We start from the raw sequence: 60,948 nt of genomic DNA, 5'->3' as shown, positions 1-60,948 counted from the left end.
AATCCTCTGATTGAGCGATTCTCTAGTCCAACATCGATTGTAACTTCATTGATTGATCACCCTTGAACTTCTCCAGCTTAGCATCCAATCGGACGTTCAATTTGGAATGCAATTCTTGTATCAACGTTGCTACGTCCTCGTTCTTCATAGTGAGGACTAAGCAATGAAAGCGCCAATGTTAAGAAAAGGCCTTCTTCGAGACAAGAAAAATCTCCCAAGTAGCAAATTGCCATTTTATTCAACATGCTTTTGAAAATTTTACAGTGTTCCTTTTATACTCAGCAGCTAACAGAAGCAAAAAAGAAAATGGTTAGACCCTCATACAGACTTCTAACAACTCATTCTCATGACATAATCCTTTAGCCAGCTTGGTTTTGCACACTCTCTTTTGTTACGAGCTTCTCTCGTTACAGTTGCAGTACTCTCTTCTTCTTCGCCATCGGCTTGAGCTTGGCTGAAATCCATCTGCTGGCTAGCGTCCCTTTCCCAACTGGATATCCTACCTTTCATGTATATCTTTGGGGTCCAATTCAATTGGGCCTATAGCTTGGGCCTTGCTAACATAGTCAATCATTAGAATCTACTATAACCTATCTAGTGTTGAAATCACAACAAACCAACCAAGGATACATTGTAAAAACCAAACTACTCAAGCCTCTCCACAACTCCAGCCTCTCAGCATTCGTGTTACATCCATACACCATTGTGAACCAAACTCCCTATCAATACCTATCATTTTTACTCTACTGTGCAAAAACTGTTTATTCCCCTCTAAAACCTCCACTTACACAAAAAAATTTCGCCATAACATCAAGATTTTCCCCTCTATAGTAGAACTAGTAAGATAATCCCATCCTTAGAATTTAGCTTCCATTATTTCACTTACCTTATTCTCTCTCAACTTAGTTTCCAAAACCGCACCTATCCCCACTTTATTTCTTTGCAAGAGACTAAGAAACAATCTCCTACTTATTCGATCAATTACACTAAGATGTTGCAACTCTCAATCATCAACTTATTGAGTGATTTTGTTGCAATTTTGTTCCTGCAAAACACTAAGGTGGCGTTTGGTTGGAGGTAATGAAATGGAATGGAATGGAAAGGAAATAATTTTCATTCCATTCCTTTGTTTGGTTGCATTTTAAAGTATTGGAATGACATTCCAATGGAATGCTCTTTCCACCATTTTGGTGGAATGGCTATTCCATTTTAAAAAGGAAGGAATGACCATTCCAATGTAACAAGAAAAAAAATTTAATTATTTTTTTATCAATTTTTTTTATCCATTTTAAATTTTATTCCATTCCATTCCTATTCCCATTCCCATTCCCATTCCTATTCCTATATTTTCATTCCTAAATTTTTTTATCTTCGTTGCTGGTTCCTCCCAATTTTCCTTTTAGGAACTTCCCATTTATCTTCCTTGCTCACTGTTAGAATAATTGTGCCCAAACCAGACTGCTCCTCAATCAATCTTTCTTTAGCTTGCACTTCCTCTTTTACCAGCATTTATCTCTGTGGAACTTGATCAAAATGAAGAACCACTCTTTCTACCCAAATTTTACTAAGGTAAGCCATGTATTCATTCAAACCACTCTTTCTACCCCAAGTTCCCCCAGACACACCAAACAAATTTCTCAAACACAGATAACGTAGAGAAGGGTCTTAGAGTCCTAAACCTTAAGCTTGTGATGCTTCCATGGTCGATGAAAGGAATTGTACTTAAACATGTAAGTCTGAAAAACAAAAAACACATCAATCATTTCATTTCCATAAATCTAAACAAATGTTTTATCTTTTTTGGCTGTACTCTGAATGCTTTGAATTAATGAAATGTTAATCTTTTCAGAGAAAAAAAAAACACAACGGATGGAGGTGGGTTCCTCTGTTGGTATCACAATTTTTTTGTATTTTTTTTTTTTTTGGACAAATGGACAGGGGGATTTGATCTTGGTATTACAATTAAACCTGTAAAGCTTTCATGATTTTTTAGTTCTCAGAAGAATTTAACTATAATAAAAATAGTAATACAATTATCATTTTGTTATGCTCACCATCCATTTAGTTTCTGTTAAATGTAATTTCTGTTAGTGTTTTCTAAAATTACCACAGTTAAACAATATTAATTTTTTTTTTTTCGTATGAAGCAATATTATAGTTAATCTAACAAAACAAAACGAAAATGAGGCAGTTGATATTAAAGTTTCTCTGTAAAAAAAAGCCACCGCTTTTTAACAATTTCATATGAAAAAGAAAACCATGTAACTGTTTACATCAAAATTATAAAATTCTAACTAGCACCATTACAGGTTCTTCGAAAGCTGATCAAAATGGAACAATTAAAACACCAAAAGCCAAATGGTTAGGCCTCATTTTGCTTATTCGAAACTCAACTCAAAACACTTATAAGCACAACAAACAACTGAACCTTATAAAGAGACTCAAACTAAATAGGATCGAAAATGGAGAACAATAAGCCTTTCAATCTTCACAGGTTATGTTTTGTTTTGTTTAGCATTGGGAAGCAATGTGGACAATCAAGTCAACAACACGGGAACTGCAAAAAAGCAACCAACGAAAAAATGAGGAAAACTACTTTTCACAATACAGAATTGAACACAATTCATTTTGAAACTGAAATCGAAGTATTATTACCTGTAACCCCATTCGTTGTCGTACCACGACACAAGCTTCACAAAGTTCTCGTTCAAAGCAATTCCGGCCTTGGCATCGAAGATGCTTGACCTGTTAATGATGATACATAAATCAGTCATCGAATTAGAGTCTACATGACATTGTGTCAGTAATTTAAATTATGCTCAAAACTTGGAAGACAATATTACCTGCTGTCACCAATGAAGTCGGTAGAGACAACATCATCTTCGGTGTATCCCAAGATACCCTTCAATTTGCCCTCAGACTCCTCCCTGTATATATATAGCATGTAAAAGAGTTAAAAAAAACAGTTATGTTTCTTAGTGATCTAAACAACAAAAGCAAGAGAGACAATCCTCACTTGATGGCATTTTTGATGTCGTCGTAGGTTGCAGCCTTTGCAAGCCTGACGGTGAGGTCAACAACTGAGACATCGACGGTAGGAACACGGAAAGACATACCGGTCAATTTACCATTAAGAGCTGGGAGCACCTTTCCAACAGCCTGCACAACCAAAAACCAGGATACCCAAGTTAGAGAACCTTAATAATAACATAAACCAAATGAACACCTGATTTGATTATATGCACTAAGATTTATACCTTAGCAGCTCCAGTGCTGCTGGGAATGATGTTGAAGGAAGCGGCTCTTCCGCCTCTCCAGTCCTTGCTTGATGGTCCATCAACAGTTTTCTGGGTAGCTGAATAACAAATAAAACAATTGATTTAGACATAATTCAATATCATAAAACATACATCAGAAATTCCACATAAAACTTGGGTAACAGCTTACCAGTGATGGAGTGGACGGTGGTCATCAAACCCTCAACAATTCCAAACCTGTCGTTGATAACCTGAAGAAAATTGAAACATAAAAACAGCAATTAGTGAATTGCATTTGGAGAAATAATGAATAAAATCAGCACAGAAATAATAACCACAAACTTCAATATATAAAGGTAAAGGTAAGAACCTTGGCCAATGGGGCAAGGCAATTGGTAGTGCAACTAGCATTGGAAACAATATCGTACTCTGGCTTGTATTCGTTCTCATTGACACCAACAACGAACATGGGTGCATCTTTACTTGGGGCAGAGATGATAACCTTCTTAGCACCACCCTGCAATAGCGAACCAATTCAAATTCAAGTCTATATTACCAATGAAAAAAAAGGCCTAAATAATCAATTAATTCCAAATAATACAGGTTCCAACAATAACATATGTCACCATAGTCGTGATAGTCTAATTCTACCTAATAAGTAGAAAATTCAGATTAAAATCATTAAAAGAAAATCGAAGCAAACCTTCAAGTGAGCAGCAGCTTTGTCCTTGTCAGTGAAAACTCCAGTTGATTCAACAACAAAGTCGGCACCGGTCTCGCCCCATGGGATTTCTTCTGGGTTCCTTCATATACAAAACCAAAAAGATTAGCCACTCAAAATTCAAAACACCAACATCCATAGAAAAATCACACACAAACACGACAACAGATCTATAAGGAAATTAGATCAGTACCTGACACCGAAAACAGTGACGGGCTTCTCACCGAAGAGAAGGGTCTTAGAGTCCTTGACCTTAAGCTCATGATGCTTCCATGGTCCATGAACGGAATCGTACTTAAACATGTATGTCTAAAAAACAAAAAACACATCAATCATTTCACATTTCCATAAATCTAAACAAATAAAAAAAACAAAGCACCGATGTACATATTTATAGATATATATAAACAGGTGTATTACTCACCATGTAATCAGTGGTGATAAATGGATCGTTAACAGCGACAAGCTCAACATCGTCCCTCTGGAGAGCAACTCTAGCAACCAAACGTCCGATTCTTCCGAAACCTACACAGCATTTACACTTCTCAATACTCCATTTCCAAAACACAAACATACATAATAGAATTAAAAATCCAGATCAAACCATTACCGTTGATTCCGATCTTGATCTTCTTGTCTGATGGTGCTAGTCAAAACAAAAAAAAAAAACGAAAACGAAAAATGTCAGATTAAAAACCACAGATTCAAGCAGAAACAATCAAAACAGCACGATCGATTGAAGAAAAGCTCAACAGTAAGAATCGTTACCCATTGTAAACTGAGAAGAGAGTGACTGAGATTTCGAGGAAGATGAAATACTGAGAGAAATGATAGTGAGAAGAAAGTGTCAATTTGGGGCTTATATTTAAAGGACCCAAAGACGCCTTTGGGTTCGGTCCCAGCGGTACGATCACGTGCCATCCATTTTTTTATTCATTTAAAAAAAAAAAAAAAAGTTGCGTTTTTTTAACCTTGGGCAAGACGAAAGTGGCTCGGAGCCGCTAGATTTGGCTTGAAAACTTCTTGTATTAGCCGGTAGATTTAATTAGTCATAATTCAGCACGCGCTTACAGTGTGTTTATAAATCACGCGCTGTTTTATTGGTGAGCAGTGAGTTGCAGAGCTTTGAAGTGAGCGTGAGAGAATTTTAGGCGAGAAATACGGTGGGTGAAGGAGCGGACGTGTCAAAGTTGGGTTTGGGATATTGAGAGAGAAAATGAGGATGACCGTATGTGATTGTTTTACCAGTCGAATATGGAAAATTCAATTCAATTGAAATATGGGAAATGTTCTAGAGTGTTCTATTAGTTTTTTGAGGTTTGACAAAGTTGGGAGTTTTACCATTCCTGGAAATAGGAATATTCTTCTCTTCTGGAGAATAATCCAATCTTAACTTCGCCTTCTGTAACCCGTTACGCAAGTTTGGTCCAGCCCACAGTAAATTTTTACCGTAAACATTTTACCAGATATCAAATTGAAAAGAAAAAAAAAATTAATAACATCAAATCATGTGAAAATGTGTAAAGTGTAATTAAAATTACATTTAGATTTACACAATATACTTTACAAAAATATATGCATATACAAAAAAAAAAAAAAATTATATAAAAGTGTGGTTGGATGTTCAATATAAGTTAAGACTCATTTCAATATAAATAAAATTTCAACAAAATTTTATTACATAAATAAAATTTATTTTAATGTAACCTTTATTTATTAATTAATAAAATATTAATTTTTTTTTTTGTTACTTGTTACTTTCATAATTATATGTTTAGTATATAAATTTAGTTAAATTTTAAACATATTATTATTTTATTAAATCTAGAACACATTGTTATTTATGATTATTATAACGTTTTATCTTTAGGGACGCCACATATTTTTACTTTTATAAATTAGTATATAATAATAAATTAGCTTTTTTTTTAAAAAAAAAAAAAAGTGATTTTATAAAATTTTGCTAATAACCCGAATTATAAAATCATGGCATAATCACTTTTACAATTAGAGATTCCCTTTTTTAAAAAAAAAATGACAAGACATGCCATTATAGAAATATTATAAAATATAAAATTATATTCAGAACATTTGAAATACAATTCTTAATAACTTAGCACCACTTTTCGGATGAGCTATATGTACATTTGCTGGAGAAGACTCCTGACTCATAGTTGTCCAAACGTGTGGAAATTCTATTAAAATAGGAAATCAATTAATAAAATAAATAAAGAAAATATCTCTAAAGATTTCAGCTGCATTTATCCTGGTTAGTGTATGTGGGCTTACTGTGAGATTGATGTTGGTTGGACGGTGTTATTTACCCTATCCGAATATTCCAACTTATTCTTTCAAACAAGTTGTTTTTGAGGAATAACCCACCCTGGACAACTAGGGCTGAACATTTTGAGCGGGTTTGAACCGAACCCGAGCAACCCGCCCGAACCCGAACTGGTGAACCCGCAAAAAATTTTTTTAAAAAAAGTTTCGGGCGGGTTGGGTTCAACCCGGTACCCTTCGGGTGGGTTGGCGGGTTGAGATTTTAGGGGTACCGGGTTTCGGGTTGAACCCGCGAACCCGCCCGCGAACCCGATTTATAAATATGTTATATATATATATATTTTTTTTTTACTGTTTTATATATATAATATGGACTTTAGATTCTTATGGACTATGGATATTGGATATGGATGTATTTTGAAATATTTTAGTTTTCACTTTTATCATGATTCATGAACATGAATATGAAGTTTGATTTGAATCTTTGATAAATAAATTGTTTGTTGGTTGGATTGATTAATGTATTTTTTCTTCAATAGTAAATACTATGAACAAATTGTTATATTATATATGCTTAATTTAATAAATAAAAAAATAAAAAAAAATTATTTCAAAAAAAAATTAATTTTTTTAAAGAGTTGACCGAGTTGACTGAGTTGACCGGGTCAACCCGCCAACCCGCTAAACCTAACCAACCGAAACCCGCCAACCCGTGACCCGCCAACCCACCAACCCGTGCCCTATTCGGGTCCGGGTTCGGTTTCAATTTTTCGAACCCGAAACCCGTGAACCTGAAACCCGCCAACCCGAAACCCGATAAACCCGCCCGATGTTCAGCCCTATGGACAACATGTCGAATATGGTATCACCCGTCTAGGTCTTAAAGTGTTCCACATATCACCTAAATGAATGCCACATCACCCTGTGTAGAAATTGAGATAATACGCCTCACATGTACCAAATTCTGCCCATTAATTGTTCCTTACTACTACATTTGTTGCTCCACTGTTAATACCTAAATTATTATCTTCACCTGTTGGTTCAACTAAGGCTCTTCCTGCTGCAGCTGGTGTAACTAATGTTGCACCCATTGTGTCAACAACCAGTGCCACACAGCCAAACATATCAGCTAGTACCCCACATCCAACTAATTCCAAGGTGTTATCTTTTGGGTCGCATGATTGGTTTTGCTTGCAGCGTTCAGTAGGGGTGTTCGCGGTGCGGGTGGTGCGGTTTTTAACCATTTTTTCAAACCAACCCGCACATGAGGTTTTTCCAATTTTCCAAACCGCACCCGCACCGCGATACTAAAAAACTGCAAAAACCGCACCGCAAAAAATGATGCGGTACGGTGCGGTTTCTGCAGTTTATGCGGTTTGAACTATCACATTTTTTTTTTGAAGTCATCACAAAATAATTAAACTATCATTAATATAATTATTCCAAAACACTTAAGAAAATACAACAAACTTGAGACTAATAAAAGTTATAACAACAATAAGTTAATAATCTTTTTAAAGTTTCAACAACACACCTAAATCAAAATAATAAACTTGAAACTAATTAAATTCCAACAACAATATAAATGTACAAACACAAACTTCTAACTCCAAATTTCAATACACATGTATGGGCTTGGGTTTGTTGCTAAGAAGAGAGGGTTTGTGAAGAGTTATGGATTTTGTCCTAAGATTTATGGGCTTGGGTTGGGCTCATATGTATGGGCTTAATTAAATAAATATAAAAATTAAAATTTTAAAACATGCGGTGCGGTGCGGTTTGAATCGCGGTTTAATAATTCCAAACCGCAAACCGCACCGCACGGCGCGGTTTGGGAAAAATTCAAACCGCAACCGCACCGCGAAGAATTTCAAACCGCATTTTTTTTTGTGGTGTGGTGCGGGGCGGGCGATTTGAGCGGTTTGATGTACACCCCTAGCGTTCAGTGCTTTAGTTACGACCTCCATTCTCACTATTTTTTGTGTGCATCAATAAAGAGAATTATTCTTCCAATGATAATTTGTCTTTAGCTATTTTTAGCTTTTTAGCCATGGTGACTGCAAGATGTGACTCATCTGGATCGCCTTCATTTTAGCGTCATCGTCAACATGCATGTCTAAATGATTATCTTTAAGATCAGTAGAATCAGTCTCATTTGATTCATTGCCTTCATTCATAGGGTCTTAAGGAATAGAATCCTAGTCAGTTTGATCCTTCTTGTGGTGACCGATCACCTTAGTTAGATCTTCTGTAACGCCCTAAATAATTAGGCACGCTACCCAAAATGCTTATGGAATCCTAATCCCCTAATTCGGGATTACTAATCAAAAATAGCGCAGAATTTAAACTTTTAAATTAATCGGAATGAAAATAAAACTTGTAATACTTTTAAACTTTTAAACCGTTGGGATCCCAAAAATATTTACAAACTTATTACAAGTCCTTTCTTTCTAGCCGACCTAAGTGGCAAAATAGAATACAAAAGTCAACACTGTTAGACCCATAACCCGCTTGGTCTGAAGTGGCATGAACATGTACATTCCTCGCCCTGCTCCTGAAACTCATGGTTGATCAGCTAATGTCTTACCCTTTCCTGCACAGTAGAGCACCTGTGAGCCAAGCCCAACAAGACAGTATATAACATAACAATAATAATATGCTCATCATACTGTTTAAACAATGATGCCATTTCTATATGTCTGTGTGTCACAGACCTGCATGTCACACTCACATGCCTATTTATGTCTACATGGCGTAGACCTATGTGTTGCGCTCACACATCTCTTTTTATCTACGTGGCGTAGACCTACGTGTTGCTCTCACACGTCTAGTTACAATAAGGCCCTAGAATAGTTCATCTCGGTTCTGATTACCGAGTCCAACTTGATTATGCCTTGAACGCATAACCCTTAATCTTAATATGTATAACACATAACTGATGGTGCCCACTGCACCATTGGTCTATCTACTGTAGACCTGCATGTTACGCTCACATGCCTATTTATGTCTACGTGGCGTAGACCTACGTGTTGCTCTCACACGTCTATATACGATAAGGCCTTAGTAGGGTTTACCTCGGTTTTGCTTACCGAGCCTAACCTGGTTATGCCTTGCTCGCATAACCCTATTCTTATATATATACGTAATCCATACATTACGTTCTTTCAATGGTTTATCCTGGTGATATATACCAGGTCTAACCCAGTTATGTCTCATTCACATAACTTATAACATACATGCGTGTATTCAACATTTACTACAACATATATAATCTTAGGGTAATAACCCTAACTTACAAACAAGTAATCACTCATATAATACACTTCTATATACTCAGATAACATTTACTAAGAATGTTAACCCTAACTCATGCTTTCACTGGATTCTTAATATTCTAGGGTAATAACCCTAGACCGCATTAAAATTAACTCAAGGTACCAACTTACCGAGTCTAGCTTAATTATGCCTTAAGCGCATAATTCATAATCTCAATATGTACATTTATCCAACATGGCATAGTATTTATACAGCATATATCACTAGGGTAATAACCCTAGGCTATTAAACCGCTCATGTTAGGGTAATAACCCTAATCCCGGTTACTAAACTTTCATGCATATCATTCACAATATAAGCGCCACTGCGCATACTCTACGTGCTAATCACTGTCTTACCTGATGTCCTGCAATGATAGAGATTCCAAATCCCCGGGTGCTCCTGATCAGGTGCCGGTAATCCTAGTCACACAATCCGGGATTTCACAAATAGGGTTAACCCCTGATTTCATTTTCATAAAATATTCACATGGCATTTAAAATTCACATATTCAGATAGAGCTCAAAAAGAGCTTTCCAACGGTATATAGAACTCCCAAATCGGAGTCCGGATCACAAAGTTATGGCCATTTGAAGTTGCTAAAAGGATCTGCCCAGAAAGAAATGAGCGCGTCGCGGCATGCTAAATACCATGCCGCGGCATCTGGGTTCAAAACCCAGAAAAACAGCAGCAAGAACACGATTTCAGCAAGAAAAATCCAATCTTTTCACCCCAATTCACAACTAAAACTCCCAAACCATAAAATAGGTTTTTAATCATCATAAAGGGAGTTTAAAACACATGCTCAAGTATCAAAATCCAACATTATAACCCCATAATTTCAGATTGCAAATCCATAAAAATCAAAGCTTTAACTTGAGCTACATCTCAAACAAACTTCCATTAACAAGAGCTTGAACTCCAATTTCAAACAATAAATTTCAGAGCTCAACAACAGAAAATTACACTAATCAAATCCTCTAATTTCTGCCCAAAGTTAACCCATACAAACTTATGAATTTAAAGCTCTAAGCATGCTCAAGACAACCCCAACAACCAAGAACATGCATCACAAACTCAAAAACACAACCCACATCATATTTCATGCTTTTTCAACAATAATATTCAGCAAGAATCTCAAATAAAATTCAGTAAAAGAGCTACCTCAATTCCTCCTAATTTCTAGCACAAAAGCCTTCAACACCAATCTTGATTCCAAGCCAAACTCAACCAACAATTCAAGAACAAGAATGAATTTAGAGAGAAAGAGAGAGTTTCAGCTAGGGCTGGAGAAAAACTCCAGAAATTTCCTTTAATTCTCAAAATAAACCTCTTTTCTTAACAAATCCAATAATAAAGCCAAAGGTCCAAAATGCCCTTAAGGCCATTCAACACACAACAAACCAAACAAGGGCATTTAGGTCATTCCACATAACACAAATACATTCAAATAAATTCAGATTTCTCATACATAAGTAAAATGCCAATAATTGAATTCAAATTGCGAAATACCCGGTTGTGACTATACCGCGCCAACCTGTCAGAACACACCTGAAAAGACTACACAGGCATACTATATAATAATATAGTTCTATTAAGCACGTAATTAAATTAATTTCATCGTTTTACCCTTCTCAGGTCAAAATTACTAAAATGCCCCTGGCTTACCAACGGGGTCTTAACACATTAAAATTCATATAATTTCACATATATTGAACTATATAATAATATAATTCCATCAATTACTCATAATTATCTATTTAGGGCTTTGCTAATCCTTTTTCTTAATTTCGGGTATTACATCTTCTCCGTCTCTCATCTTAGAATTAGGATTAACATCACCCTTTTTAGGGTCATTATATTGAAGACAGTATTTAATTCGGGTGAGTACCATAATTACTGAACATAATCTTGAATGATATCACTACTTTCTTCAACTCTCAATGAAAGTACCAAAATATTTATTGAGATTTTTGGATAACCAATTATTTAATATTAGAACTAAAGAAAATATAATTAAGAGAATAAAATATGAAGAAGACACTTAGAGTTTTTACAGTGTTGGGGTGTTAATGAGTCTTAGTCCATGAGTTAGTATTATTATGAAATTGGCTAGAAAAAGCTTAAGAGATAACAATGAGTATGAGCACTTTATTCTCTTCTTAAGCAAGTAAGCCAAAAATTTCTAATACTTTGCATAAAGGATTCAATGCATATTTATAGAGTAATAGATGTTGTACTTAGTTACAATTTCCCTCTAATAAGGAGTTTACATATAATACATAGATTTTGACTTATCTAAGGAAGCCTAACCCATGAGGTAATACATGTATGCTGATATGAATATCTGATAATGATAATAGTTGTTCATACTGTGTCCTATGATTATAGGTAATTAATGTGCTATTAATTAATTGATCTTCAGTTTATTTATTTTCATGTTTAGGTAGGATAATATTCTCTATGCAAGATTTTAGGAAAGTTTTCCTTATTATGTGCGGAGCAATAAATAGAAAAATGGGACTGGCCTCCGGATACACGCTAAGAACCCTTTCTATGTACACGGAGTTGACACTCTTTCGTATGCTGACTAGGCTTAATGAAACCTTCATCTGGCGAGACATGTGATTGTTCTCTCAGAAGGCCAGATAATAATTTAGCTTGGCCCAGTTTATGTTATTTAGACCCACTGATGGGCTTTAAGCTTCTATTTGGATTCCATATATCCCTTGCCAAAAACACGAATAACAGTTTGTTAGATTGAAATTTTTAATATGGGCTCATATGTATTGGTGTATTGCTATTTGAAGTTTAACCCAAATAATGTGATCATTTTAATAATTTTGGGTCATTGAGTATTAAAGGATTATGGGCTAAATGTGCAGATACCTTAAGGGATATTTTTAATTTATTGATGGGCTAAATTAGAAATTCCTAAAATTAATAACCTAGCTGTGAGATTATATAATAGTAGTGGCCCCCAAAAAACAAGAGTCTTATTCTCATCTCCCTCCATCAAGAGAGAAAATTAGAAAATCCTCAGTCTTGTTTTCTTGAAATATCATTATCCAAAATTACCACAAAGATCATCTCTACAAGATGGATTAAAATCATTACTATTTATGGATTATTCAAAAAAAAAAGGTACGTTTTCGTTATTTGAGTTCTTCTCTTTAAATCAACAAATGTATTCTTTAAATATATGGTTATACACTTATAATTATATGAAATATGTTTATCTATGAAATTAAATCTTGTTATTGCATATTTTATGAGTGATAAAAAATTATAACTCACTTATCTAAATATAACTTTTAAGATTAAAGAGTGTGTACAGTACTGTACTTATTTAGTACCATGTATTTTTATCTAAATACAAGTTTTGTTGAAAATACTAATATAGTATTATGTATTTTAAAATGGTACATATTTTTTTTGACGTATTGATTAAAATCACTTATGAATTTACGATGCACACATCCACAAATAGCGCGGGAACTTCATTGAATATGGATAGCTCATCGTCTAACCAAAATGCATGCTTTGTCAAACCATGAATTGTTAAAGTCAACGAGCAACATGAGACAAAACTATCCCGAAAAATTTAGACAATTAAGCCATAACGTCCTCAAACAACACACCCAAAGAGCTAGAGTACACACCAATTCATTAGCATATAAAAAATGATCCCCAAAATATCTACAAAAAAGAAGAAGATAAAAGTGAATTAATCCTCTAGCGATAATATTAACCTAATAAAAAATCCTCAATAGTAAGAAGATAACAACTCTCAATGTTGCTGAAAATTATTAATTACTACGCAAGTGCACGCAATCAAGTAGTATACTCACGCAAGTGAGGTCGAACCACAGGGAATTGGATTAATTACTACTAAACTATACTTATAATTCTATTTGGCAAATCAAAAGTATTTATGATTTAAAAAGAATGAAAGTAATTCAGAAAACTTAAATAACACAATTAAAAGTTGAGCAAGATGAAATAATAGGGAGGAGAATCCTGTTGTTGTTTACCCAAATCGTTAATGCCTAATTGCTATCCTATTCTTGAAGTGAATGACAGATTATAAAGTAACCTAGCTCTTTTCAGATCTTCTAGGTTCTAAATCACATGTTATCTAATTAATTCCTTAATTAAACTAACATGAAATCAGCATTAGGTAATAATCTACTTGTCACATAAGTCATGTGAATACTCTCGTTTCACATAGAACATCGATTATCCAATTTTAGCATTCTCAATTCTCACTTTTCAGATTTTGAATTGAGATCATAGAACATGCACAAGGTGATCAATCTTAAACATGAAATTAAACACAAATTAAGATAATTTCACAAACAAGAATGGAGGAATGGCAATTAAACATTAACTAGGCAAAACATTAAACAACAATCATCATCCTCCCTAAATGGGAAATTTAGTTCAGAAATAAATCCATAACCATTCCTATGACAATATTCAACATAAATAAATTAAAGAGGAATAGAGAAAGAAACTGTTGGTGGATGAATTCTGGGTCTTCACCTTGATTTTCTCTGCTTTTCCTGCCTCTTTCTGCTGTGTTTTAGGGTTCCAAATCGCCTCCCTTGACTTCCAATCGCAGTTTTCTATTTATATCTAATTTTTAGGGTTCGTCGGACAAAAATACCCCTGACCGTACGGACGCTCGCCGCGGCCAAAAGTGGTCTCGCCGCGGCCAAAAGTGCATCAAAAAACTACGTTTCTGCCCAGACTTTCTAGCCGCGGCCATGGAAATCTCGCCGCGGCGAGATGGAATTTTCAGCTTCGACATCTTTTAGTAAAATGGGCATAACTTTCTCATACGAACTCCAAATGGGCTGATCCAAGATGCGTTGGAAAGATAAGAAAGAGATCTAAAACTTCTATGTTTTGACTTTTTCCAAAATATGACCAGAACATAGTCGAATTTAGGCTTCAAGTTTCAGCTTTATTCTCTTTTAAAATTTTCTCTATTTTATAGATCACTGTTTTCTGAAATTTGTCCAATTTATACATTCCAAGTGTTGAAACCTGAAACCAAAGAAAACAAGCGTAATTCTATTCCAAAAACAATAATTAAGAAGAAAAATAACTATAAAATGTGACCCAAAACTTAGGCTAAAAATAGCTTAACAAATTCCCCCAAACTGAATCTTTACTCGCCCTCGAGTAAATCTAAAACTCAAACTGAAATTAAACAATGCAATCGATAACTAAACCTTCAATTGATTGAACTCCCACTACCACCTGCACAACTTCAAGCAAATCAATAACCAGAATTTCAACTCAATAACTCTACGAACTAACTTGGATGCATAATTCAGAAGTAAGCAATTCATACAGGCACAAAACATCGCTTTTGACATTCATATCACAACCATTCTACACTTTCCGACATTCCGCTAACCCATGTTCAATAAGTTTGGATGACATACCTCTCTCCACTAATGTTGACAATTTTTGCTCGGAATCAAAAGGTCTTTTTCGGTTATAATAGCATGGCTTAGGCAAAACGGGTAGATGAGAAGTCATTTAGGTTACATTATACCATAAGCACAATTATACCAAACAAGCACCCACACTTATCCATTTTTTTCTTTTTCATATATCCCAAAGAAGATAGTAAGAGATTGCATATTTTTTCCTATGTGCCTACCCCATTGTTCACAATTGATTCTCAAGAAGAAATTATCACATGTCATTTTTCTCTTTTTTTTCTTCTTTCTCTTTTTTTCAATAGAGGCACAACACATGACAACTTATTTAATTTTTTTTTTTTAATCTCTTACTGCAAAAATTATTCCCCCACTTACAATAACTTATCCCCCCCAAACTTGCTTAAAAGCTTATGGCATAATAAGGTATGTTGAGGGTGAAAGTAGTTAAAGATAACGAATTCAGCTTAGTTAAGTGGTGAAATTTTTTTTAGAATAAGCTAAGGCTCAACTTTGGGTATACTAAGGATAAAACTTTTTTAGGTAGGCTTGAAAGGCTCAATCGATCCAAAGAAAATTTGCCTAAATCACTTTCCAAACAAAAATCAACAAGAATTTCGCTTCAAGAGAGTATGTCAAACAAATTCTATTCCATGTCAAGCCAACATTCCACAATCCAAATAGAACACAAGTGATATGCGTCAAAAATAAATGTTTTACATCTACATGAACAACCTTCTAATACACATCCACTTTAATTCAAACAGTTATGACTCAAGCACACAGTTAAGATTTCAATCCATTGCACAAGTGAATAACAGTAAGTCAATCAATATTCCAGCTCAGTCTTCAACACATGACACTAACAAAAACAAAAACTAAACTAAAAAAACGAAAACATAAACTGAAAAACTGAAAAAAAAATTAAATCTCTCCCCCCAAACTAAAGATGCACATTGTCCCCAATGTGACATTAAAGAAAAAGGAAAGGAAACTTACCTGAGTGCCACATCAATAAGCGGTTGACACCCGTAATAAGCGTCATGCAAGACAACTTGAAAATTGTTGTTGTACTTGCCTTCAAGCTTGGCAAGTGATGAGTTTGAACCAAAATCAGCACCAACAACATAAGACTTTGGATGATGAGCTTGGGGAGATGCCTTTTGTAGCTTGTAGAGGATATAATATGGTGTTGATGAAATATATGAATTCATTGGTGGTTTATTAGTCAATATCATTGATGAAGTCGAATCAATGATGCCATGTTCTTCTTCATCCTCCAATGTCACAGTTTCTACACTTTCATCTAACAACACTTCTTCTTGTTGCTCACTCTCCACTTGGCTATCCATACCCTTGCTTGTGATTTCATATTCAATGAGTTCCTCTTCACAAGGATCTTGATCTTCAATTGTAGGCTCATTATCTTCCTTGTATTCAAATAATGACCCTTCTTCATTGTACCAACAACTCTCATAACTTTCATCATTGGAGTTATTACATTCTGAATCATGAGTCATTGAATTATCACATAAGGATCTCACCATGTCAGTTAAGCGATTAATCTCTCCGGGAAGTGATTGTAGAAGTGATAGTAGTTGCTCCTCTTTTTCAGTTTGTTGGGATGAATTTGGGCAATAAGGTGGGTATTGGTGACTCCAACCCTGAAGTGATGGATCCCAATGCCAGTCGTAATCAAAATCTGCCATGTTATTCAACAGATTTATTACATCATAGCCTCTCATTAATAGAGGTGCTCCAGTTGCCTCTGCTCCATAATCAACCCAGCTTCTTGTTTCATCATTAAGCCCATTATAAAAGAGCCACGTAAAACACCCACTTGAGAAAGTGGGATAACATCTCTCTCCAAGCTCTTTAAATCTCCTCCAAGCAGAATAGAATGGTTCATTGTGTTGTTGGGCAAAATCCTCAAGATATAACATCTGGATTTATCTTGCAGGTCAAACTCATAAGTAACACATTAGTAAAATTAAAAGAAAAATAAAACTAAATTAATACTAAAAAGATAAAAATTTGAAACAACAAAATTAATACTAAAACTAAAAAGTAAAACCAAATTAGAACAAAATTTAATTTTTAATAATATTACAAAAATTAATCTAAAAGAAACAGATTAGAAATAAGCAAAAAAGAACCAAAGTAGAAGTTAGTATAATTTTATGTAATATCAATCTTTATACAATTCCCCGGCAACGGCGCCAAAAACTTGTTGCTGAAAATTATTAATTACTACGCAAGTGCACGCAATCAAGTAGTATACTCACGCAAGTGAGGTCGAACCACAGGGAATTGGATTAATTACTACTAAACTATACTTATAATTCTATTTGGCAAATCAAAAGTATTTATGATTTAAAAAGAATGAAAGTAATTCAGAAAACTTAAATAACACAATTAAAAGTTGAGCAAGATGAAATAATAGGGAGGAGAATCCTGTTGTTGTTTACCCAAATCGTTAATGCCTAATTGCTATCCTATTCTTGAAGTGAATGACAGATTATAAAGTAACCTAGCTCTTTTCAGATCTTCTAGGTTCTAAATCACATGTTATCTAATTAATTCCTTAATTAAACTAACATGAAATCAGCATTAGGTAATAATCTACTTGTCACATAAGTCATGTGAATACTCTCGTTTCACATAGAACATCGATTATCCAATTTTAGCATTCTCAATTCTCACTTTTCAGATTTTGAATTGAGATCATAGAACATGCACAAGGTGATCAATCTTAAACATGAAATTAAACACAAATTAAGATAATTTCACAAACAAGAATGGAGGAATGGCAATTAAACATTAACTAGGCAAAACATTAAACAACAATCATCATCCTCCCTAAATGGGAAATTTAGTTCAGAAATAAATCCATAACCATTCCTATGACAATATTCAACATAAATAAATTAAAGAGGAATAGAGAAAGAAACTGTTGGTGGATGAATTCTGGGTCTTCACCTTGATTTTCTCTGCTTTTCCTGCCTCTTTCTGCTGTGTTTTAGGGTTCCAAATCGCCTCCCTTGACTTCCAATCGCAGTTTTCTATTTATATCTAATTTTTAGGGTTCGTCGGACAAAAATACCCCTGACCGTACGGACGCTCGCCGCGGCCAAAAGTGGTCTCGCCGCGGCCAAAAGTGCATCAAAAAACTACGTTTCTGCCCAGACTTTCTAGCCGCGGCCATGGAAATCTCGCCGCGGCGAGATGGAATTTTCAGCTTCGACATCTTTTAGTAAAATGGGCATAACTTTCTCATACAAACTCCAAATGGGCTGATCCAAGATGAGTTGGAAAGATAAGAAAGAGATCTAAAACTTTTATGTTTTGACTTTTTCCAAAATATGACCAGAACATAGTCGAATTTAGGCTTCAAGTTTCAGCTTTATTCTCTTTTAAAATTTTCTCTATTTTATAGATCACTGTTTTCTGAAATTTGTCCAATTTATACATTCCAAGTGTTGAAACCTGAAACCAAAGAAAACAAGCGTAATTCTATTCCAAAAACAATAATTAAGAAGAAAAATAACTATAAAATGTGACCCAAAACTTAGGCTAAAAATAGCTTAACACTCAAATAAATTATTTTTAAAATAAACTTCTCGGCAAATCTCTGTAATAGTCCTCTTCAAAATAGACATGCAGATTAACAAAAATAAACTATATTACCACATAATTTAAAGAAAAAAAATAGTTAATGTGAATAAAGATGGTAAAATAATACATATTATAATGTCATGACTTGAAACACTTATTTGTCAAATCTAAAAAGTCATTTGTAAAAGGCATGAGTACAAAAAGAAACACTTTTCATACCCATGGACCATATCACAAATCTACCATAAAAATTGTCAGAAGGAAGGTAAAAATGTATTTCTATTCCTTAAGGCAAAATAGTACACAGTACATTGGTATTTATAATACCTTTGGATAAAGTAAAATCATACAAGGACACATGGCACTACACCAATAATACACATAAAAACTAATATTAATTTCTATTGTTTAACATCCCCCCTCAAACTCATGGGGCTAGGGAGCACCGTGAGTTTGGTTCTTAATTCTTGAAACCGAGTAGAGGCAAGTGGTTTAGTGAGGCAATAAACCACTTGATCATCCGAGGGAGTGAAACAAAGGCGTAGCAGGCCCTTTTTGACTTTTTCACGAACAAAATGGTAGTCAATCTTGACATTTTAGTGTGAGCATGAAGAACGGGGTTGGAGGCTAGATGTAAAGTGCTGATATTGTCACAATGGAATGTAGGAGGGACACGAAGAGAGAAGCCAAGTTCACCAAGAAGTGGGTGCATCCAAGTGACTTCAGAAGATCCATTGGCAAGGGCTCGATATTCAGATTCGGTACTCGAATGAGAGACCACTTTTTGCTTGGATGAAGACCAAGAGATGAGGTTGAGGCCCAAGTAGACACAGTAGGCACTTGTGCTACGGTGGTCATCGGGGCATGAGGCCCAATCGGCATCTATAAAGCAGTGTAGTTCATGAGTTGTGTCCGGTTGGAGGAGTACACTAAGATGGGCAGTACCATTGAGATAACGAAGCACTATCTTGGTCGCTTGAAAATGAGTAGTTGTTGGTGCATGAAGAAATTGACAAAGTTTGTTGACGGTGAAAGCTATATTCGGGCGAGTCAAGGTACAATATTGTAAAGCCCCCACTAAACTTCTATAAGTTGTAGCATCATGAAGTGATTCACCATCATAAAGAGAAAGTGGAGTGAGAGCCATTGGAGTGGTGACTGGTTTGGCATCCAGTAGCTGTGTTTTAGTGAGAAGATCTCGAATGTACTTTGTTTGAGAGAGATGTAAACCAGCCGAAGAGCGATGAACCTGGATGCCGAGGAAATAGTGAAGGTGGTCGAGGTCCTTGACAGCAAACTTGGTGTTGAGAAAGGTTAAAAGAGCATCAATCATAGCAGTGGAGGAGCCGGCTATGATAATGTCATCCACATAAATGAGCAATACTATCACAGCGGTAGGAGATCGATAGATAAACAAAGATGCATCAGCTTGTGAAGCAACTAAGCCCCACTCCAAAACAACAGTACTCAACTTTAGAAACCAAGCCCGAGGTGATTGTTTAAGGCCATAAAGTGATTTGGTGAGTTTACATACATGATTAGGATATTGCGGGTCAATGGAACCTTCGGGTTGAGACATATAAACAGTCTCGGTAAGATCTCCATGAAGAAAAGCATTTTGTATGTCAAGTTGTTTGATGACCCAATTGTAAGAGATGGCTAAAGAGAGGACCAACCGAATGGAGTTCGGTTTAACAACCGGCTGAAAGTTTCATGGTAATCAAGGCACTGTGTTTGATGAAAGCCCTTAGCTACCAAGCGAGCCTTGTAGCGTTCAATAGTCCCATCAACAAGAAGTTTAATTCGGTACACCCATTTACAACCAATGATACAGAAGCCAATTGGGGAGGAACCAAAACCCAAGTGCCTTGAGACTTCAAAGCAACAATTTCAGTGTTCATAGCTTGATGCCATTTGGGGTCAGCAATAGCTTCTTTAAAAGAAGATGGTTCATTCGGTGTACCTGCAGCAACACTATAAAACAAACGAGGTTTATGAATTTCAGATTTAGCACGAGTAACCATGGGGTGCACATCAGTAGGGGCAATGGAAAGTTCACGAGGGCCCTGCAAATCAACCAAGGGTGGGATAGTAGGAGGAGAGGTAGTTGAAGAGGATGAAGTAGAAGCATGAGTGTGTGGAGTAGGAGGAAATGGTGAATGATGAGAATCGGGTGAAGGAGGAGTGGAGGTTATGACTGCTGCTGGTTGGACGGGTTGAGCAGTGTGAGATGGAGTTGGATGAGAGTGATATGTGTTGGGAATATGGGCAGTAAAAGGAACCAAGAAGGGAAGAGATGAAATAATAGAATGTTGTTTTTGAGATGGTGAAGACGGGGCAGTGGCAACAGCAAAGGGAAAACAAGATTCATTAAAAATAACATGGCGAGTGACAAAAAGGCGCCCAGAATTTGATTGAAGGCAAAGATATCCTTTGTGTTTACTGCTGTAACCAAGAAAAGTGCATGGAGAAGAGCGAAATTCAAGTTTGTGATGATTGTAGGGACGAAGAAAAGGGAAGCATTGGCAACCAAAAACACGAAGGAGATCATAATTGGGCGCTTTGTGATAGAGAAGTTGGTAAGGGCTGGTGTACCGAAGAACACGAGTAGGAAGACGATTGATTAAATAGATGGCTGTGGAGAAGGCATAAGGCCAAAAGTGTAGGGGTAAATTGGCATGAGCAAGTAATGTGAGACCGGTTTCAACAACATGGTGATTTTTGCGCTCAACACGGCCATTCTGTTGAGGAGTATAAGGGCAAGATAGTTCATGGCGAATACCATGGTGAGTGAAGAATGTGGAAAGTGAGCGATATTCGCCACCCCAATCAGTACGCACAGAGTGAATGCTACTTTGAAATTGGTTGGAAACCATATTTTTGAAAATGAGAAAAGTGTTGAATGCTTCATCTTTTGTAATGAGTAAATAAAGCCAAGAAAAACGAGTAAAATCATCAATAAACAAAAGAAAATATTTCACTCCAGTAATAGCAGTAACCGGGGCCGGTCCCCAAATATCCGAATGTATTAATTCAAAGGGTTTTGAGGCCCGAGATACAGAGTTGGGAAAACTTAATCTATGAGATTTGCCTAATTGACATGAAGTACAAAATTATAGGCAATCTTTTCTTGGAAATGAAAAATTACAAGTTGATGAAACACGAGAAATAACATCCGAAGCAGGGTGACCCAACCGCGAATTCCACAGATCAAGTGAAGTCTTGAAAGAGTAAAGAAGTTGAGGAGAGACAGCGAGAGTGGAAGTTGGAGTGACTCGATAAATCCCTTGATCAAGAAGACCTTTGAGTAGAATTTGATGGTTGTCCTGATTTTTGACAAAGAAAAAGGTTGGGTGAAATTCAACATAAGCATTGTTGTCAAGACAAAGTTGAGAAAAGCTGAGTAAATTTTTAGATAGACTTGGTGAATGATAAACTTTGCATAGTTTAAGAAAAGGAAAACAAGAGGAAGGTAAAGATGCAGAACCCACATGAGAAATAGGAACAAACTTACCATTGCCCATAGTAATGTGATCATTACCATGGTACGGCGCGGCGGCTTCAAGAAGGTTGAGATCGGGTGTGAAGTGATGAGAAGCTCCAGAATCCATATACCACGCCGGGTCAGTTACAACAGTGGGAGTTGGAGGGGTGGGTAACGAGAGCAGATTAAGTTGTTGTGAGGATGGATTTGGTAGAGGTGGTGGTGGGTTAAGTTGTGGTTGTTGCTGTGTAAAGTAGGCATTGAATGGACGCTGATTTGGAGGTGCAGGTTGGTAGTGAAGGTTGGTGCGATGATAGCACATCACAGCAGTATGTCCCAATTTGAAACAAATTTGGCACTTAGGTGGTCTGGTTTGAGGGCGTGAACCAGAAGGAATCCAAGGATTCGGAGGGCGTGGGTTAGTTGGATATGAACTCCGTGGAGTGTGGAAGGGAGGGGAAAATGGTGGTCGACTTTGTTGTGTTTGGGGTGAGTAACGAGGGTTGAACGAAGGCTGTGAGGAAGGTGTTTTGGGTCTCTGTTTTGGGAAAGAGAGGTTGGCGAAATTGGCTTGAAGGGAGCTAAGTGTTGTAGTGGCTGTTTGGCGTTCGAGGCGAGGTTCATAGCTGAGAAGAAGTGAGTGAACCTCTTCAATAGTCGGCTTTACAGGCCTAGCCAAGATCAGAGTCACAAAAGCATTGTACTGCGGTCCTAGACCATTCAACAAGTAAGTTAAGTGTTCTTGTGTAGATATAGGTTCACCAACAGAGGCCAAGGTGATGCAGAGAGTTTTGATTTTCTGCAAATATGCTGAAGCCGTGAGCCCATCTTTCTTCAAATTTTGTAGAGCAGTGCGATAATCGGAGCTTCGGGCGAATGATGCAGCAGAGTAAGTTCTTTCAAGTGAAACCCAGATTTTGGCAGCTGTAATGAAGCCAACTATCTGTCCAAGCATGGAATCGGAAATAGAAGCATAAAGCCAACTCATGAGTAGCCGATTGTATTGATGCCAAACGGTAAACTCAGGTTCCATCTGATTTGAGGTGGAATCGGTGAACTGAGGAGGACAAACAATGGTGCCATCAATATAACCTTCAAGACCATTAGCTATGATGATATTTTGCATTTGCATCCTCCAAACTAAATAGTTTGTATCATCGAGTTTTACTGATATGGATTGATTGAAGGAAGAGAAATTTGTGGGTGGAGTAGATGAGTTTGAAAAATGCAGGGGAGGAGAAGAAGGTGTGGCGACAACAGTATTGGTAGGGTTTTGTGGGTTTGTGATTGTAGGGTTTTAAAGGGGGTTTTAGGTATTTTCATCTTCCATTTGTGGGGTAGAACTAGTACACTCTATTGATGCCATGGGGAATCGATTGACTCTGATACCATGTGAGAAGGAAAGTAAAAATGTATTTCTATTCCGTAAGGCAAAATAGTACACAGTACATTGGTATTTATAATACTTTTGGATAAAGTAAAAGCATACAAGGACACATGGCACTACACCAATAATACACATAAAAACTAATATTAATTTATATTGTTTAACAAAAATAGCACAAAAACCATAAAAGACATGAAAATCATAAAAAAGAAAAAATGGTGTAAAAACAATTTATTTTAAAAGTTTGTTTTTGTAATAAAATGGTACATATTAAATTAGGTGAACTCAAATAAAATCAATGAAAAAAATTATGATTAAGTGTCTTCAATTATATAAATTTTAATTTTAATATATAATTCTGAGCAATTTGGTTAAAATTGATCAAATTTTATTGATTGATATTTTTTTGAAACATTTTTTATTATTTAAGTTATTTGTTTAAAAAAATAATGTTTTTGAGCTTTTTTTTGCCTAATATTTTGCTAATGGCTTTAAGTATAATGTTAATTTTTTTTGGACTTTTGTTGTAAAGTACTTTATGGCTACCTTATTTCCCATAGTTGCCACCACCACAAACATAGACCCACAAAGAGCACATATAATTAGATGTGGTTTTGTTAGGTGAAGGTACGGATGGAACAAATGGTTACATTTTTATTACTTATTATATACAAAAGTTAATATACTCATTTTCAAATGAAAAGAAAAAGTGATTTAATAGTCATGCATTACATAACATAATATTAATAATTTAAAGAAAAGGTCATATTTAGTGCCTTTTGGGACAGTGCAATGAACATGACACTTAAACTTACTATAAACCTTTTTTATTTTTCTTTTTCTCAACAAGCATTTTATAAACTTAAAAACAAGAATCAACTTCAATAATAAAAAAAGAAATTGTATATGATCAAGTTGACTCAATTTCACGAGCGTGATGTTTTACATCATTGATCGGATCACATAACATGCATGGAAACTCACTATACATATGTACTAATTATTAATAAAAATAATATTAAATATTTATGATTTTTAGTACTATTTTTTATTTTTATTATTGTTTTGTATTAAAAGGTCAGCTAATAAGCTTCCTCAAACCATTGTTATTTTATTATTTTCTTCGAATAATGAAATAAAGTCAAGTGTTGGTGGTATGCATGAAACATGGTTAATATTGTCATTAAATTTTCTTTTATATTTATAGGGTAATAATAATTATTGGATCGAATAAAACCACGCATGTTCATTTTAAAAAAAAAAGGAACAAAACCACGCATGAAATAGAAGATGCTGCTCAATATTTTGATCCAATTTATTTGAATTTAATTATACATTAAGTTAATAGAGGATGTCAAATCTAATAATATAACAAAAAGTATCAAAAATTTGTTCTGTTAATTCAATTTTGTAAAATAAAGGGGAGAAAAAAGCGTTAACAGTGAGAATGGTTGTGAGCTTATGATAATTGTTTTATACTTTTAATAATTAAAAAAAAAAAAAAACTTTTAAGAAGAAAAGAATCTCCTGCCTTATTTTAATTTTTTTTTACATTTAATTATTAGAAGAACTGAAATAAAGTATTAATTAGAAAAAGAAGAAGAAATCCAATCGAAATTTGTTCTCTTATTGGGAATTAAAAAAGACACAATGGCGTCGCCCGGGTTCGAACCGGAGACCTTCAGTGTGTTAGACTGACGTGATAACCAACTACACCACGACACCAGCTTGTTATTTAAATTTGTTTTTATTAAATAATATATTAATATTGACATCCTTTATTATTTTATTGCGTGTGATTACAAACAACGCAAAAAAGAGGCTGGACTTTGAATTTTGAAAGCAAGGATTTTTATTTATTTATTATTATTTTTCTAAAAAAAGATGAAATTTTATTGGGTAGTACAGCTGAGCATAGATTAGCGGCATGTTTGTTGGGAGTCTTGTTTTATTTGACTTTACAATGCATATATAGAGTTAAAAGTCTCTCAAAATCTACGCTGCCAAACACGACTTATTAGGTGTAAACACAAACACACTTTTTCATACCTTTGTTTCTCTTTTTCTTCTTCCCACTATAAATACAGAACCATAGGAAAATTCCTTCGATTTCTTAATTTCTTCTCTCGCCGATCTCTTCTTACATTTACCGGAATGGCTTCCTCCACCGTCAACAGATGGTTAAGACCTGAGGTACTACTTTCTTTATCTAGATTAACAAACAATATATATAGTACTAGATTAATCTTAAGAATATGAGGATTATATACATTGATTCACTGCTTCTGGATCTGACGATGGTCTCTTAGTCTCCGACTTTTAGATCTATAATTTACTTGTTTATGTTTTTGTAAATCGAATGGTCATTTATTTTTAATTTTATTCAAACAAATAAAGATATTATGATTTTTTTTTTGGGGATTAATTTAGAATGTATAATTTAATGATGGTTGAGTTTGGGGATTTGATTAGGTGTATCCATTGTTCGCGGCGGTGGGAGTAGCTGTTGGTATCTGTGGTATGCAACTCGTGAGAAACATATGCACTAACCCTGAAGTCAGGTACCTCTCTCCACTACCTTCCTCTTTCTCACTTTCTCTTTGTTCTTTTTTTTTTTTGAATGGGTCTTTCTCTTTGTTAACTACGGTGCTGTTTGTTTTTATTTTTTTCTAATTAAAAACAAAAATAATAAATCTTTTTCAATAAATTGTCAAAATAAACAATAATTTCAACTTCTTTGTTGTAGTACTGTATAACATGAAGATTAATGCATATCTTAAAGTGCCTAATAATGCCTGTAATTGTATCTTATGAGTGGTTGGATTTAAAATTGGATTTAAGTCTTATTTATAATTTAAGAGATGCTAAAAAATAAAGGAGTGTTTTTTAAAGGCTGAACACCATATAAGATGACATCTTGTTTGTAGTTGATGGTGATTATGCTCAACATTACTTGTAAAATTATAATTACTGGAATTCGGTTTTAAATTCAACTAGACATAATATGTTATCTCATGTGGTGTTAGATACTGTGAATTCTAATTAATGTATGTATTCAAAAAGTAGAGTACATTTAAATCAAACCTTATTTATCCAAAAAAAATATAGTACATTAGTTCTAATTAATACGTTATATGTGTGAGTAATACTTGAGACTCACGATGTATAATTAGTCATCCCTGAAAAGTTGCATGATCTCATTTAAGATAAAATTGTGTGGTATACAATAACATATGTTATGGGTGATGCTAGACCCACTTCATTGCATGTTAGCTGTACACAACATATTAATAAACTTTCAACAATATAATCATTTCCAAGTGGGATTATGCACCTTTCAATAGGTGTTTAGTATATTTGGACAATTTGTGTGTAAAACGTGTATCAATCATTACTCTATATGATATGAGGAGCGTTGTGTGCAATTTCTATTATACACAAATGTATGCCTCTTTCGTGTGTCCCTTCTCTCTCTCCTTGCAATTTCTATTGTTTTAATATATTTGGTACCTATTTTCTCTACTTATAATTTGTTTTGAGAATATTTACAGCTGTATTTGTGAAAATAGGTGTATGTTTGGGATGATAAAAGTGGCTCCCTAAAATACCTATTTAGAGCAACTCCAAAGAGGCTCGACTAGTCGACTCCCTATTTTTTTAGCTAAAAAGTTGTTTTAGAGAGTCATTTTGTTAGCTAAGTACAGTAAAAAAAGTAGTTGTCCAATATTGTAAAATAATTTTAAAATATCGTCAAAGATAAAAGATGATTTTGAATAAAATTCATTACAAACTTACAAGCCCCACCTAATATAGTTATAGACGTTTAAGATTGACTTGTTTAACTATCACTCATTTTTCTTGTATACGAATAGTTCAAATCACCTTCAAAAATATTTAGACATAAGAAAGTCACCTAATCTAAGTTGGGTAGAATCCAAGAAAAATCAAGTTAGGTCTTCTAAACTTCTTGCTAGTAACTTTTGATGTAAAAGATAGCATACCCTAACAAACTCATTACCATTTGGCTCAAGTAACAACTTGTATGGTGAATACAAGAGAGTCGTCTAAGCGGTGGACTGACTCATTTGCTAACACCATACAAGTTACTTTATAGTGTCAAATTGTCATTGGTTTTAATAAATAAAATGCAAACTTGATGCCGAAATTTACTAGCAATAATATCTAAACCAAGTAAGAAAACAATGTAAACTGTGACTTAAAGTTGAGTAATATTTTATGAATCTGTTAAAATATTTGATGTGCCGATCAAAGTATATAATACTTTCTATGCTTGTTCTCATTTTTACATTGTTATAGTCGTTTTTCAACAGTCATGTCGTTTTTCTGAAATCTTATCTTTTGTTTGCTTGTAACAAGATTTTAATTTTGCTGTGTTATTGTGATGAAGGGTGACCAAAGAGAACAGAGCTGCAGGCATTCTTGACAACTTCGAGGAGGGTGAGAAGTATTCTCAACACATGGTCAGAAAATTTGTGCGAAACAAATCATCCCAAATCATGCCCAACATCAACAGTTTCTTCTCAGACCCAAATTAATGAAGTCAAAACCTCACCAATTCCTCAATTGATAATTGATAATGATATCACATTGATTTTAAAGACAAAACAATTGTCTTTTTCAAATCACATTCATATACTCGATTATTGTTATTCTTTTTAGGCTGCTCATATATTATTACATTTATTGATGAGATCCATGGTAGATCTCAAAAAAGCCTTATAATTTGTTTTTAGTAATAATCTTGACCGATGATATTATCAATCAAATTTTGGTCGAAACCTATAATGTTCTTGCAAGTTTGGCCTATCATGATAATGATGTGACTTTATTGTCAATTATATTTCTTAGTCCAAGTAATTTTTTTTTTATTTCTATTTTGGTAGCAGTCTTTGCCAGTAAAGTTGATATGTTATTTATTTTTTATTTTTGGCTAATTAAGATTTTTTCTCTCGGAACTTTAACATGTATTAAATTATGTTTTTTGAATTTTTTTTGTCGTTAAAAATTCATCCTGAATTATTGAGATAGTTAGATTTAAGGATTTTGTCTAATTTTAGTAAAAAAATTTTAACATGGATGAAAGTATAATTTAGTACATTTGAGGGGCATATTAAAGTTTGAGGGACATAATTTGGTAGATATTTAAGTTTGGTGAGTATAGTTTAGTATAACATAAACAATAATTGAAACAGTAAAATTGAATGAAATTAGACAAAAATCTTCAAGGCATGTACATGTCAAAATTCGGGAAAAAAAAAATCTTAATTAGCTAAAAAAAAAAGTGTTCTTGACAATGAAAAAAAATTGTTACAGTCGAGTTGAAGTTTTCTCCATTCATTAATGGTTGTTTATTGGGTCTCATTTCTATAAAAACCATTTTCTCCTTTAGCAGTAAAAGGTTATTAGCTTTTCAACTAGATAACGTTCTTGGTCTGACCGAGGAGATCAGAAGATCATAGTGAACCCTTCTTCCCAAACCCAATACCATTCCTTTGTATAGATGACGTGTTTTTATTTTTTAATTAAAATTTTGTAACTGTATATGACACCATTTTTTTTTTTGACAAATGAACTTTCATTGAGTATATGACACCATTTTTGTTTTGGGCACATCTCACAAAACAATGATGGTTACCAAATTTTATCATATGTCAATCTTGTTATAAATATTATTAATTATGTGGATGTCCAAATTTTTTATTTATTACCATAAATTGTAATCAACATTCCTCTTTTCCTTAGTTTCCATTTTTCTTAGTTTCTTAATATCTCACTCTTGTATTTGTATAAATAGGGGTTCACCCCATTGGAATAAACAACTCAGAAATTCTCATTCACTTTCTCTTTCTCTCTTCATCTTCTTCTTCTTTCTTCTCATCTATTTTATATTATTTTATAAAACGTTATCAGCACGAGTCTCTGCCCAAACTTCAAGCATGAGTCTCTGCCCAAGTCCCAATGTAAGTATCTTGTTAAAGTTCTTGAATTGTTTCAAAGTCAAAATACACTAAATATATATTTATATATATACTCATCTGACTGAAACAATTTCAAGAATCATTTGGTTTTTTTTTTTCTTTTTATCTATATATCCATATATTATATATGTATGTATATGTTTTTATATATTTATTATTAATTTCATATATATATTATGTTCTTATCATTCATAATATTTACAATATATGTGCGCCTATGATATGATAGAGAAAATCTATATAAATTATACATATATCCAAAAGATTATGTATTATCGATAAAATATTGCATATATCCTAAAGATAATGCATCATCGATAAAATATTGCATATATCCTAAAGATTATGCATCATCGATAAAATATTGCATATATCCTGAAGATTATGCATCATCGATAAAATATTGCATATATCCTGAAGATTATGCATCATCGATAAAAAAATTGTATATATCCCGAAGATTATGCATCCTCGATAAAATATTGCATATATCCTGATGATTATGCGTCCTCAATAAAATCTTGCATATATCCTGAAGATTATGCAAACGTAATATTCATTATATAATTGATGGATATATAATGAAAGAGATGAATACATATTTATATATATGTTCTTGTATTCTTTGAGGACAATGAAAAGTAATCTAATATCGATATAGATTTTGACAAACATTTCCTGAAGTAAATGTTTTATATTTGTAAAAAAAAAATGATTGTATTTATGTGAATACAACTAAAGAATCATTAAAAATGATTATTATTGATGCAATTTTATAGTGGGTTTTGAATACCTAAAAAGAATATTAAGAAAATTGCATTGAAACATCAAAGTATAAGAATAACAGTGAGCATGACTAATATTATTTAAATACATGAGACATGTATTTATTGTTCATCATTCCCTGCAGAGAATGATACGAATTGAAGTCAACTACTTTTAAAGATTCTTTGTATTAGTCATGTTATTATACACTGTTATTGCTTGCAATGTTGAAAATTATTGCATGTGACATATATTAAAGATCAAATTTTGCATACATCTTGGAGATTATGCAAAAATTGTATTCATATATTCTTTGAAATATTGTTAAAGAAATTGCTGAGTAATTTCTTTTTATATATGAACAAGTAATAAATTTTTAAGAAATTTATAATAATGTTCTACTTGTTCAACGTCATTCCCCGAAGTGAATGTAATGATTTTAAATAATCAATGGCATTGTTTGCTACTCAAATATTTCCAGAAGAAATTGGAAATAACCAAAAGATGAGATACCACACACAATCAAAGTGCATGAATATATATCATGTGTGGAATTGAATAATAGTGGTCGCGTACCTGTAGTACGGACACACTTATAGTCAAGATAAAAGTATACTTGATTATTTAATAGAATGTGAATTGTACAAACTTATTGTACATTTAGAATATTTAAATATCATTACCTAAAGAGAATGAATAGACATGAAATTCTATTTCAAAGAATATAGATTTCACATATATTGGTAATGCCAGAAGCAAATTAATATATACATATTTTATTATTTCTTGAAATCAATAGTTTCAAACTATTGTTAGTACAGGATATGTATATATATAGTTACTATATAATTCAGTTTGCATATTCCCAAAAGTGGATATATAATTTACTAATATTTGTTAGTGATCTAATATAATCAAAGTGATAAAGAATCACAAAATGATTATTTGAAAAGCTTCCTGAAGAAGTACTCTTACATACAATTGCTACTTTGAGTAGTAAAATATCTTGGTATGTCCCTAGATGTATAACTTTTATCTAGTTATGAAAGTAATAAGAGATGACTTATTATATGTACTGGTTGTACATTTAAATATATAATATATCAAGTCATGATAATTAGACTGATGAATAGTCTATTAATAAATTAGACGACTTGTTAAAAAGATACCAGGAAACATGAATGATATATTATGGTTATATCTATTTGACCATTATAACAACATGATGAAGTTGTCATATACATTTTACATTATACACATCATTGAATTGATGATAGTGATTCCTGAAGAAATATAAAGTTTGATAAACATAATAGTGACTCCTGAAGAGTGTATATGTTTTGGAGAATAATATAATTATATTATTCGTGTATATAAAAATGAAACTTGTAATGATTATGTTGTAATGAATTTACATTACATTTTGAAAGTTTCATTGAAATACAAATTATAGTGAACCTGAAGTTCATGAATTGAATTATTTTGACATGATCAATCATATGCAATAAATTGTCAAAGAATTTGACTAAATTTTGTTGAAGAACCAAAAGATTCTTCTCATTGTTATTTATAAGGCTCAAAAGAAGAATGTGCATATATTTGCACATAGAAAATATTTAAATTATATTTTCTTAACAATCTTGAGCCATTGTTAGATTTTTATTGCATAGTTTCTTATCGATGTGATAAGATTATATAATCATGCATTTACAAAATGTGTAAATTTATGTATTTCTAATTATACACGTATGACTCATTCTTATAAATGAATTAAGTTCATAATGATTGAACTTGAAACTGAAGTTTATTGAACCTGAAGTTCAATGTCATATAGTATATATGAGTTTAAACAAATATTGATTCATTGTGATATACTGAAATCCCTACAGGTATATTAATATTATTAGATATCACAATTTTTAAAAATTCTCTCGATCAGGGGGAGAGAAGCAGTTGGGATGATGATAATTTTTGAAAAATGATCCTTGCACAAAGTATATAAGAACAATATAGTTCAAAATGATATATACCAACTGCAAATCAATATTATTCAAAGTTGAGATAGAATGAGTTGAAAACGCCTGAAGCGTAAATGAACAATGTAGAAATTATTAATAAATGTTCATTTGATTTGCCCTGAAGTTGTTAAATCTAGAGGTACTCATGGAGATACCTTAATGTTATAAAGTATTAAAATGATAACCGTGATGAAAACGGTACTCGAAAAGACTCCCAAGAGAAGTTAGACATAACACATTTGATCATAATTGAATCCCTGAAGTGATTCTATATAGGTACCTATAAATGATAAACATATTTGAAAAATATGTAATTTAAAGAGATCTCTATAAATTATGTCAATATGGGAGGAAATTATCATTTATTGAAATTTTTGTCGGCAATAAATATTGAATGTTTGCATATGCAATAAACTAACATGAGATAGCAAGGATCATGGTATTAGATTTGTCGAGAATCATCGACATACATTTTGATTTTTGGCCAAAATATTATGACGCAATCCAGGCAAATTTACTCACATAAAGTGAAGTAAGACCTGTAGGGTGTGCAAATAAATATTTCTAATGAGAAATTTGCATATATGTATTTGTACATAATGAATTGTTGTACAAAGTTTGCATAGACATGAGATTGATTGAAGTAAGGCTGAAATATTGAGAAAATATAATCATTATTTGATTATAGCCTGGAATATATTTTATGAGGATTTATAAGCGTCACATAAATGTTGCAACAAAAGATTATTTATTTGGAGCTCCTAATATAGTGAGAATTTGAAATAAGCCTTATCTAAAAATTCTACAAGAATTTAATACATGTCTTAAGTGATATAAATTCAAAGTCGCGCGCACTATATGACAAAGATCTTTGTATGAAATCAAGACATGTAAGTAAATTATTATTTGAAAAATACCTATGGTTGTCTATGCAATATAAATACGTAAAGTATACGTTGTGATAGACTCTTGAAGAGTTTTTGATTAATTGAAAAACAAACTTTTATTTCTTTTGTATTTCGAGAAATATTAATGTATAAAGTTTGTTCATTAGTATTGAAGTCCTGAAGTACTTCATATGTATCGAGAATTATAGATATATGATCATTTGATATGGAAATTAAGATCATAAAACAAGATGGAATAAATATATGGTCTTGGAGTACCATCATTGTCACAAATGAAAATTTGTAGTACCATTAATGTGTTATGTTCATATCTAATTGAAATTTTAAATTTTCGTATGAACAAAGTTGTGTACACACATGAATGATACAATTAGTTGGATAAAGACTAATGTTCCACAAACCCCTCATCTATAATTTAGAAGTCCATACATACTCTGGAAGAGTTATAGAAAATATATGATCAAAGATTGTATATGATGATATTTTGAAAGTGATAACAATAATCTCATGAGATCTATTATCACCAAAAGAATTATGGATCATATGTGCATGAGGGGGAGACATATTCATGTTGCACTTTTTTTCCCTTAGTTCAGGTTTTGTCCCAATGGGTTTTCCTGGCAAGGTTTTTAACGAGGCAACTTGCAAATAGTTATGAATATGAAATATATATTGTACTCTTTTTTCCTTAGCTCAGATTTTGTCCCACTGGGTTTTTCTGGCAAGGTTTTTAACGAGGCAACTATAAATCATGTTAACATACTTGCATTTTATGAAGCAAGTAGAGAATGTGTGTGAGTGAGATCATTGACATAGCATATTCAGGAAACATATGGATTGCACTCAATAAAGAAGTATCAACCCAAGCAATTCTCTATGGATAATACTGCTTGCATCGTTCAACTAAAAGGAGGTACATTGAAGGAGATAGAGTTAGAACACATTTCACGAAATTCTTCTTTATACGCTTCAAGAAAATGCATATTGGTGTTCAACATATTCAATCAAGTGTCAATCTTACAAACTTATTCACAAAGTTATTACCAACATCAACATTTGAGAAGACGGCAGACAAGATCGAAATTCGTCGATTAGAAGATCTCCACAAATGCCTAAATGAGGGGGAGGGAGTTAGTTTACACTATACTCTTTTTCCTTTGACCAAGTTTTCAGCAAGATTTTTAATAAGGCAGCTATTATGGACATCCAAGGGGGAGTGTTATAAATATTATTAATTATGTGGATGTCCAAATCTTTTATTTATTACCATAAATTGTAATCAACATTCCTCTTTTCCTTAGTTTTCATTTTTCTTAGTTTCTTAATATCTCACTCTTGTATTTGTATAAATAGGGGTTCACCCCATTAGAATAAACAACTCAGAAATTCTCATTCACTTTCTCTTTCTCTCTTCATCTTCTTCTTCTTTCTTCTCATCTATTTTATATTATTTTATAACAAATCTCACATTCTTAATCCATTTCTTGGAAATTAATTACGACAAAAGTTTATCTTTTCAAAACGGTTAGATTCTGGATCACCCTCTTTATTGTATTTATTTTTGTCTTAATGATAGTTTTGTTTGTTTCCATTGGCAATATGCGCTATCTTTTTCATTTCACTATCAGTTCAGGCCAATATGGAAGCTGCATTGTCCTGTTTCTGAATTCCTTGACAACCCAAAGCTTTTTTTTTTTTCCATTTGTTTGTTTTTCTTTTGCTTTTGGGATTCTCATCTTTTTTTCAGGGCACTCAAATAGTGGACGTATGTGCCCACTGAATTGGTTCTTCAGTATGGGGTCAGATATTTATAAGACAAAGTGAAAAGTAGTGTACAATGTCCACAACTTCTTAGTATCTACCACTTTAACAAAAGCATGGACAATCAGCAATGGGGTTACTGTAGTACACATAGTCATGTTTAACTGTCTGCGAGGGAGACTTTGTGTATTAGCTCCCAAAAACAAAATCATAAAAAATTAAGGCCATTATTATTTCAGCTTTATTTGCTCTTCTTTAATGCTACAAACCTAATCACAAACACCTACTGAAAGTGAAAGATTACAATTTTGAATTACCTATCTCAGAACCAATAATTTCTAAACTAAGTTTCCTAGTTGCTAAAATCTATGTTGTTATCATGTTAGAAGGTGAGAGAGAAATTGATGGAAGAATATCACCATGTACAAGAAATCGAAATTCAGTCTAGGATGGAAGAACAGAGAGGGGTTCATGCCTGATCTCAAGATAGATCTCGGTCGCACCTTCTTGTGGACGATCTTCTTAAGAATTCCGCTACCAACTTTGAGAATGAAGAAGAACTATTCTCAAGCAATCGAGTTGGCGAGTCGTACTCAATCACTTTGCCTGTGAATAGAAAAATGTTTAACATGAAAGGTTTAAAGGAAAAATAGAAAATAAAGCTTTTGCTATCTGATTATACTTTTTTGGCTTACCATCATCAAGAACAAGAACTAAGTCATTATCAATAACAGTGGGAATTCGATGAGCCACAGTGATGACTGTGCATCCATTTGTTTCTTCTCTTATTGTTTCTTGAATCACATTATCTGTTGCTGTATCTATAGAGGCTGTAGCCTCATCCAACACAAGAATTCTCCTCCTCTTTAGGAGCACCCTAGCTAGGCAAACCAGCTGCCTTTGTCCAACACTCCAATTTTCGCCATCTTCAGCCACTGAAAGATGTTATACATTTTAGGATTAAAAAGAAGTTTTTCAACAAGGATAACAAATAAAAATCTATGAACTAAATCTTCATATCATACCAGGTGCTTCAAGAAGCCTTTGATCCTGTCTAACTATATCAGCTAGCCTACACTTGTTTAGAACCTGAAATGTAAAGATTACATTTAGTAAGAAATAATGATACAATATGATACAATCATAAGATCTTTATGAACAAACATTATTTTGGTTCCAACCTCCCATATATCTTGATCTGAATGCTCTTGCAAAGTGTCCAAATTAGTTCTCATGGTGCCTTGGAAAAGAGTTGGATCTTGTGGAATGATTCCTAATCTTGACCTTAAATCCTGAAGTCCAATCTTACCAATATCAAGTCCATCAATAAGAATCCTTCCACCTGAGGGCTCTACTACTCTAAATAGAGCTTGAATTAAAGTTGATTTTCCGCTCCCTGTGCGACCCACAACTCCAATTTTCTTATTTCCAGGGAAGGTACAAGTTATACCTTTGAGAACTGCTGGTAGAGAAGGATTATATTTGACATGAAGGTTCTCAAGTTCAATTCTTCCTTCTGTTGGCCACTCTGGTTTTGGTCTACAATCTTCAATTATTAAAGGTGCTTCACTTGGTATGTTAGTGAACTGAAGAATTCTCTCAACTGATATCATTTTGTTCTCAACATTGCATAGATTCCAAATCACCCAAGCCTGAAGAACATTCAGGTTTAAACCATAGGTGGCTGCTAAGCCTGCCAAACCTGAGATTGAAACAAACACTCCATTAGTTCTCTTTACACAGAAGTGAAACCATATATGTTTAAAGAGTAATGATATGTGCACACACAACTTACACACAAGCTAATACACTTATGTTGCAACTAATTTCAAGTAATTATTTCTATTTTTATTTTAGATGGATCCTACAAAAGTGAGTTACCATATAGGTTTGTGTCAACTTTGTGTGATTTATGCATACACATCTCATTACTCAAACTTTAACTATCGTTGGACTCCCTTTTTTTTTTTGCTTATATAATCGTAAGAATTTAAGCACCAATTGATATGAGGAGTGGAAGTATTTTTTTTTTCTTTTGGAAAATTTAAATAGGGTAATATGATTGTTTGAATCATGTATGATTGTTAAATGTTGTAACTTATTGTTTTTATAGAAGAGTTTTTTTGCAGCTAAACCTTTTCAACTATCACTCCACTTACACTTATCCCACTAAGCTCAAATTTTGATGGTAAAATCCTCCAAACTATTCAACTGCTTGCAAATTTAAGGTGTCATCTATTTTTTAGAGTTAATTGCCAATATAGATGACTTATGTGTACACTTTTGTTAATTATTTCAAAATTTATAATATTTTTTATTTTTTTTAAATATTTTATTTTTATTTTTTATAATTTTATTTAATTTTAAAATGAATTTTGAAAATAATTTTCAATAAAATATTAGGTGTACCAATATAAATGTGTCATGTGTCCAAGAGTGTACACATTAACAACCTATAGTGACAGTTAACCGAATGACACCTTAAATTTGTTACTAGTTTAGTAGTTTGGAGGGTTTAACCGCCAAAATTGGAGCTTGGAGAGTTAAATGCAAGTAAAACGATAATTGGGAAGGTTTAGTCGCAAAAAACTCTTTATATAATTATGTGTGGGGTACCAGAAGTGAATCTTTTCCTAAACTTTTTTCAAAAGAATATTCAAAACTTGTACAAACAAGATAATATTTCAAGATTCCCATTCCCATACTAAGATTACCTCATACCAAATGGCCCCAGCAATTTCCCTGAGGTGTTATCTAGAATTTTGTTGACATTTCATGCTCTATTAACTACACTGAGTGGTGCTCATATTTTTTGTTAAAACCATTGGCCTAAATACGAGATGGGAAAGAGAGTTGCTTACTTGGGTCAATGGCTGATCTAGGTAGGGTCACCAGAATGGACAGAACAAGGAAAAATACAAGGTTGAAGAGAAAATTTATCCGAACTGAAAGCCATTCCATTGTTGCAGAGTTGTGAAAGGCTACACGAGAAAAGTCATCAACAAGGCTAAGGATTTTCATCACAAACCGGTCTTCCTGATTAAAGCAACGAATTGTTGCAGCCCCCGAAATTGATTCAGAGAAATGATGCAACACTGGACCCTTTCGAATTCCAACCATTCTTGCTAGTTCCCTAGCAGTGGTAATGTAATATGCCTACAAAAGTAATCAAACTAGTTCAGCTTCTATAACAGTAGTTGTTATGTAATCTGCCTACAAAAGTAACCAAAAAAGTTTATCCAAACAAAAACATCAAAGGACTAAGCAATTCTGATCATCTGATGGTAATGATATTGGTAGTAGTAATATAAGTTTTGTTAAAAATAAAGAACAATATTGCACAAGAGGCTTTAATTCTTGCCTGATACCATATGGAGATTCCGAGCACAATAACAAAAAGAAGGAAGACTTGCCAGGCAACCTGAGACATGAGGACAATTATACTCAATAGCTGGATTAGTGCAAAGGCCAATCCTGCTAATCTGTATGGAATATCTGTGTCAACTGTGCTTTGATCTGTAGAAGACTGCAATGAACAATTTTCAGAAAGAAAAAGGATTATTAGTTAGAAACTTGATAAAAGCTCCAAATATGAGAAAGTATCAAACAATTAAATAGAATACTAACCCTGTTGAGTATTCTACTTGAAGGTGTGGAATCAAAAAATGAAATGGGAGCCCTGAAAATCGATGTAATCATTCCATGGAATAGGCGCTGAGCAGTTTCAATGGCGATAGTTGCCAGAAAAACTGCTCTACCCAAAATGAAAATGGAGCTCCCACCAGAAAGTAATACAAATATCCCAATCAACTTCTTGTTAGTTACTCTTCCTTCTTTCTCAGTGGCCCAAGCAAGCCAGTAATTACTCCCCATTTGGAGACCCTGAAATAGAACTTGGCAGAGAAGGATAACTGGAACAAGGGCTCCTTTATAAGCAGCAGTAACAAAGGTTGAGTAAACACTCCATTTTACTCTACCAGTTTCTGCTTCTTCTTCATGGCTTTTCTCCAGAGGGTTGTTATCTGCTAAGGGCTCTCTGAACCAATCTTCCACAACTTCTATCTGATTCTTTCTACTTGGTCTTCTGGTAGAGGAATCTTCTTGTTTACATGTGTTAACATGTGTTAATGACTTTCTATGAGCAGCCATTTGACTAATGAGTTCACCACTAAGATCAGCAATCAGATCTTGATACCTTCCTGATTGAGCAATTCTACCATCTTTCATCACCTGATATACATAACATGACAAATTAGAGAAGGGAAGAATATTAATATCAGCTCAGGAGACATGGGCAGTAAAGTTTCAGATCAGTAATTTACCAAGACAAGGTCAGCTGCTTCTAGAAATTCCAACTGATGTGTAGCATAAACAACAGTCTTCTGAGACAAGAGTTGCAAGAGACATTTCTGCAAAAAACCAAAGTACAATTTTGTTAATATGTGATATATATATATATATAAGGAAACAAACAATTTAGATAATTGTCTTACCTTGAAGAGATGGGTTCCTGTATGTGCATCAACAGCACTAAAAGGATCATCCAGTAAATAAACATCTGAATCACTATAAACAGCTCTAGCCAGTTGAATTCTCTGCTTTTGTCCTCCACTCAAGTTCATCCCTCTTTCTCCAACCACAGTTAAATCACCACCTGCCCACATCTTGATATCACGGTCCAATGCACAAGCTTCCAAAACACGCTCATAATAATCCTTATCCATTTTCTTGCCAAACAAAACATTTTCCCTTATGGTACCTGTTTGAATCCAGGCACTTTGTGGAACAAATGCCTTGGAACCATGAACCTTGAAACCTGACCCAGATATCTTAGGAATCTCACCAAGCATGCTGCAAAGCAGGCTTGATTTCCCAGACCCAACTGATCCACAAACAGCAACCTTCCAACCTTTCAAAAACTTCAATTTATCAGTTATTTTAATGGTGGGTTTCCTTGAAATTTGTTCACCTGTTTCCCAACTGTATTCTCCTTTCTCAATCTCTATTACAACATTTGTTGCATTTGAAGGTTGATTAGATATATGTTGCTGCTTCCAATCTTCTCTTATGAACTCATAAATTCTATCTAGAGATACCTTTGTTTGAGCCACCATGGAAATGAACTCAGGTAGATTGTAGATAGGCTCTTGTAGAATCCTAAATGTAGCCAAAGCTGATAAAACTTTACCAGCAGTTAATGGTATGTTTAATGCAATGCAAACACTAAAAGTCACAACAGAAACTAAAGTTGGAGAAGCCCAGAAGAGAAAAGCCACTGCTGAGCAAGTATAGAGGTACCTCTTAAGCCAACTTCTTTCATTTTTCCTAAGCTCAAGGATTTTCTTCAGGAATGTTGGTTCCCATGAGTGGAGCTTCAAAACTCTCATGCTCTTTAAAGTCTCTGAAGTCACCTTAATTCTTGAATCCTTAGCTTCCATTATCTTAGAATGAAGATTTTCTTGCATATTGGCCAAAGGGGTATTGCATACCATAACCATAACTGTGGCTAGAAGAGCTGCAGCAGAGGGAGCAGCACCAAGATTCCAGTAAAGGATGACTAGTGCCAAAAACACCTGAAGTGGAAGCAACCAAACTCCATGGATGTACCAACAGCAGTCTCCAATTCTTTCTACATCAACATTGATTAAATTCACCATCTTACCATTGCTTGGACCGGAGAACTTGATTGATATGGACTTTTTATATATAAGAACTGTAAGTGCAGCTCTCACTCTAACACCAATTCGATGAGCACCAAAATACCATTGTCTTTGAGTTAATGACTCCATTGTCTTTGCAAAGAAGAAGATGAAAGCCAGAATTAGTCCATAACGAATGCTGGAATCATCTTGCTTTTCCAACAAATAGTTTACAAAATTTGTTATTAGAAAAGGACCAGTATAGGATGCTGCTGTATTTAGTCCTGCAAAAAAAGAAAAACCAAGTTTAGCAACATCATTAGAACATAGATTAGACACAAATGGAACTCAATCAGCAAGGAATATATTGATTAGCTTTACCTGCAAAGACAGCATTTATGGCTAATGAGTTCCAAATAGCACGTAGTATGGCTTTGGCCAAAGAAGGGTCTTCAAATTTTTGTTTCCTAAGTGATTCTTCTAGCAACAAGGAAGCATGCTCTGCCTTTTCTGATTCTGAAATACAAGGAATATGAGACAACTCAATCTTATGAGTTCTACCCGTTTTGAAAAGTGGATTCAGCCATTGGAAAGTGGCTTTGCTCCAAATCCCAGCATTAGAATAAGCAGCATAATCTCCATCTAGACAAGGGATTTCTTCTTCTTTCTCAAGCAATGGATGTTTAAGATAGCTATGACTTTTCACAAAACTAACAGCATTGAAACATAACAAGATTGACAAAGGCAAAGATGCCATATCAACTAAATTTGGAGAAGGAATAACATGTGGAGGAAGAAGCTCTATCGATTTCAAGTGGGAAATAATGTAAATGGTGAGAGAAAGAAAGCCAAGAATGGTGGAACAAAACCACCAGAAGATTAGAACCAAAGGCCATGGTTGGCCTTCATTACTAGTTCTGTTTTTACAGTAAAAAGAAACTAGAGTAGCTAAAATCCAAGTAACACATGAGAACCCCACTCTCCAAATAACAATTCCCTTATTACAATATTCATAAACACCAAAACCCAAATACGAAACTGAGATTACGGCATTGAGAAGAACAGTAACCAAACCAAAAAAGCCACCACCTTCTCTAACAACTCCTCTATTTCCCATCACGTAAGATTGGCTGCCATTTCTCCATTCTCTCACAATGTCAACCAAAACCCAAATCAGTAATGCTAAGAAGAACACCGCGTCAATAATCTCAAACGAAATATCCATCCAGATGGAAAGAAAAAAAAATATTGCAAAACAAAAACAGTTTTTTTTTTTTTTTTAGAAAAAAGAAAAAACTCTCAATATAGCGAACAGTTAGAAGACATGAAACGCCATTGCTAAAAACAAAAAAGAAAAAGTCTTTCTGTTTTTCAAGGCTGCATGAGTATAGGTGATTGAGGATAAAGATCACGAGCCGAAATGAATCGAAAAGATACAATCTTTTTATGGTTCTGATATAAATGGTGAAGCTGATATATATAGATACAAATATATTTATTTATATATAAAAAAATAAGAAAAAAATTGAATCTGGAAAATTAGAAAAAACACGCACGTGGCTGTTTTAGGGTGGTGACGAGGAGTAATGAGTGCTTTACACATAGTGGGGGGGAATTTGGGTATGTTGATGTGGAGTGACTATCTTCTTTGAATCATAATTGGTAGGATAATTAGGAGTTAAAAAAAATAATTTAATTAATTAAAATATTAAAAAATAAAAAATAATTGTATTTAAGTAGATTTTTTTGAATTAAATCTTGAGCTTTTATTAAAGTAATGACAACTAATTTAGGAGACAAAAATCTTTTTAAATAGTACGACTTGTGAAGAAACAAAAAACTCGTACTATATAATGAGCAGTTTTATTTACAAATCGTTTAACAAAATATAAAGAAACAAAAGACAAATGTTTAAGCAAAGTCTTACAATTAGAAATAATAAAAATAAGGCTAATTATAATTTTTGCACCTTGAACTTTGATATGTACCAAATTATGTCCCATAAACTTTTAAGGTCGTTAAAAATGCCCCTGAACTATTGAGATTGTTGGATTTAAGGACTTTTGTCTAATTTCATTCAATTTTACTATTTCAGTGATTGTTTATATACTAAATCATGCTCCCCAAACTTTGATATCTACTAAATCATATCTCTCCAACTTTGACATGTACTAAGTCATGGCCCCTGGACTTTTAACTATGTTAGACTTTTTTACTAATAAAATTGGAAAAAAGTCTTTAAATCCAACAATCTCAATAGTTCAAAGGGTATTTTTAACAACCTTAAAAGTTCAGGGGCATGAGTTTATACATGTCAAAGTTTCAGGGGACAAAAATCCTAATTAGCCTAAAACTAAATTGAAAAGGAGTGGAAAGAGAACTAAAAATGGCTTGAATACAAACTAAACTGTCTGTCTCAAGAACCTCATAATCCTAAGAGAAACTATCGATCTAACTAAGAGCTTCCTTGATGCTAATGATTTCTGCCATCTCAGGTTGAACCAGACCCTTAAAAGATTTGTTGAAAGCAGCAACCACTTTCCCATCATGATCACGGGCTGTACAACCAACACCATAACGTCTAAACTGGTTAAAATTGCACATTCGACATTGACTTTATTCTAGTTTAAAATGCTCAACAACTTTATCATTATCACGAAATGACAATAAAGAATCATCTTTTGTTGATTGAGCAAATTGATACTGATCAAGAGCACACCTTCCGCATTGAGAGAACAATTGCAGCAGTAAAAATTTTCTGATTCTAAAAGAGCTTGCTAAATAATTGTTAGTTGAAAATTTAAGATTATTTTCTTATAAGATAATTTTATTTTGTCAGTAATATAAAATATCAAATATGAAAATTTAAAATTAGATTTTTTTTTAACATCAAACATAAAAATGTGGATGATCCATTAGAATAATGATATTGCACTTATTCGAACATTACATGGACACTATTTTCAATAGAGTTTCATTTTAAATAAAAATATTTAAAATATATATAAATAAAAATTATTACACAAAAAATATAAATTAATACTTTATTTTTAAAAAAAAAAAACATACATACATCACAGTTTTTTAAACTAATTATATTTTTTTTTTCTGTTAGAGAATTAATAAACTAATTATATTTGTATAGATTAGGATCTACTCTTTTAAAAGTCTATAATATTTTGGCATATCATTATTGTGAAATAAAAAAAATTAGACTAAACCAGCAACTGTCACGTCACTCACTGTATATTAAATTTAGGTATAATTATACGTATCATTACTCTAATAATACTTAATAAATGAATAAAATAAATAAAAACAATCATAATCATCCCAAATCTTTGTCAGTAGTGGGAGTGAGGTGATGCATATGTTTATCTATCTCTTTCAACATCATATGAGGTTTTTCTTGTTCTTTTGTTTTTGTTTTTTTTGCCTTTGAAAAATATAAATTGATTATTAATTTTTATTAAGATAATTTAAAATATCAATATCTAAATTTAATTTATAGTTAAAAATAAATAATTAAATTTAATTTTTATCTGTAATAATATTTATATTATATATTTTAAAATTTCGTAAATATATAATAGTTAAATGTCAAGTTATTATCCACGTGCTATTTTTTATTGGTATATTTAAATTTTAAAGTAGCAATTTACTTAATTATGTACTTACAGAAATTACAAAATTATAATTTATTTATTATTACCGTTAAAAATAAAATTTAAATATTTATTTATAAACAATAATTAAAATTAAAAATTTATACCACAAATTATTTTTTTTATTATTTATTCATATCCAAAATGAAATAATGCAAATAAATAATAAGAAAAAGAATGGGACCAGAGGTGTTTTACCATATTATCACTCTCCTGAATTTAAAACTGGTCAATTTTTACTGTTTAATTATGTCCTCATATGTCATCATTTTAATGACATACAATACAATTAATACAACCTTTTTATTTTCCTTGACCTCACTAAAATAAGTAAGAATTTTTTACTTTTATCCTTTTAAAATAGCTTATTTTAGAAAAAAGTATTATTTAATAGCCAAATCATATAAAGAAACGTGTTCGATCGACTAGTGTGTATATATTTAGTAATTAATTAATTAATTATGTTATCTTCTAAAGTTCTAATGCATTTCTATAAATATTTTTTAAGTATATTCGAATAATATTTAATGCATTCCAAAAAAATAATAATAATATTTAATGTAATACAATTGTAAAACTGCTAAGTTAATTCTATAATCATGTATATAATTGATAATTATTCTTCCTAATTTGGGTATACCGGCTCCATGATCATGATATGGTGACTCATACTATACACTAGACTTTGACATTTACCAATCTTGAAGATTTTTTTTTTTTAATTTTCAATTTCAATTTTTAACTTCACTATCCAATTTTTTTACTTAGCATCCTCTCATATCAGTCATTAAATGTTAGATTTTATTTAATTTAATATAATAATTTTTAAAATATTAATTAGGATTTTTATCTCCGAATTTTTACATGTACCAAATCATAACCTCTAAACTTTAAAGTTGTTAAAAATACCCCTTAAACTATTGAGATTGTTGGATTTAAGGAATTTTATTGAATTTTAGTAAAAAAATTTAACATGGATGAAAGTTCAAGGACATAATTTAGTATATATCAAAGGTTGAGGGACATGATTTGGTAAATATCAAAGTTCGGAGAACATGCTTTAGTACATAAACAATCACTGAAATAGTAAAATTGAATGAAATTAAACAAAAATTCTTAAATTTAACAATCTCAATAGTTCAGTGAAAATTTTTAACTACCAAAAAATTCAAGAACATAATTTAATATATATTAAAATTTAAGAGGTGAAAATGGTAATTAACCTTTTTAAAAAATATTACTAATTACTTGCAAAACACCATAACAATACTATTCCACCTAACCAACCCATATTAAAACCTTTTCTTCTCTTGGGCAAGAATCTCAGTACACATGTGTCAGAGCCATGTAGTATAATTGTAAAATATTGTATATCTAAGCTATTTACTACATTTTTAGAAAGAAAAGGGAAGAAGCTATTTACTACATGGAATAATCAATCAGAGCCGTTGGATTCATCTAAAAAAAAGTGAGTATGAATCTATTGCTATTAATATAGAGTCATTACATGGCAAAGAGTGATTGGTTAATTGGGCGTGTGGAGTGAGCATGGGTCCGGACCACCCGAACCACTTTATTCGGGTCTGACACGTGGTTTGTGGTTCTAGTGCGTGTGTTAGGTAAGGGTTCAACATTTGTACGAGTGTGTCCTTCTTGTGCCCAAAACCCTTCATTTCATATCATACAAAAATAATCAAATAAAATTGTGTGTTTTGTTAGACAAGAAAAAAATCAATCCAATGGAGTTGGGGGCATTAGGGTTTGTTTGGGGTTTACATCATTTGTTTTTTTTATGGCACAATTGATACAAGTTATTAAAATTTAAGATACGTAACGCATTACTCTTATTTGTATTGAGAATTACATAATTTTTATTTTTCTAAATTTATTTAAGGATTTAGATCGTGTTTTTAGTTTTTCAGACTCGAAATAGGTAAAATATTTTGTTTCTACTATTAATTAACTTTGTCTTTTAATTCGTTTTCTGGTTTATAAAAATTTTATTTTTCGTAAAAAAAGAGAGCATATAATTATAAATTTATTCTAAAATGTATATTCTCATGAATCAGAAACTTTTCTATTGTAGTTGACAAGTTGTATATAAGGGTTTAGATTATGTTGTTTATCCAAAATTCTTAACGAGCTTAATATTAATGCTAAAGATTGTGGATTCTATTTTGAATTTTACTTCTATTTAGTTGAAAATTATAATATATTGGACTAGATAGAGACTAAGGAGTAATGGGCTAGACTAAAATTCCACCAGTTGAATAATAATACTAAGAACATTTCAATACAATATGTCTATTTTGAACAAAAGCAACCATTCCAATGGATTTTTTTTTCTGGGTGTGTTCATCCCAATGGAGTTAATTAGACACACATTAGGATTTAGACACTATGGATATACATAATGAATTAGTCATTATCCAAATAATTAATGAGATGTAGTGATATAGGGATAGGTTAATGATTTCACATTTTATCGCAGACACATTGGAGTTGGGGGCATTAGGGTTTGTAAAGTCATTTTTTGGCAAGTTAGTTGAGAAAATATTTTTTCATTTATGGTAAGATTGTTTTGCATTCATACTCGATTTCTTACCTTGTATATTCGGTTTTTAGTTGCTCTTTTCCTTGTTAGGAAAGTTGCACTTTTTAGCTGGACTTTCCTTTGTTTGGAAACTTCTTGTAAGAGAAGCAATTCTCTTATGGAAAGTTGGTTTTTTAAGGAAACTTTGATTATTGCCTTTTCCTTATTGATTTCGATTGTATCTTGATACAATCAGAATATCTAATCTGTTTTTGGCAGGAATCAAGAATTAATAGAGGATCAGACTCGATTATAGCAAGTTTCCCGTTTCTAGTCTGATCTGCTGCGTCAACATTCGAATCTGATGCTGCAGATCGTGTTTTTCTTAGGAAAGTTTTGTATAGCTGTAAATTCGATCTTGTAGCTGTCTCTAAGGTTTCTATGTTCTATAAATAGAGCCTAAAGAGCAGCCATTTGAATTAGCTCTTCCATTATTCATTTTTTGCACTTATTTTATTTAAGAGAAGAGAGTTTCTTTGTTTTGTGAGAGCCTAGTTGTTCATATAGGTTCTAGTTGTTTATTTCTATTCTTACTCTGCCCTAGAGGTTGTGAAGAACTACTTGACTGAACAAGAGATTGGTCTTCGGGAGAAGACTTGATAAAGCCTTACTTCGGGAGGAAGTAAGCACTTGGTCTTCGGGAGAAGACTTGTTGAAGCCTTACTTCGGGAGGAAGTAAGCACTCACACTTCAAAGACGAAGGGAGTTCGGGCTTGAAGGTGTTTCAAGAAGTCAGATTCATAAAATGGATTACAAAGGATTGCGGCAATACTGTAGAGGGAGTCTAAACTTGTTTAAGTCAATTGTCTTTGTAATTTTGATACTTTATTAATTGATTTCATTCTCTGGGCTTGGCCCCGTGGACTAGGAGTGTTCGGGAGAACACTGATACCACGTATAAATCTCTTGTGTCAAGTTATTTATTTTTCTGCAAATATGTCATATTCTGTCAGTTCTGTTTTGTCACTGCAAAACTGGTTTCTGCAGTAACAAAATTACTTTCTGCTTTTGCAGACGCATAAAGTTTTATATTTTCATATATATAATTGACATTTGCAAAAACACGGTTTTTAAGGGTTTGTTTGGGGTTTACATCCTTTGTTTTTTCTTTTTGGCACAATTGATACAAGTTATTAAAATTTAAGATACGTAGCGCATTACTCTTATTTGTATTGAGAATTACATAATTTTTATTTTTCTGAATTTGTTTAGGGATTTAGATCGTGTTTTTGGTTTTTCAGACTCGAAACAGGTACAATATTTTGTTTCCACCATTAATTAATTTTGTCTTTTAATTCGTTTTCTGGTTTATAAGAATTTTATTTTTCATGAAAAAAAAGGGCATATAATTGTAAATTTATTCTAAAATGTATATTCTCATGAATCAGAAACTTTTCTATTGTAGTTGACTAATTGTATGTAAGGGTTTAGATTATGTTGTTTATCCAAAATTCTTGATCAGCTTAATATTGATGCTAAAGATTGTGGATTCTATTTTGAATTTTACTTCTATTTAGTTGAAAGTTATAATTAATTGGACTAGATCGGGACTAAGAAGTAATGAGCTAGACTAAAATTCCACCAGTTGAATAATAATACTAAGAACATTTCAATACAATATGTCTATTTTGAACAAAAGTAACCATTCCAATGGATTTTTTTTTTTGGGTGTGTTCATCCCAATGGAGTTAATTGGACACACATTAGGATTTAGACACTAGGGATATACATAAGGAATTAGTCATTATCCAAATAATTAATGAGATGTAGTGATATAGGGATAGGTTAATGATTTCACATTTTATCGCAAGCACTAAATCACTCCAATGGAGTTGGGGGCATTAGGGTTTGTTTGGGGTTTACATGATTTGTTTTTTCTTTTTGGCACAATTGATACAAGTTATTAAAATTTAAGATACGTAACGCATTACTCTTATTTGTATTGAGAATTACATAATTTTTATTTTTCTGAATTTGTTTAGGGATTTAGATCGTGTTTTTAGTTTTTCAGACTCGAAATAGGTAAAATATTTTGTTTCCACCATTAATTAATTTTGTCTTTTAATTCGTTTTCTGGTTTATAAGAATTTTATGGTTCATGAAAAAAAAGAGCATATAATTATAAATTTATTCTAAAATGTATATTCTCATGAATCAGAAACTTTTCTATTGTAGTTGACTAGTTGTATGTAAGAGTTTAGATTATGTTGTTTATCCAAAATTCTTGATGAGCTTAATATTGATGCTAAAGATTATGGATTCTATTTAGTTGAAAGTTATAATTAATTGGACTAGATAGGGACTAAGGAGTAATGAGCTAGACTAAAATTCCACCAGTTGAATAATAATACTAAGAACATTTCAATACAATATGTCTATTTTGAACAAAAGCAACAATTCCAATGGATTTTTTTTTTCTGGGTGTGTTCATCCCAATGGAGTTAATTGGACACATTAGGATTTAGACACGATGGATATACATAAGGAATTAGTCATTATCCAAATAATTAATGAGATGTAGTGATATAGGGATAGGTTAATGATTTCACATTTTATCGCAGGCACTAAATCACTCCAATGGAGTTGGGGGCATTAGGGTTTGTTTGGGGTTTACACCATTTGTTTTTTCTTTTTGGCACAATTGATATAAGTTATTAAAATTTAAGATACGTAACACATTACTCTTATTTGTATTGAGAATTACATAATTTTTATTTTTCTGAATTTGTTTAGGGATTTAGATCGTGTTTTTAGTTTTTCAGACTCGAAATAGGTAAAATATTTTGTTTCCACCATTAATTAACTTTGTCTTTTAATTCGTTTTCTGGTTTATAGGAATTTTATTTTTCATGAAAAAAGAGAGCATATAATTATAAATTTATTCTAAAATGTATATTCTCATGAATCAGAAACTTTTCTATTGTAGTTGACTAGTTGTATGTAAGGGTTTAGATTATGTTGTTTATCTAAAATTCTTGATGAGCTTAATATTGATGCTAAAGATTGTGGATTCTATTTTGAGTTTTACTTCTATTTAGTTGAAAGTTATAATTAATTGGACTAGATAGGTACTAAGGAGTAATGAGCTAGACTAAAATTCCACCAGTTGAATAATAATACTAAGAACATTTCAATACAATATGTCTATTTTGAACAAAAGCAACAATTCCAATGGATTTTTTTTTTTTTTCTGGGTGTGTTCATCCCAATGGAGTTAATTGGACACATTAGGATTTAGACACTATGGATATACATAAGGAATTAGTCATTATCCAAATAATTAATGAGATGTAGTGATATAGGGATAGGTTAATGATTTCACATTTTATCGCAGGCACTAAATCACTCCAATGGAGTTGGGGGCATTAGGGTTTGTTTGGGGTTTACACCATTTGTTTTTTCTTTTTGGCACAATTGATATAAGTTATTAAAATTTAAGATACGTAACACATTACTCTTATTTGTATTGAGAATTACATAATTTTTATTTTTCTGAATTTGTTTAGGGATTTAGATCGTGTTTTTAGTTTTTCAGACTCGAAATAGGTAAAATAGTTTGTTTCCACCATTAATTAACTTTGTCTTTTAATTCGTTTTCTGGTTTATAGGAATTTTATTTTTCATGAAAAAAAAGAGCATATAATTATAAATTTATTCTAAAATGTATATTCTCATGAATCAGAAACTTTTCTATTGTAGTTGACTAGTTGTATGTAAGGGTTTAGATTATGTTGTTTATCCAAAATTCTTGATGAGCTTAATATTGATGCTAAAGATTGTGGATTCTATTTTGAATTTTACTTCTATTTAGTTGAAAGTTATAATTAATTGGACTAGATAGGTACTAAGGAGTAATGAGCTAGACTAAAATTCCACCAGTTGAATAATAATACTAAGAACATTTCAATACAATATGTCTATTTTGAACAAAAGCAACCATTCCAATAGATTTTTTTTTTTCTGGGTGTGTTCATCTCAATGGAGTTAATTGGACACACATTAGGATTTAGACACTATGGATATACATAAGGAATTAGTCATTATCCAAATAATTAATGAGATGTAGTGATATAGGGATAGGTTAATGATTTCACATTTTATCGCCGGCACTAGTGGTGTCTAATATTTTTTATAGGTGGCGCTCCACGATTGGTTACCAATATTTCCTAAAAGCTATTTTCTTAAGTTATATGAGGTCTGATACTTAATTACACCATTAGCGATATGACAACGAGGAGAGTACTAAGCACCAGTAATATTTGTTAACAATTATCTTCTCACAAAAAATAAGTCTCTAAGTTCGAATTCCATCTCCTCAATATAAAAATAATAATAATTAGTGAAATTATTAACTAATTATTATGAAATTTCAGCCATCTCAAACAAACAAAAAAAAAATGATGAGATTTCAGCCCAAAATAAAGTGTTAGTGATATTAATCTCATTTTTATTTAGTAAGCTCTAATTTTCTTCTAATTAATTAATGATAGTTATTTTTGATAGCTAAGCTGCCAAATTGCAAGTGTAATCCTTTTACATGTGGGACACTATTTATGAGTTGCCCATTTTGAACCATGGAAACCACTCCAATGGGTTTGAAAGGTTTCATCAAGCAAAAAAAAAAAAAAGAAAAAAGAAAATTGAAAGGTTTGATCTTTATTCACTCACACACATGCATGGGAGTTTCCTTATATTAATTTTTCATTAAGAAAAACACATTTAAATGTTTTGTTTCTTTAGCTGATGAATGTATGTGTCAAATCAATGAATCAAGCAAATTGTTAATGTAGAAAGAGAATTTGTATTCTTTTCTTTGGTGAAAAGTTTTTAGTTAGTGTATTATAGTATAATCTTTATCTAATATTATTCAATAGTCATCTTTAGAAAAAGATTAAATCGCCGGCACACACCTAACTCTCATTTTTTTTCACTTATCTTTCTTTTAGTAATATGGGCATTTTCCCATTTGTCTATCTTTTATTGTTATATTATTCACAAAATCACATGAGCTTTATTATTAAAACGTGTACTCTTGATCTATAAATTTTGGCTTTAATATGCTTTATCAACAAACATTATCCTTTAATGAAGTGTCCATATGTGAATGAATCATATGATATTATTCCCTATTGCCTATAATAATTATATATAGTTGAAGACTCAAATTCAAATTAGTACTATGAAATCTTTATGCAAAACCCAAATTGCATATATAAAATGAATTTTCAAAGTGAAGACTATGCTAGAGACAAAGACAAATATGCTTTTGGGTAGTGTATAGTGGGGGTGGGAGTGCAGGTTAATGTGGTGGACCACAAAAGATAGGTATATATTTTTTAAGCCAAAATGAAGATGAAAAGTTCTTAGCTCTCTAGTCTCTACCATGTGGTAAAGGAAGGAAACAAAACAACATATCTAAATTATTATTATTATTATTATTATCAACTTAATCAATCTAGCTAATTAGTTGCCTAATGATCATGAACTTCAACTTTCCCTTCTGCTTAAAATGAGGAGACAATCATTTAAAATTCAAACCATGATTAACACTTAATGACCGTACATCCATGAGTAGTTAATGATATGCTTTCAATATAAAAAATTTCATTAAAAAAAGAGGCTTTACATCACACAATGAATATAATGCAAATATTAGTAATTGGTGGAAATCAACCACTTTTTAATCACCAAGAAGATATTATGTGTAAATTTTGCAAAATAGTGAAAATATAATTGTGTCATTCAAACATGATATGAGTGAGACATTATGGGAACAGAAAAAAAAATTGTGATTATGTTGGAAAAGAAGATTCAATCAAATCAATAAGACAATAATAAAAGAGATTAGTCAATCCTCAATATCAATAAGGAAAATGATTCTAAGTCATAGTGTCGACACTTTGATGAAATGAATAGGGTACATTAGCCTATAGAAAAGGACCACAACAGTCTACTCTACAGTCCACACAATCACACTTACACACACACACCTGCCAATTGGCTTTTTGGTTCTTCACGCCCAAATGGTCTATTTGGATTGGGCACTTCTTCCTTTCCTGGATTGTTCCACACACACAAGCACTGGCACAATAAAGTTGCTTTTTCTCATAGTTTCACAATTCCAACTTTTATTTGTTATCTCACAAAGCATTGTTAATGGGAACTACTGGTGCCTAGCACCTTTAAGACGTGTCGCTTTATGATTGACTAGCGATATTTCCTAAAAACTATTATATTAAACTATATGAGACCCGATACTTAATTAAACCAATAGCGATATTGACACGTAAAAGGGTATTTGACACTAGTGGTGCTTTTTAACATTTCTCTTATTATCATCATCATATTGGTCATCCTATTTTGACAAATTCCATCATCCCCACCCAACCCAACTCTTTCAAAATCCACATTATCAAGAGCACAAGAAAAAGGGTATTTCCAGCTTATTTCCCAACTCAATCATCAAACTATTCTAACTACAACCATTCTTGTTTTTATCTATACTTGTACATGTTCACATTAGTGATCTCCATTATCTACTGGTATCACATAGTTAATTAGTACATTAATGATAACTTTAATAAACTCATTCAATCTCACGAATCAATTGGCTAAGTATGAGGGTTTTTGAGCTGGTTTTCACTAATGTATATATGGTACTATAAATACAGTAGTGACAATAATGTACAAGTGGGGGACTGAGAAAATTGAGTTAGAATGGAATGGTGGGATATGACTCATTAATGTATATATGGCTTTGGTAAAACCTCCAAAAGTGTGGAAATATAATTTGTCCACTTCCCAAATTCTCTGGAAGTTGGAACACAGTACACAAAGTCATAATAAACTCAACTCAGCACAAGGGCATCCATTGATTCATCAGGCTAGGCCTACAAAGTTGCACTAGTCAATTTCACAATTCTTCATGAAATCTTTTTATTTTCTCTTTGGCTCTTTTTGATGTTTATCTTAGAATGACAGAGTTTCTTTTTTTCCACTAAAGAAAAAAAAGAGAGGTAAATTGATGATGTACATGTACATTATTATCTGAAAAGGCTGAGATATCCATCATCATAATAATGGCCAGGCCATATCCATGAGGATAGGGTTAATATAGCCAAGTATCCAAGCTCTCAGAATCTAAGTTTTATGCATTTTGGTGTAATTAATGTATGTGCATGATAGTTTTTAACTTTTTTATTTCTTGGCATAGTTTCCATTGGATTCATTTTGGGTATATTTAAAATCAGAATTTCCAGAGTTGAAAGTTACACTCCATAAATAATAATAATAATAAAAAAAATTGTAGTGTGTTACAAGTTAAATTATTTATTAGGCATTATAATGATCTTATATCCAACCTTCAATACATTTAAGGAATTATAACAAATGATCCCAAATTATAACATTATATAATTAAATGTCATTATTTCAAAATTTGTAGATAAATGAATTTTTTATACTATTTATTATTTATATTCTCTTTTGTCACATAAAAATATTTTTTTATATATTTTTTTAGAATTAGAAGCATATTAATCTTTTAAGGCTTTTTTATTTTACACTTCAAAATAGTTTTTTTTTTTTTTTTTTTTTTTTTTTTTTACATTTTTATGAAATTCTACATAGAAACTCCTATTGCAACTAGCACTGCAACCTAAATTACAACAAAAAATTGTATAGAAACCCCTATTGCAACTAGCGTTGCAACCACTTTAGAAACCCAAACCGTAAATTTGAAAAAAAAAATTAAAAAAAAAGTATATGGAGTAATTCCCCTAATCTTTTTTAATTTTAAAGTTATGTTAATTTTTAAATTTTTTATGGGTTATTGGAATATAGATTTTGTTGTACAATATATTTTTGTTTTATTGTATGATATATTATTATTCTATTATTATTCTTAGATGATATTTATTTTTTATTTTGCTATGTATAATAGTGGTATATAATTTTGTTAGCATAATACACACATTTTAATGTAGGTATATAATTTTATTGGTATGCTACATATATTTAATCATTATTTTTATGTATTTTAATTATATGATATATTATTTATTTAGTTTCTATTTTATTATATACAATGGTGGTATATAATTTTGTTGTCATGATATATATATTTTAATTGTGGTATATAATTTGGTTATTATAGTATACATATATATATTAGTGATATATTTTTTAATTATTATTATTGTTACTATATATATTCTGGTGAATGATATATGTATTTTTTGTTATACAGTATATTATTTTTTTTAAATGATATTTAAGTTCTATTTTCCATTGTACTTTTGTTGATATGACATATAATTTTATTAGAATGCTATATATTTTTATTTTTATTTTTATTTGTTGTTGTTATATATATGTTATATATCCTAAATTTTGCTTATTTGACGTGACATGTTTACGTGGACAATATTAGCGCCACGTGGCTTTGCAGCTCACCAACAAGAAGGCCAATTCATCTACTCAACACTTCAACCAACAAGGAATCCCGATACTCAAACAGGACGACAGATGACGAACCGGCTACCTCAAAGAGGCTGACCGGCCTTATGGCCAGCATAGGCCGACCAGCTTCTAGATAGTACAAGGCTGGCCAGCATGCATCCTGCACATGCATGGCCGACCAAACATTAAGTTGGCAGGACTTTAGTGCACAAGTTCATATGTGGTCATCAAGCTAGATTGCGAATTGGGCCTTAACAGTCCACAAAAATAGAAGAAAAATATCTCTTTTAAGGGACATTTTAGTCATTTGTATTTTACTAATTTAATATGTAAATATCTGCTTATTTTATCTAGTCAAAGGGTTTAAGCTGTCCTATATAAAGAGCCTTAACTAAACCCTAAAGTCCTAAGTCATTAAGTGCTAAGTTCAAAAACCTAAGCTTTAAGCTCTAAGTTTGATAACTCATCCTCTCTCTCTCTCTCTCTCTCTCTCTCTCTCTCTCTCTCTCTCTCTCTCTCTCTCTCTCTCTCTCTCTCTCTCTCTCATGCCCATTGCTTCTCTCTACACTTGAGATTTTCCATCTTTGATTCTTACATTGTAATCTTAAGAAATCTATATCAAATTCCACCTATAGTGATCTAGATAGTATTATCTTTCAGTATCAATACAACTAAAAGGGGAGTAGATCATTACCCGCTAACTAAAGGAGTCGAACCTCTATAAAATTCTGTGTTCATTTACTTTCTTGTTCTCATTGTGTAACACATGGCAAGCATCAACATTAATACAAATCTGCTATCGATTGGCTAAATCTAAGGTCAACAGTTTGGTGCGTTCATTAAGAGCAAGTTGGTATCATATCTGATCAAATGTCATGATTAATATGAGAAGAACTCTGGCTACCTCTCTACATCATCGGGTCTCCCTCGAGATCCTTTGATTGTAGATCCTAATGTTCATGTTCCAACCACGGGTGGAATTTTCATGAACACTACAGATGTGGTCAATCCTGCCATCTCGGCAGGCACAACGAATCTGGCCACTAAAACTGGCCAGGGTGACACAAAAATCCCGGTGGATCTGAATAATCAGCCCTTACCTCCAAGGGAGGACCCTCCTCTGGTGCCTCCCACTAAAGGAAGGACCCTTGGGGAACAGCTCTCGGGACCAACAATCGGACCTCATCTCTCTACTTTGCTGGAGATACGGGACAAGGAATTGGCAAGCCCTATGTAGACTTGGGAGAAGATTTCGAATTAACCAGACTTAGAGAGGCCGTCTATCAAGCCGACCAAACTGAAGAACCACGCCCTCTGATTGCGATGTATTCGCTCAGTAGAGACGTAAATTCCTGAGATGGATGGATGACCAAGAGTACATCCTCCGATCTCACCAGGCAAAGCTAGATCGCCACAATAAAGAAGTCAGCGACCTCATAAGGCGGTTCAATCAAAAAACTATTGGAAGAGGCAAGGATCTCATCAGAGATCCACTCCAATGAAGACTAGTCGGCAGATTGGCGAGCGTCTATCAATAAGTTGTCCAACCGGGTTCTTTAGGAACCAGGATAGACCTTCCCCTACTTGAAGGATGACAAGTCTTGCCACAAAGGTCTAATGGCGAGAATAGCCTATCCAGTCAACCAGCAGTCTGGGGGGTCGACCAGGGATTTCAGGCTCAACAACAGCCCCCATCGGCCAACCTTTGGCCAGCCAGCCACCTATAGGTGCACCTCTGGCCGGTCGGGGGAATGATCTCCCTCCTAGAGGAATCTGGGAGCGAGAAACTCAAAGGACAATCTTCAATCTGTTAGGCCCAGTAACGGGTGGAAACACCCAAAATAATAACTTGAGAAGTGAGACTGATCACTTTAGGTATCTAGATCCACCTAACTTCATCAATTGGTGCGATCTACCTCCTGTCAACACACCAGCTACATTAGCCAACCGGGGCATCACGGGCGGCCAGGCCCTGCCCAACACATGTCTGGCCGACCATGGACAGCTGCCATGCATAGGCTTGGCCAGCCAAGATCAACATCCCTACCGAGGAGTGGCCGGCCTAGGCCAGCAACACAACACAGGATTGACCGACCTCCACCATACACTCTCCCAGAGGATGGTTGTCCAGACCCTAGCGTATTCAAGCCTGTAGCCCATCCAAGGATGGCCAGTTAGTCAAGTCTCTACAGTAATGAATTCTTCTGTGGAAGCACAGTTGGACCAAATAAGGGACATGATCAAGGGCCTAGCTGGTCCAAAATCTTCAGACCTTGAGCTAGACCGGTCAAGGGGACCACCATTCTCGACATACATAAATGCCTTGCCCTTGCCCAAGTTCAAGATGCTGGTATGGAAGATGTATACTGGGCAAGAAGACCCACTAGCACACATCAAGTACTTCGAGATGCAGCTCGATCTCCAAAAGATTACTAGTGATGTGCGATGTTACATATTCCCAGCAACTTTGTCAGAAACAGCTCAGCAATGGTACTTCAAGCTTGCGCCAAGAAGATTCAATTCTTGGAATGAGTTTTCCTGAGAATTCTACACTCAGTTCTCATCCTCAAGGCTTATACCATCGCAACTAGAAGACCTTGTCGAAGTTAAACAACGACAAGGAGAACCTTTGAAAAATTACATCCAGAGGTTCATGGCCGAGGCCACCAAGGTCAAAGGCCTTACAGAAGAAGGACGATATACGACCATACTGGGGGCATCGTCCATTGAGTGACTTCTGGAAAGATATCCAGAGGATCTCAACTAACCACATGAAGGAGTTTCTCGACAGAGCTAATAACTTTATCAAACTAGAAGAAGCTGTCCGACAAGCCCAATCAGGGCAAGTCGACAATAGGCAGTCACAGGGCATTTTACAGCCCAATGACTTTCCAAGCGCACAGGCAGGTACCAGTAACTCTGCTCAAACCTCTAGTGCCAAGAACACTAGGAGCAAGCACAACAACAACTCTGGAAGAAATAGTAGCAAAAAAGGAAAGTTTAACACTTTTCCCACGCCACAAAACCAAAAGGACAAGGAGGATAAGTATACATGATTCACCCTCCTGATGGAGAAACCTGATGCCATCTTCATGGACACTCAAGGAACATTCCCGTACAGAAAGCCCATTCCCATCAAAAGGGAGTTGAGCAAGAGGGACATGTCAAAGTTCTGTTGGCTTCACAACGACTTCGGCCATGACACCAACAAGTGTTAAAATTTGAAGAGGAAGATTGAATTCCTCGAAAGGAAGAACAATCCCCATGTGCGTTGTTATGTGCAGAATGACTAGACTCAGGCACATGGTGCCCAAAACAGAGATCCAATGCCATCACCAGTGGCGGGTCACTTAGGTGTCATCAATGGTGGACCCCATATTGCAGGCGAGACCAGTAAATCTAGGGAGCGCTATGCTCGGATGCTACGCCACGAGCCCAAATGTGACATCCTGGTTATCGAAGAAAAGGGCTCTACGTAAACAAAGCTTGGAGAGCCCATGATCTCTTTCACAGAAGAAGATGCTGCCCAAGTATGTTTCCTGCACAATGACCCCTTGGTCATCACTACACCAATCGGGAATATGATTGTGGTAAGATGCATGGTGTACAATGGAGCCTCCTCCAATATTCTTTTTAGATCAACATACGAAAAGATGGGGCTCTAACTTACTGATTTGGCACACAACAGTCAAGTGATGTATGACTTCTTTGGCGAGGGAATTGCACCGTATATTAGATTACCCCTCACTATTGGAGAAAATCCAACCAATAGAACTCTAATGGCCCAGCTCGTCGTAATCAACGTTCCCTCGACTTTTAATGCCATGATAGGTTGATCAGCCCTATATGACCTGAAGGAGATGACATCCATTTACCACCTCTGCCTGAAGTTCCCAACAAGGCATGGGGTAGGATATTTGAGGTGAGACCAACAATCTGCCCGTCACTGTTACAACTTGGCCTTGTCCAAAGCCAAGAAAGAGAAGATGCTTACCAAGAGCTCGGAAGAAGAGCCTAGCAAATGGCAATGATGTCCAGCCCAAAGCGGGGACACAAACATAGATCCTTACTTTGGGGATCCTGCAGACAGTTTTTGGACCTGTAGAAGAGTTGGAGGAACCAAGCATGTCCAAAGGACCGCTCTGTGCTCCCAAGAATTGACCAGCTGTAGATGCCACAGCTGGCCATGAAATCTTGAGTTTCATGGATGTGTATTTAGGTTACAACCAAATAAAGATGCATCTACCAGATCAGGAGCATACAAGCTTCATGATAGACTTAGGCCTATACTGCTACAAAGTCATGCCCTTTGGGATGAAAAACGCAAGGGCCACATACCAAAGGCTTGTGAATAAAATGTTCAAAGATCTTATCAGCCGCAACATGAAAGTGTATGTGGACGATATGGTTGTCAAGTCCAAAAAGACTGGGGGCATGGGGAGGACCTAGACGAATGCTTCAAGATCCTCCGCAACTACAACATGAAGCTCAACCCCCTCAAATTTTCTTTTGGGGTAGGCTTAGGCAAATTCCTTAGCTACATAGTTAATGTTAGGGGAATAGAAGTGAACCCATGCAAGATCCAAACCTTTTTGGACATGAAGTTGCCCACAACCATTAAGGAAGTACAAAGCCCGACAAGACGCATTGTTGCACTAAGCAGATTTATGTCCAAGTCTACAGACAAGTTTGTACCCTTCTTCAACATTCTCATAGGCAACAAAAAATTCAAGTGTACAGAAGAATGTGAAAAAGCATTCCAGGAGCTGAAAAACAATTAGCTCAACCACCTGTGTTGTCAAAACCCCTAGACAATGAAGAGCTAGGTGTGACTTAGAAATCACAGAGCATGCTATAAATGCTGTCCTAATAAGAGAAGAAGACGGTGTACAATACCCTGTATACTACATCAGCAAAAGACTAATCGACCCTGAAAGTCGGTACCCACTCATGGAGAAGCTGACCTACAACTTGCTCCTAGCTCTAAAAAGTTGAGGCCATACTTTTAAGCACACCCAATAAAGGTGTACACCGATCAACCATTGCGACAGGTTTTACGATAACCTGAAGCATCAGGCCAACTACTCAAGTGGGCCATTGAACTTGGCCAGTTCGACATCACATATTAACCAAGAATGGCAATAAAGGGTCAAGCCCTTGCAGACTTTGTGGCTGAGTGCACAAATTCATCTCTTGAAATCTCTCAAGATTTCGGAGAAAAGCAAGAACTAGAGAAGAAGCGAGAGGAAGAGCAGCAACAAAAACCTAAAGAACCGACATGGAAACTTCATGTTGATGGAAGCTGCACTGATCAATTATTCAGTGCAGGCATTTCCCTTATAACACTTGGGGGCAACAACTGCACGGAGTAATCAAATTTGGCTTCAAGGCCTCAAATAATGAGGTTGAATATGAAGCCCTAATAGCTAGCCTCAAGCAAGCACATGAAGTACGGGCTGACCGCTTGGACACATTCAGTGACTCTCAATTAGTCGTGAATCAAGTCCTAGGTGAATACACAGCTCGAGGTGAAAAAAATGGTGGCCTACTTGAGCAAGATCCAAGACTTGCTAAGTTAGCTCAAAAGCTACACAATCAAGCACAGAGAACAGAATGCTACAGCAG

The 60,948-nt window shown here is 33.5% G+C and overlaps 3 protein-coding genes and 1 non-coding gene across 4 annotated transcripts; 1 reads left to right on the top strand and 3 right to left on the bottom strand.

The window, feature by feature from the left end:
• Nucleotides 1-2,174: 2,174 nt before the first annotated feature.
• Nucleotides 2,175-5,279, bottom strand: LOC115712766 (glyceraldehyde-3-phosphate dehydrogenase, cytosolic). The gene is made up of 12 exons (XM_030641121.2): nt 4,747-5,279; nt 4,589-4,624; nt 4,403-4,503; nt 4,172-4,287; nt 3,961-4,060; nt 3,628-3,774; nt 3,448-3,508; nt 3,258-3,355; nt 3,017-3,159; nt 2,844-2,927; nt 2,656-2,745; nt 2,175-2,557 (listed from the first exon to the last, which is right to left on the bottom strand). The coding sequence occupies exons 1-12, from the start codon at nt 4,748-4,750 to the stop codon at nt 2,512-2,514; spliced, it is 1,026 nt and encodes a 341-aa protein (XP_030496981.1). The 5' UTR covers nt 4,751-5,279; the 3' UTR covers nt 2,175-2,511.
• Nucleotides 5,280-25,166: 19,887 nt separating this feature from the next.
• TRNAV-AAC (transfer RNA valine (anticodon AAC)) lies at nt 25,167-25,240 on the bottom strand. The gene has a single exon. It is a non-coding gene; the product is annotated as a tRNA-Val (tRNA).
• A 277-nt stretch (nt 25,241-25,517) lies between these two features.
• On the top strand, nt 25,518-28,371 carry LOC115715206 (uncharacterized). The gene is made up of 3 exons (XM_030644050.2): nt 25,518-25,708; nt 25,988-26,076; nt 27,924-28,371. The coding sequence occupies exons 1-3, from the start codon at nt 25,670-25,672 to the stop codon at nt 28,069-28,071; spliced, it is 276 nt and encodes a 91-aa protein (XP_030499910.1). The 5' UTR covers nt 25,518-25,669; the 3' UTR covers nt 28,072-28,371.
• A 6,806-nt stretch (nt 28,372-35,177) lies between these two features.
• Nucleotides 35,178-42,286, bottom strand: LOC115714544 (putative ABC transporter C family member 15). The gene is made up of 10 exons (XM_030643277.2): nt 40,987-42,286; nt 39,460-40,889; nt 39,289-39,375; nt 38,594-39,196; nt 38,328-38,492; nt 37,828-38,122; nt 36,148-36,668; nt 35,992-36,055; nt 35,662-35,901; nt 35,178-35,572 (listed from the first exon to the last, which is right to left on the bottom strand). Exons 1-10 carry the CDS (start codon nt 41,828-41,830, stop codon nt 35,448-35,450), a joined length of 4,374 nt encoding a protein of 1,457 aa, XP_030499137.2. The 5' UTR covers nt 41,831-42,286; the 3' UTR covers nt 35,178-35,447.
• Nucleotides 42,287-60,948: the final 18,662 nt, after the last annotated feature.

The sequence above is a fragment of the Cannabis sativa genome, chromosome 4, assembly GCF_029168945.1.
Source record: "Cannabis sativa cultivar Pink pepper isolate KNU-18-1 chromosome 4, ASM2916894v1, whole genome shotgun sequence".
NCBI lineage: Eukaryota > Viridiplantae > Streptophyta > Magnoliopsida > Rosales > Cannabaceae > Cannabis > Cannabis sativa.
Note: the sequence above shows the minus strand (reverse complement) of the source record. Positions and strands in the feature narration are given on the sequence as shown.

Coding starts and splice junctions, on each gene's coding strand:
- LOC115714544 (XM_030643277.2), bottom strand. CDS start 41,830: ATGGATATTTCGTTTGAGATTATTGACGCGGTGTTCTTCTTAGCATTA. Junction 38,123..38,327: donor GAATCTCCATATGGTATCAG/GCAAGAATTAAA, acceptor TTACTTTTGTAG/GCATATTACATTACCACTGC. Junction 35,573..35,661: donor AGTTCTTGTTCTTGATGATG/GTAAGCCAAAAA, acceptor TTCTATTCACAG/GCAAAGTGATTGAGTACGAC.
- LOC115712766 (XM_030641121.2), bottom strand. Junction 3,356..3,447: donor CACCGTCCACTCCATCACTG/GTAAGCTGTTAC, acceptor TTTGTTATTCAG/CTACCCAGAAAACTGTTGAT. Junction 2,558..2,655: donor GACAACGAATGGGGTTACAG/GTAATAATACTT, acceptor GCTTTTTTGCAG/TTCCCGTGTTGTTGACTTGA.
- LOC115715206 (XM_030644050.2), top strand. CDS start 25,670: ATGGCTTCCTCCACCGTCAACAGATGGTTAAGACCTGAG. Junction 25,709..25,987: donor ACAGATGGTTAAGACCTGAG/GTACTACTTTCT, acceptor GGATTTGATTAG/GTGTATCCATTGTTCGCGGC. Junction 26,077..27,923: donor TGCACTAACCCTGAAGTCAG/GTACCTCTCTCC, acceptor ATTGTGATGAAG/GGTGACCAAAGAGAACAGAG.